Source organism: Pristiophorus japonicus, unplaced genomic scaffold (genome assembly GCF_044704955.1).
Source record: "Pristiophorus japonicus isolate sPriJap1 unplaced genomic scaffold, sPriJap1.hap1 HAP1_SCAFFOLD_42, whole genome shotgun sequence".
NCBI lineage: Eukaryota > Metazoa > Chordata > Chondrichthyes > Pristiophoridae > Pristiophorus > Pristiophorus japonicus.
Genome location: NW_027254090.1, coordinates 6944459 through 7016547, shown reverse-complemented (window position 1 = coordinate 7016547; position 72089 = coordinate 6944459). Strand labels below are relative to the sequence as shown.

The 72089-nt window shown below is 47.1% G+C and overlaps 1 non-coding gene across 1 annotated transcript; it reads right to left on the bottom strand.

Annotated features, from left to right (window-relative positions):
* Positions 1–47524: 47524 nt before the first annotated feature.
* Positions 47525–47596, bottom strand: trnaq-uug (transfer RNA glutamine (anticodon UUG)). Its single transcript has one exon. It is a non-coding gene; the product is annotated as a tRNA-Gln (tRNA).
* Positions 47597–72089: the final 24493 nt, after the last annotated feature.

Below are 72089 nucleotides of genomic sequence, written 5' to 3'. Positions count from 1 at the left end.
ACCGGTTGTGGGAAAGCTGGTTGGCGGTGACATGGAAGTGTCTGCAGTGTGCGGGACCAGACTGCTTCCACACATCCACAATGAATGTCCCTCCCTTTGTTCGAGAAAAGTACAACTGAGAGTGGACAAGTTCCATCCCGGTCGGAGCAATCTGTAGCTTTAACTGACTGACACCCTGGTTTGGGATGTCTTGCAGTGTCTGTCAGTGTAAGTCTCTGTGGCACAATGGGTTAATGCGTTGGTGGTTCGAGTCCACCCAGGGACGATGCCTTTAACTATTTTTTCCCGAGGATTCGGTGCCACACAGTTCCAGGTTGTCATTGTGCATTTTGGCTGCACGAATATATTCCGCAAACATTACCAGCTGTGCTGTTATCCATTGAGTTCCCACTCCAATACTTTTATGACCATTCAGTTCAAGTGTCGAGTTTGAGTGTATGGAGAACTGTACAGCGATATCAGAAAATTTAACAAGGCTGTGGGACATTGTGTTTTGTTAATATTGAACCACGAATGTGAATAAATCCATTTTTTCTAATATTCAATTGAACAAGTTTTCAAAATATTTCCACTCAGTTTCGAACTGTGGACTTTTTACGTGTGAGGTGAATGTGATAACAACGACATTACGGAAACACTACAGCAATGTTAGGAACAAAACCAGAGCTTTAACCTACACAGCTGACCGACACTTCAGGAGCTGGTTTTACGAGAATAGAATGACAGTGCTATATTTAGGAAGGCTGTGAGTGTGGCAGGAATTGATCTAGTGATTCCCAGACTTTACACATAGGAACAGGAGAGGGCCATTTAGCAGCGAGTGGTTAGGATCTGGAATGCACTGCTTGAAAGGATGGTGGAGGCAGACTCAATCTTATCTTTCAAACGGGAGCTGGATAACTGTCTGAAGGAAAAGCAATTGCAGGACTACGGGGAAAGGGCGGGGGAGTGGGACTCGCTGAGAGTCGGCACGGGCTCGACGGGCCGAATGGCCTTCCGTGCTGTAACCATTCCATGATTCTATAAGTTAGTGGCACATTTCATAGTGTGGGTGGAAGCAGAACATTGCAAAGGGACATGGATTGAGTCGGCAAAACTAGAGGCATCTGATTCAGGAGATTCGGGGACGCGGAAATTCGGGAATTTAATGACTTTGACAGGAACATTTTTGTTCAGTGCAGTTTCGGTCAGAGAAATGTTTGTGAAAGGAATTTTTTGCACAGAGGAATGCAGCATTTAATCTTCTGCCTTAACACTTCTTTCTGGGTGTCGGGGTCACATTTCTTTTCGATGTCATTCTTCGAGAATTTATATTTCCTTTGGTGTTTCACAATAACCAGACCCTTGCTCGAAAATCAGTCGCACTGTTTCCCCAGTCTCCTGTTGATGTTACCAGCAATGAACATTTTGAACCAGACCCTGAAAGCACAGTGTGTAAAATGGGACATTTTTTAACAGTTAACGTGGGGCTCGAACCCCAAATTAGAGATTAAGATTCTCATGCTCGACCGATTGATCTAGTGGGGCTTCAGTCAAATACACATTTCTGTCACCGATTGCAGCCAGGCGCCTGTTGGCTCCGCCCCAGATGTTTAAACTTGCTGTCGAGGAACTGCCAGGATCTTCTTGAATGGTGGACCAGCCTCGAGGGGCCGAATGGCCTACTCCGGCCCCTAATCCTTACATGTTTATGATCTTATGACCTTTCACAAGAGAACAAAGTCGCCTCTGAGCATGCATGAGGAGAAAGTTCCAGAAAATATTTCCGCCCGGTGAGCTTTCGCGTGTGAGGCGAACGTGTTAACCGCTACACTGCGGAAACATCTCCACTTTCAGCACCCGTTCGGACGGAAATGTTACGCAAACAGGTGTTGAATCCCAGTTTTTAGGAGCTCGTTGTGGTGCCAAATGATTAAAAATAATATGTGTCACAAGTGGGATGAGAAGCCAAGCTTTCAGAGCAGACTGGAACCTGAACACAGCACCTGAGACCGCTCGGCCATCCTGACGATTCAGTGCGGTGTTGATTTTGAACTTTTGTGTCCTGTCATATGAAATAAATGAGGACAGCAGGCGTATCTCTGCCTGACACCAAGGAAACAGTGAGACAAACCTTGGAGCAAGGGTCTGGTTGCTGCAACACAGCAAAGAATATATTAATTCTCAAAGAACAGTATCCAAGAATACAGTGACCCTGATGTGATTTGACCACACAACCTTCTGGTCTGGATTCAAACTCACTACCATTGCACCACGAGGCCTACACAACTAGTCTGAGATGTTCATCTATATGAAGGTTTCACAATACAAGTGGCTTTAAAATCCCCGCCCATTCCCACCGGGTGTCAGAAGCAACACTCACCTGCCAGTCACCGTGTGTTTTTTTCTTAAACTTTTGTGTTGCTTTCACGGGAAAGCATCATTAATTAACCCCTCACCATCTTTTGCACAATGAAAGAAATGCTAATTGAGGGACAGTTGCAGATACTTCAATCATTTGTCCTGTGCTTTGTGGAGCGGGCAGGGAAGTGGACCTGAGTCCATGATCAGATCGGCCATGATCGTATTAAATGGCGGAGCAGGCTCAAGGGGCCGTATGGCCTACTCCTGCTCCTATTTCTTATGCTCTTATATTCTTATGCATGTTAACCTATTTTACACACTGTATTTTAGGAGTCTGGTTCAAAATCTTCATTGCCGATAACACCAGGAATCTGGCGCAACTTTTGTCAAATTTAACTGCACTGGTTATTCCTACGTGCACAGAAAATAAAATCAGTAGTGAAGATAAAATCCCACGGTGCTCATTTTCAGATTCAATGCAGTAGGATTTCAAATAAAGTGAAATAATTCTATTGTGAAAAGATTTGGAAGTGTTACTTGTATTTGTGTCTTTAATTAAACTTTGTGGCGTCTGACTCCCGTTCATGCCTCTGCTGAATAAGAAAGGAGAGTTTGACGTTGACCAGAATGCACTGCCCCTGATATTTGTGAGCTCATCCTTTATATTCAGTGGTTTCTCGCCCTTTGATGGGCTGCAGTGTGGCGGATATCACGTTGGCCTCACACGCGAAATGTCCCCGGTGGATCCGTTTTCACTCACTGAAAGTTATCTATTTATTGAAGTGAAAAAGAGCAATGAAGGAATAAGGGAGCCCTTTTGCCAGGAGAATAAATAGCAAATAAAAACAGCAAATGCTGGAAATCTCAGCAGATCAGGCAGCATTTGCCAGGAGACGAAACTCGCTTTTGATTGTTCCTCCACAGCAAGTTTAAAGATAATGTTCCAACCTGGAATTGAACCGGGCACTTTTTGCATATAAAACACACATGAAAACCACTACACTACAGAAACTGCTGGTACAACTTGCAAATCAAAGGGGAGATGACCAGTGAGCTCCCTCTGTGCTATTTGGGAATGTGGAGACTCACCTAAAACAACTTCTGTCCTACACTGAAAGTTCTCAATCCTTCTACTCCGCTGCCATTTACAGAAATGTCACGGATCACCCAGCCACCGTGTTCACTTCCACATCCTCACAGTGGGGCCACAGAGGCTCCTACCGTCTCCCTGCGATCAGCGAACTCACCCAGTTTACAAAATTAAACCCGGAACATGTGCCTGACAAAGGGCAGGAGAAGCCAGATAGTCTGTAAGCTTGGTCTATCACAGAATGTATTGGTATTCATGGTGATTACAGCAATTATTAATCGTCTCACAGACCTCAATTATTTTTATGCGATGAACTGATCGAGAATTTAATCCAGGTTAGTGCCTGCATCTTAACCCCTCGACCATCAGGGAACAGTTATGATAGATTTGGATATATTTATATATATTTATATATGAACCTGAATATCAATGGCTAGCCCCCGAGACCTCATGGTGTTTCTAACTTTGAGCGAGTGAAATTGTTCCACAGTGACACCCATTTCATCTTTTGTTCCCTTTTAAATACTAGAAACTGAGACAGGTGGAATAAATAGAGAAATAAAAGCCCAGGGATATAGACAAGAGGAAGAGAGAAAGGGAAAGATACTGTCCCCACCCAGAACTAATGCAGAAACCCCTCTGCTGCACTCGGGGTGGCCACCCACAGCCTGGATACACTAACGGGAGAACACCAGCGGCAGGTCGGGGCCATAAAAGGAACAGCGAGCGGCCCTGGGAGCAGCTTGGAGGTCCCGGGAGACTACTCCAGGGAGCAGCGCGAGCTGGTGCAGGAGGGCGGCGGCAGCGAAGAGTGAAGTCATCAAGGTCCAGGTCGGTGATTGGAGCGTGGGCAGATACAGCAGGAGCGGCGAGATCGGGCCAAAGCAGCGGCGAGAGACTGCAGAGGGATGTGATCGGGGCCCAGGGGAGGCATGAGTTCAGGGCCAGGAGCCCAGGGGCAGCACGGGCCAGCCCACACTGCAATATGTGTGTGTGCACTGGGTCCGTGCAGCAGAGCTGGTCTCCAGTCGTCTTGGTTAACCCTTGCCACTGGACCAAGAGCTCGCTCTGTCAAGCCCGTGTGGTGGCTGGTGTGCAACAGTCACCACACGTTAAAAAAATCCACGCACAGGCATCTTCCACCCTTCGGGATGTAGTTCGGGTCCTTCATTGAAACACCTGTGAACTCATTCTTTTTCGGCGTGGAAGCAAGTCATCCTCGTTTCGAGGGACCGTCTATGTTGATGATGATGATGGATACATTAACGTCCCGACAGCTCATTGACTGCAGGAGTGGGACCGTGCGGCGCTTCAGAAGACATGTCGAAATGGCAAAGTCACTGATTCCGTCTCATGTGTTCCTCCTGTCAAGAATAGCAACACACACTAAAAATGCTTCAATAATGGTTAAATCTTATCTCCACATTTGCTAAGCTCGTTGGTCTCGGGTATGATTGTTGCTTTGGGGTTGTTGCTTGAAATTTGCGAGAGATCCTGGTTTCAAATCCCAGACGAGCCTTGAATTTGCATCGAACTTTTGCAAATAAGGACTTGAATTTCTGCAGTGTCTGTCAGGAACTCATGATGCCCCAAAGCGCTTTCCAGCCGTTGAGTTGCCTTTGAAATGTTGTCATGTGAGGAAAGATGTGCCCAAATTACCTCAACTCTTTGCAAACGAGTTCATAGAATCATAGAAGTTTACAGCACAGAAGGAGCCATTTCGGCCCATCGTGTCCGCGCCGGCTAACAAGAGGCTATCCAGCCTAATCTCACTTTCCAGCTCGTGGTCCATAACCCTGCAGGTTATGGCACTTCAGGTGCACATCCAAGCACTTTTTAAATGTGGTGAGTGTTTCTGCCTCTACCACCCTTTCAGGCAGTGAGTTCCAGACCACCACAACCCTCTGCGTGAAGAAATTTCCCCTCTAAACTTTCGACCAATTACTTTAACTTTATGCCTCCTTGTTGTTGACCCCTCTGCAAAGGGAAATAGGCCCTTTCTATCCACTATACCTCGGACCCTCATAATTATATACACCTCAATGAGATCACCCCTCAGGCTCTGTTCCATGGAAAACAAATCCAGCCTATCTAATCTGTCTCATGGCTAAGATTCTCCACTCCCGGCAACATCCTCATAAATCTCCTCTGTACCCTCTTCAGTGCAATCATGTCCTTCCTGTAATATGGCGACCAGAACTGCACGCAGTACTCCAGCTGTGACCTAACCTGCCCCACCGACCCCATCTCTTGTATTCTATACCTCCGCTAATAAAGGCAAGCATTCCATATTCCTTCTTAACCACCTTAGCTACCTGGCCTGCTACTTTCAGGGATCTGTGGACATGCACTCGCTGGATTCTGGGGAGGAGCCAGCAGATTGGAAAACTGCAAATGTAATGCCCCTATTTTAAAAAGGAGGCAACAAAAAGCAGGAAACTACTGACCAGTTAGCCTTACATCTGTGGCTGGGAAAATGTTGGAATCCATTATTAAAGAAGCAGTAGCAGGACACAGAAACATAGAAACATAGAAAATAGGTGCAGGAGTAGGCCATTCGGCCCTTCGAGCCACACCACCATTCAATAAGATCATGGCTGATCATTCAGCTCAGTATCCCTTTCCTGCTTTCTCTCCATACCCCTTGATCCCTTTAGCCATAAGGGCCATATCTAACTCCCTCTTGAATATATCTAACGAACTGGCATCAACAACTCTCTGCGGCAGAGAATTCCACAGTTTAACAACTTCTGAGTGAAGAAGTTTCTCCTCAACTCAGTCCTAAATGGCCTACCCCTTATCCCTTAGACTCTGACCCCTGGTTCTGGACTTCCCCAACATCGGGACCTGTCCAGTCCCGTCAGAATTTTATATGTTTCCATGAGATCCCCTCTCATTCTTCTAAACTCCAGTGATCTCTCGATCCCTTGATTCCCCGAGACTCCAAAAATCTATCGAACGCAGCCTTGAATATATTCAGAGACTCAGCATCCACAGGCCTGTGGGGCAGAAAATTCCACAGATTCATAACCCTCTGAGTGAAGAAATCCCTCCTCATCTCTGTCTTAAATGGCCGACCCCTTAACCTGAGATTGTGCCCCCTGGTTCTAGACACACCAGCCCAGGGGAAACAACCTCTCAGCATCGACCCCATCAAACCCCTTCAGAATATTGTGTGTTTCAATGAGATCACCTCTCATTCTTCTGAACTCCGGAGAGTATCGGCCCATTCTACACAATCTCTCAACTTAAGACAGTCCTCTCATCCCAGGAATCAATCTGGTGAACGTCTGTTGTACCACCTCCCAGGCAAGTGTATCCTTCCTCAGATAAGGAGACCAAAACTGTGCGCAGTACTCCAAGTATGGTCTCACCAGGGCCCTGTACAATTGTAGCAAGACTTCCTTACTCTTGTACTGTGGGCTATATATTAGGTACTGTGGGGCGAGAGCCCTGTTTTTTTGCTGATTCGATGGTTGTATAAAAAGTTATTAAAATTTGACAGTTGCTCGGCAAACATATTTGTATTTCCTTCAGTGTACTCCTTACTATTTAAGGGCTAGATTTTCCCCAAGCAGTTTTGTCGGCGCACTGACCTCAAGCGCACCGACATTGCGCGCTGGAAACGGCTCGGGGAAAAACTCGCCCCATCCTGGCCGCTGTGTACAGTCCCCGGAGTCCTGGCGTGGTGTCGATGGTGAAGTGGGGGGCGGAGCCAAATGCCTGCGCCGAAAACACTGCCGGCACCTTCGCGCATGGGCAGTAGGGAGAGAAAACTTGGCACTCTGCCATTTTTAAACAGTGTCAAACCCGATGAAAAGCACAGCAGCTTCTCAGCTTCTCCGGTCGCTCGGCGGGCTCTCCCCCCGTCTCTCCCCGATAAAACGCACAACTCCAGCAGCTGCAACTTCTCCGGTCCACAAGCTCACAATTCTCCGGTGTGTCTTCCCTCCCCTATCCCAGGGATATCGGGACCGAATGTAATGGAGCTAAGTTTGCTGATGATACAAAGATGGGTGGGAAAGCAAATTGTGAGACAGCAAAGAAAATCTCAATTCCGGAAGAACAATATGGAAAAGTACAGTGACCCCGACGTGATATAAACACGCAGCCTTCTGATCTGGAGTCAGACACACGACCGTTGTACCACGAGGTCTACAGTGCAGAGTGCCCATGTTTGTTTCCATGAAGGTTCCTGAAACACAATTTCATTTACCCTGCATTGGTGCAATGAAAGGGCTTTAAATTCCCCGGCCACTCCCACTGTGGGTCAGGCAGCATCAGAAGCAGTGCCCACCTGTCACTCACCCTCTCACGCCCGCTTTCATCACCTGCTGCCCGCGGACTGCAGCAAATCCAGTTCATCATCATCATAGGCAGTCCCTCGAAGCGAGGATAACTTGCTTTCACACCAAAAAAGGATGAGTTCACAGGTGTTTCAATGATGGACCTAATATTCCAGGTCCCGAACTGCATGTTGAAGGGTGGAAGATGTCTGTGCGTGGATTTTTTTAACGTGTGGTGGCCGTTGCACCCCAGCCATCACACGGGCTTGACAGAGCGAGGTCTTGGTCCAGTGGCAAGGGTTATCAAAGACGAGTGGAGACCAGCTCTGCTGCACTGACCCAGTGCCCACACATATCGCAGTGTGGGCTGGCCCGTGCTGCCCCTGGGCCCCTGGCCCTGAACTCACACCACCCCTGGGCCACGATCACATCCCTCCACAGCCTCTCGCTGCTCCTGCTGTACCTGCCCACGCTCCAATCACCGACCTGGACTTTGATGACATCACTCTTCGCTGCCGTCGCCCTCCTCCACCAGCTCGCGCTGTACCTTGCCGTGGTACACCACCACGCTGCTCCCAGGCCACCGCTCACCACTTCATTTATGGCCCCGACCTGCCGCTGGTGTTCTCACGCAGGTCGGGGCCTCCACGCTGCTCCCAGAAAATCCAGTTACACCCCGTGTCACCGCACAATTCTCAGCTGTGATTGTACGCTGACTATATTTAAAGCTATCGCAGAGGCTGCAAGCAATATTCCCTGGTAGTCTAGTGGTTTGCATTTGGTGCTCTCACTGCCGTGGTCTGGGTTTGATTCCTGGTCAGAGAAAGCATTTTTACAGAGCAAGTTGACAAAAATAATTAAAGTCTGTGAGATACTGAATAATTGTTTCAATCATCATTAATCCACCCACATGTGTTGCACACTGAAGGAAATACAAAAATGTTTGGTGAGCAACTATCGAATTTCAATAACTTTTTAGACAACCGGAGAATCAGAGGAAAAACAGGATATTCGGCCCATAGTACCTAATATATAGCCCATAGTACAAGAGTAAGGAAGTCTTGCTACAATTGTACAGGGCCCTGGTGAGACCGCACCTGGAGTACTGCACACAGTTTTGGTCTCCTTTTCTGAGAAAGGATACACTTGCCTTGGAGGTGGTACAACGGATGTTCACCAGATCGATTCCTGGGATGAGAGGACTGTCTTTTGGTTCGAGATTGTGTAGAATATGCCGATACTCTCTGGAGTTTAGAAGAATGAGAGGTGATCTCATTGAAACGGACAATATTCTGAAGGGGATTGACAGGGTAGATGTTGCGAAGCCAGGCTAGCCCAGTCGGTAGAGCATGAGACTGTTACTTGCAGGGTCGTGGGATAGAGCCCCAACGTTGGGCGATTACTTTTCCTTAAACTTTTATGTTGCTTTCAGAGGAAAACCTCATTAATGAACCCATGATCTTCTTTTGCACAATGAAAAAAATGCAAACTGAGGGACAGTTGATAATTTAATCAAATAATGAAAGCAGCGCCTGAGATCGCTTGGCCATCCTGACTGTTCGATGCTGAAGTTGCAAGTTATTACTCTGGAACGTTTCAGATCGGGCGCTTATTCACTGTTGCTGGAAGGCCCACTGACCGGGATACCCTCTCCCCCGGGGTTTTCCTGAGCCTGTGCTCGGTGCACGGGGAGCTTTGGCCCGGGTCTGAGGTAGCTTGTATCCCAGGGATGGACAATAACCCTCTGAGCTCTGGAACTGGAGAAGAGCGAATAATTAATGAGTTGTTTGCAGGTTTCAAATACAGCTTAGAGCTGCTGGTATAAACCGATCGTGTTGTTTCATAGAATGAAAGAAATGCGAATAGAGACAGTTGAAACATTAATAACTGAATTTCAATAATTCATGAAACTTTAATCCTTGAAGAAGTTTTATCCCTTTTCTGATTTTACACACTCTGTATTTGAGGAGACTGGTTTTAAATGTTCATTGCTCATGCAACAAGGTATTCAAAACAAGTTTTCTTCAATTTTATTGCACACAAGTTTTTGTTTGAGAAATAATGTTTCTGCCCAGGCTTGAACCAGGAACTTTTCACGTGTGAGGCAAATGTGATAACCACGACACGACAGAAACTGCTGCTGTGCTCAGTGCCCAGAGAGAAGTGTTCACCAAAAAGTTCCTTTCACAAACATTTCAAACCCACGTCTTTCAGAAGAGACAGCGATCTGAACACAGCATCTTAGACCGCTCGGCCATCCTGACTGTTGGCACGACAGTTACAAGTTGTTACTCTGGAAAGTTTCAGACTGGGCACTTGTTCATTGTTGCTGGAAGGCCCAGTGACCGGGATATCCTCTCCCCCGGGGTTTTCCTGAGCCTGTGCTCAGTGTACGGGGACTTTGGCCCGGGTCTGAGGTAGCTTCCATCCCAGGGATCGAAAATAACCCTCTGAGCTCTGGAACTGGGGAAGAAATAATAATTAATGAGTTGTTTGCGGGTTTCAAATGCAGCTTAGACCTGCTGGTATCAACCGAAAGCGTTGTTTAGCAGAATGAATGAAATGCGAACAGGCACAGTCGAAACTTCAACAACTGAACTTTTATAATTCGTGAAACTTTAATTATTGATGAAGTTTTATCCCCTATCTGATTGTACACACTGCATTTGTGGAGACTGGTTTTAAATGTTCATTGCTCAAGCAACAATGTACCCGGACTGCTTTTGTTCAGTCCTATGAAGAATTGTGTGTGCTGATCCGGGAGCATCGAAATCCTAAAGAAAGCGATCTGATGGCGAGGTATCGGTTCTACATGTGCCAACGGTCGGAGGGCCAGGAAGTGGCGAGCTATGTCGCCGAATTAAGGCGCCTCGCAGGACATTGCAAATTTGACAGATTCCAAAACGAATGCTGAGATACTTTTTGTGCTTGGCATTTGCCATGAGGTAATCCTTCGCAAACTTTTGACTGTTGAAACTCAGAATCTGAGCAAAGCCATAACGATAGGTCAGACAATTTCCACCAGTTTCTTAAACACAATAACGTAATTTATTTCTAGTGGACTGGATGGAGGAACATGATCCATGTAAAAAATTGTTATCATTTTACTTGAAACTGAATGTTCATAAAAGTATTAGAGTGGGAACTCACTGGATAACAGCACAGCTGGCAATGTTTGCGGAATATATTCGTGCAGCCAAAACGCACAATGACAACCTGGAACTGTGCGGCACCGAATCCTCGGCGAAAAACAGTTAAAGGCTTCGCCCCTGGTGGGCACAAACCACCAATGTTAAGGTTAAAAGCAGAACGCGCTAACCCATTATGCAACTAACTTAAATATACATTGCAAGACACCCCAAAACAGGGTGTCAGTCAGTTAAAGCTTCAGATTGCTCCGACCGGGATGGAACTTGTCCACTCTCAGTTGTACTTTTCCCAAATAAATGGAGGGACATTCATTGTGGATGTGTGGAAGCAGTCTGGTCCCGCACACTGCAGACACTTCCATGTCACCACCAACCAGCTCTCCCGCAACCGGTGTGATCTACCTTCCAGCCTTCCGGTGCCTTGTCTGTGACAAAGTATTCTGATTGTCCCGAAGTCGGTCGTAGGTTTTAATTCCTTTTCAGCTCCTGACTGCAGATATTCCTGTAATTAAACCGGAACAAAATGCTTACAGGGACAGTTGGACTCAACATATCTTCGCTTGGTGAAATTTCAAAGATTGAAAGCGACACACATCAACCCCAAAACTCGTCACCTACTCGCTAACCGCGACACGCTGCTCCCGTGAGATGGAAGCCCAGTTGCTGTTTCAAGCTTGAATGCAGGTACAAGCAGAACTCATTCAAACAAAGTCCAAGTCCCTGAGGCACCTGATTATTTGCACCGAAGTCCGTCGCAAAGAGTTGAGGTTCGTGTGGGGTGATTTGGGCACATCTTTCCCCACACTGCAACACTTCAAACATAACTCAACGGCTGTAAAGCGCTTTGGGGTGACATGAGTTCCTGAAAGGCACTGCGGAAATGCAAGTCCTTCTTTTAACTGTTTTTCCCCGAGTATTCAGTGCCGCACAGTCCCAGGTTGTCATTGTGCGTTTTGGCTGCACGAAACTATTCCGCAAATGTTGCCAGCTGTGCTATTATCCAGTTGGTTCCCACTCCAATAATTTGATGAGCATTCAGTTCAAGTAAAACGATAACAATTTTTTACATGGATCATGTTCCTCCATCCAGCCCACTGGAAATAAATGAAGTTATTGGGTTTAAAGAAACTGGTGCAAATTGATTCTATTGATACATATATAGAACTGGAACTCTGGTCTCAAGTACTCCTCCTATCAAGAATAGACACACACACAATCAATGGTTTTACAACTGAGTCATAAACACTTATAATTTTAAACCATTCTCATACAGCGTGTAAATGAGATAGGGATAAAACTTCATCACATGTGAAGAGAAAATGAATGATTGAGGATACCACTGTTCCTCAGTAATTATATTATTATTTATTTCATTCTGAAGAAGGTTATCGGCTAATTAACGGTGATTAAAAGAATTCTTACTTTTGCACGTTGGCTGCAAGTCGTCAATTTTATAAGGTTTTGAATTTAAAAATGGTGTTACAAAAGTTATCGCCGAGACCTGGAATCAAAGCTGTTTTTCGGTGGCATAAGGAGTGGTTTTACCCAATCATTTAAAGATGATTTCAAAGAATCACGTGGCTTTAAATTCACATCACGGTTACCATTTGTTTCGGTGTGAAACAAGTGAATTGAAAAGGACAATAATGTTAAATACAGAGTAAAGCGACCACGACACAGTCACATCAAAGCCTCCCAGGGCAGGTACAGTACGCGTTAGACACAGAGTAAAGCTTCCTCTACATTGTCCCATCAAACATCGGCGAGAGGTGCATGGAGAGGCGTCGGGAATTCGTTGGTGAGGCCTATAAATGGCACAGCAGGGAGTCCGGGGCCCAGCGTCGGCGGCAGTCGGGAGCAGCGTCGAGGAGGTCCGTTGGTGAGGCCTATAAAAGGCGTGACTTGTGAAGCTACAGTGAGAGGGCAAAAAAGAAGAAGAAAGAAACAGAAAGATGACGTCACAGCCAAGGGGGAAAGTGATTGGCTGGTGATTGGTGAGTCGTTTTTCTTTTTTCTCTTCCATAACATTGAGTAAACTTTAACATTGTTGTTGCCTATCTAAGGGTAACGTCATGGCAGGAGAGCTCGGTCACGTATTATGTTCCTCCTGTACCATGTGGGAACTCAGGGACGATTCCAGTGTCCCTGACGACTACGTGTGCGGGAAGTGCATCTGCCTCCAGCTCCTGACGGTCCGCGTTGCGGAGTTGGAGCTGAGGGTGGATTCACTCTGGAGCATCCACGATGCTGAGAATGACGTGAGTAGCACGTGTAGCGTGTTCGTCATACCGCAGGTGAAGGGTCCACAGCCAGATAGGGAATGGAAGACCAGCAGGAAGAGCAGTGCAAGCATGGTCATCCCCCTGCAAAACAGATACACTGCTTTGAGGACTGTTGAGGGGGATGACTCATCAGCGGAGGGTAGCAGCAGCCAAGTTCATGGCACCGTGGCTGGCACTGTTGCACAGGAGGGCAGGAAAAAGAGTGGGAGAGCGATAGTGATAGGGGATTTAATTTTAAGGGGAAGAGATAGGCGTTTCTGCGGCCGCAACCGAGACTCCAGGATGGTATGTTGCCTCCCTGGTGCAAGGGTCAAGGATGTCTCGGAGCGGGTGCAGGACATTCTAAAAAGGGAGGGAGAACAGCCAGTTGTCGTGGTGCACATTGGTACCAACGACATAGGTAAAAAAGGGATGAGGTCCTATGAAACGAATTTAAGGAGCTAGGAGCTAAATTAAAAAGTTGGACCTCAAAAGTAGTAATCTCGGGATTGCTACCAGTGCCACGTGCTACTCAGAGTAGGAATCGCAGGATAGCGCAGATAAATACGTGGCTTGAGCAGTGGTGCAGCAGTGAGGGATTCAAATTCCTGGGGCATTGGAACCGGTTCTGGGGGAGGTGGGACCACTACAAAGCGGACGGTCTGCATCTGGCAGGACAGGAATCAATGTCCTAAGTGGAGTGTTTGCTAGTGCTATTGGGGAGGAGTTAAACTAATATGGCAGGGGGATGGGAACCAATGCAGGAAGACAGAGGGAGACAAAAAGGAGACAAAAGCAAAAGACAGATAGGAGATGAGGAAAAGTGGAGGGCAGAGAAATCCAAGGCAAAGAACAAAAAGGGCCACTGTACAGCAAAATTCTAAAAGGACAAAGGGTTTTAAAAAAACAAGCCTGAAGGCTTTGTGTCTTAATGCAAGGAGTATCCCTAATAAGGTGGATGAATTGACTGTGCAAATAGATGTTAACAAATATGATTTGATTGGGATTACGGAGACGTGGCTCCAGGATGATCAGGGCTGGGAACTCAACATCCAGGGGTATTCAACATTCAGGAAGGATAGAATAAAAGGAAAAGGAGGGGTGGTAGCATTGCTGTTTAATGAGGAGATTAATGCAATAGTTAGGAAAGACATTAGCTTGGATGATGTGGAATCTATATGGGTAGAGCTGCAGAACACCAAAGGGCAAAAAACGTTCGTAGGAGTTGTGTACAGACATCCAAACAGTAGTAGTGATGTTGGGGAGGGCATCAAACAGGAAATTAGGGGTGCATGCAATAAGGGTGCAGCAGTTATAATGGGTGACTTTAATATGCACATAGATTGGGCTAACCAAACTGGAAGCAATACGGTGGAGGGGGATTTCCTGGAGTGCATAAGGGATGGTTTTCTCGACCAATATTTCGAGGAACCAATGACGGGGGAGGCCATCTTCGACTGGGTGTTGTGTAATGAGAGAGGATTAATTAGCAATCTCGTTGTGCGAGGCCCCTTGGGGAAGAGTGACCTTAATATGGTGGAATTCTGCATTAGGATGGAGAATGAAACAGTTAATTCAGAGACCATGGTCCAGAACTTAAAGAAGGGTAACTTTGAAGGTATGAGGCGTGAATTGCCTAGGATAGATTGGCGAATGATACTTAAGGGGTTGACTGTGGATGGGCAATGGCAGACATTTAGAGACCGCATGGATGAACTACAACAATTGTACATTCCTGTCTGGGGTAAAAATAAAAAAGGGAAGGTGGCTCAACCATGGCTATCAAGGGAAATCAGGGATAGTATTAAAGCCAAGGAAGTGGCATACAAATTGGCCAGAAATAGCAGCGAACCCGGGGACTGGGAGAAATTTAGAACTCAGCAGAGGAGGACAAAGGGTTTGATTAGGGCAGGGAAAATGGAGTACGAGAAGAAGCTTGCAGGGAACATTAAGGCGGATTGCAAAAGTTTCAATAGGTATGTAAAGACAAAAAGGTTAGTAAAGACAAACGTAGGTCCCCTGCAGTCAGAATCAGGGGAAGTCATAACGGGGAACAAAGAAATGGCAGACCAATTGAACAAGTACTTTGGTTCGGTATTCACGAAGGAGGACACAAACAACCTTCCGGATATAAAAGGGGTCAGAGGGTCTAGTAAGGAGGAGGAACTGAGGGAAATCTTTATTAGTCGGGAAATTGTGTTGGGGAAATTGATGGGATTGAAGGCCGATAAATCCCCAGGTCCTGATGGACTGCATCCCAGAGTACTTAAGGAGGTGGCCTTAGAAATAGCGGATGCATTGACAGTCATTTTCCCACATTCCATTGACTCTGGATCAGTTCCTATCGAGTGGAGGGTAGCCAATGCAACCCCACTTTTTACAAAAGGAGGGAGAGAGAAATCAGGGAATTATAGACCGGTCAGCCTGACCTCAGTAGTGGGTAAAATGATGGAATCAATTATTAAGGATGTCATAGCAGCGCATTTGGAAAATGGTGACATGATCGATCCAAGTCAGCATGGATTTGTGAAAGGGAAATCATGCTTGACAAATCTTCTGGAATTTTTTGAGGATGTTTCCAGTAAAGTGGACAAAGGAGAACCAGTTGATGTGGTATATTTGGACTTTCAGAAGGCATTCGACAAGGTCCCACACAACAGATTAATGTGCAAACTTAAAGCACATGGGATTGGGGTTAGTGTGCTGACGTGGATTGAGAACTGGTTGTCAGACAGGAAGCAAAGAGTAGGAGTAAATGGGGACTTTTCAGAAAGGCAGGCAGTGACTGGTGGGGTACCGCAAGGTTCTGTGCTGGGGCCCCAGCTGTTTACATTGTAATTAATGATTTAGACGATGGGATTAAATGTAGTATCTCCAAATTTGCGGATGACACTAAGTTGGGTGGCAGTGTGAGCTGCGAGGAGGATGCTATGAGACTGCAGAATGACTTGGATAGGTTAGGTGAGTGGGCAAATGCATGGCAGATGAAGTATAATGTGGATAAATGTGAGGTTACCCACTTTGGTGGTAAAAACAGAGAGACAGACTATTATCTGAATGGTGACAGATTAGGAAAAGGGGAGGTGCAACGAGACCTGGGTGTCATGGTACATCAGTCATTGAAGGTTGGCATGCAGGTACAGCAGGCAGTTAAGAAAGCAAATGGCATGCTGGCCTTCATAGCGAGGGGATTTGAGTACAGGGGCAGGGAGGTGTTGCTACAGTTGTACAGGATTTTGGTGAGGCCACACCTGGAGTATTGTGTACAGTTTTGGTCTCCTAACTTGAGGAAGGACATTCTTGCTATTGAGGGAGTGCAGCGAAGATTCACCAGACTGATTCCCGGGATGGTGACCTATCAAGAAAGACTGGATCAACTGAGCTTGTATTCACTGGAGTTCAGAAGAATGAGAGGGGACCTCATAGAAAGGTTTAAAATTCTGACGGGTTATACAGGTTAGATGCAGGAAGAATGTTCCCAATGTTGGGGAAGTCCAGAACCAGGGGTCACAGTCTAAGGATAAGGGGTAAGCCATTTAGCACCGAGATGAGGAGAAACTTCTTCACCCAGAGAGTGGTGAACCTGTGGAATTCTCTACAAAAGAAAGTAGTTGAGGCTAATTCACTAAATATATTCAAAAGGGAGTTAGATGAAGTCCTTACTACTCGGGGCATCAAGGGGTATGGCGAGAAAGCAGGAATGGGGTACTCAAGTTTCATGTTCAGCCATGAACTCATTGGATGGCGGTGCAGGCTAGAAGGGCTGAATGGCCTGCTCCTGCACCTATTTTCTATGTTTCTATGTTTCTATGAGTTCCTGAAAGGCGTTGCAGAAATGCAAGTTCTTCTTTGCAAAAGTTCGATGCAATTTCAAAATTCACGGCAGAAAATGGGCCCGGCTGGGATCTCTCGCAAATTTGAATTAACAACCCAGAAGCGAGAATCGTACCCCAAGACCAACGAGCTAACTTTTTGACAAACCTGGAGATAAGGTGTAACTTTTATAAAATCATTTTACTTGGCAGAAGGAGCACATGAGATCGAATCAGTGACTTTGCTTTTTCGACCTGTCTTCTGAAGCGCCGCACGGTCCCACTCCGACAGTCAATGAGCTGTTGGGACGTTAGTGTATCCAGGCTGCGGGTGACCACCCCGAGCGCAGCAGAGTGGTTTCTGTATTAGTTCTGGGTGGGGACAGTATTTCCCCTTTTCTGTTCCTCTTGTCTATATCCCTCTGCTTTGTTTTCTGCACTTATTCCCCCCGCCTTATTTTATGTGTTTAAAGGGAACAAAAGATGAAGTGGGCGACATTCTGGAACAATTTCTCTCACTCAAATGTATCTATTTAGTGAAGTGAAATAAAGAGCAATTAAAGAATAAGGGAGAAGCCACTGTCGCCCTTTTGACAGGAGAATAAACTCGCTCATGGCTGTTCATCCACAGCAAGTTTAAATATAATCTTCCTGCGTGGGATCCTTTCGCGTGGAAAGCAAACGTGATAACGGCTCCACTGCGGAAACCGCTCTGACCAGAAGTACAGCAGAGGGCAGCTGACCAGTGAATGCCTTTTGTGCTGATCGGAAATGTGTTGGCTCACCTTAAACAGCTTCTGTCCCTCACTGACAGCTGTCAATCCTTCTCCTCCGCTGCCTTTTACACAAACATGTCACTGATCCCCACCCACAACCCCACAGTCCCATCGTGTTATCTTCCATGTTAGCACAGTGGGGCCGCGGAGGCACCTACTCTCTCCCCACGGTTAGTGAACTTAGTCAGTCTGTAAAATTAAAGGGGAACAAGTGTCCCGCAAAGGGCAGTGGAAGGAAGAGAGTCTGTAACCTGTGTTTAATTGTTGGTCAAAGGCTACCCGTCCTGTTGTGTATTTCCAGCAGTTTCCTCTTTCACAGGTGGAGATACCGGGGCTGGAACATGTTCCTAAAATACAATGAGGTCGGGCTAAAAGTTCCTCACGTACTCAGGGCAAAATAAATGATTGAAGTTCTACAATGGATTAAATAATGATGTTTAAATCAATGAATCTTTTTTTTCCACATGAGATGCACGTAACATTTTCTGATCAGGTTTCAATTTTAATGGAAGTGCAATTTCCCTGGCCGGAAATCGACCCAGGGCCGCGGTGGTGAGAGCGCCGAATCCTAATCACTGGACCACCAGGGAACGCTGCATTGCTGCATCGCTGCATCGTAATGCTTGGTGTCATTATTGTCCTTTTCAATCCACTTGTTTCACACCGAAACACATCGTAACCTTGATCTGAATTTAACGCCACGTGATTCTTTGAAATCAACTTGAAATGATTGGGTAAAACCACTCCTTCTCCCACCGAAAAACAGCATCGATTCCAGGTCAGGGCAGTAACTTTTGTAACACCTTTTTTAAATTCAAACCTTATAAAATTGACGACATGCAGTAAATGTGACAAAATAAGAATTCATTTAATCACCATTAATTAACCGATAGCATTTTTCAGAATGAAAGAAATAATAATATAGTTACTGAGGGACAGTGGTATCTTCAATCATTCAATTTCTCTTGACATGTGGTGAACTTTTATCCCTATCTCATTTACACGCTGTATTTTATGAGAATATTTTAAAATTATAAGTGTTTATGACTCAGTTGTAAAACCATTAATTGTGTGTGTGCCGATTCTTGATAGGAGGAGCACTTGTGTCCGAAGTTCCAGTTCTATATATGTATCAACAGAATCAATTTCCACCAATTTCTTGAAACCCAAGAACTTCATTTATTTCGAGTGGACTGGATGGAGGAACATGATCCATGTAAAACTTTTTTTATCGTTTTACATGAACTTAAAGCTCAGAAATGTATTGGAGTGGGAACTCACTAGATAACAGCACAGCTGTCAATGTTTGCAAAATATATTCGTGCAGCCAAAACGCAGTCCAAAACCTGGAACCTTGGGGAAAAATAGTTAAACGAGTCCCTGGCTGCGCTTGAACCAGCAACTTTTCAGTTAATTGCCAAACGCACTAACCCATTGCGCCACAGAGACTGACGCACACGTTTCGTGCAAGACATCCAAAACCAGGGTGCCAGTCAGCTAACGCTTCAGATTGCTCCAACCGGGATGGAACTTGTCCACTCTCAGTTGTCCTTTTCCCAATTAAAGGGTGGGACATTCATTGTGGATGTGTGGAAGCAGTCTGGTCTCGCACACTGCAGACACTTCCATGTCACCGCCAACCAGCTCTCCCACAACCGGTGTGATCTACCTTCCAGCCTTCCGGTGCCTTGTCTGTGACGAAGTATTCTGATTGTCCTGAAGCCAGGATTAGGTTTTAAGTCCTTTTCAGCTCTTGACTGCGGATATTCCTGTGATTAAACGTGAACAAAATGCTTACAGGGACAGTTGGATTCAGTGATTCTTTGCTTGGTGAAATTTCAAAGATTGAAATTGATGCACATTAACCCCAAACCTCGTCACCGACTCGCGAACCCCTGCACGCTGCTTGCGTGAGATGGAAGCCCAGTTGTTGTTTCAAGCTTGAATGCAGGAACAAGCAGTATTCATTCAAAGAAAGTCCAAGTCCCTGAGGCACCTGATTATTTGCACCGAACTCCGTCGCAAAGAGTTGAGGTTTGTGTGGGGTGATTTGCGCACATTTTTCCCCACACGACAACACTTCAAACATAACTCAACGGCTGCAAAGTGCTTTGGGGCGACATGAGTTCCTGAAAGGCACTGCAGAAATGCAAGTCCTTCTTTTAACTGTTTATCCCCGAGTATTCAGTGCCGCACAGTCCCAGGTTGTCATTGTGCGTTTTGGCTGCATGAAACTATTCCGCAAATGTTGCCAGCTGTGCTATTATCCAGTTGGTTCCACTCCAATAATATTATGAGCATTCAGTTCAAGTAAAACGATAACAATTTTTTACATGGATCATGTTCCTCCATCCAGCCCACTGGAAATAAATGAAGTTATTGGGTTTGAAGAAACTGGTGGAAATTGATTCTATTGATACATATATAGAACTCGAACTCTGGTCTCAAGTACTCCTCCTATCAAGAATAGACACACACACAATCAATGGTTTTACAACTGAGTCATAAACACTTATAATTTTAAACCATTCTCATACAGCGTGTAAATGAGATAGGGATAAAACTTCATCACATGTGAAGAGAAAATGAATGATTGAGGATACCACTGTTCCTCAGTAATTATATTATTATTTATTTCATTCTGAAGAAGGTTATCGGCTAATTAACGGTGATTAAAAGAATTCTTACTTTTGCACGTTGGCTGCAAGTCGTCAATTTTATCAGGTTTTGAATTTAAAAATGGTGTTACAAAAGTTATCGCCGAGACCTGGAATCAAAGCTGTTTTTCGGTGGCATAAGAAGTGGTTTTACCCAATTATTAAAATTGATTTCAAAGAATCACGTGGCGTTAAATTCACATCACGGTTACCATTTGTTTCGGTGTGAAACAAGTGAATTGAAAAGGACAATAATGTTAAATACAGAGTAAAGCGACCACGACACAGTCACATCAAAGCCTCCCAGGGCAGGTACAGGACACGTTAGACACAGAGTAAAGCTTCCTCTACATTGTCCCATCAAACGTCAGCGAGAGGTGCGTGGAGAGGCGTCGGGAATTCGTTGGTGAGGCCTATAAAAGGCACAGCAGGGAGTCCGGGGCCCAGCATTGGCGGCAGTCGGGAGCAGCGTCGAGGAGGTGCGTGGTGAGGCCTATAAAAGGCACAGCAGGGAGTCCGGAGCCCAGCATCGGCGGCAGTCGGGAGCAGCGTCGAGGAGGTCCGTTGGTGAGGCCTATAAAAGGCACAGCAGGGAGTCCGGGGCCCAGCGTCGGCGGCAGTCGGAAGCAGCGTCGAGGAGGTCCATTGGTGAGGCCTATAAAAGGCACAGCAGGGACTCCGGGGCCCAGCATCGGCGGCAGTCGGGAGCAGCGTCGAGGAGGTCCGTTGGTGAGGCCTATAAAAGGCACAGCAGGGAGTCCGGGGCCCAGCATCGGCGGCAGTCGGGAGCAGCGTCGAGGAGGTCCGTTGGTGAGGCCTATAAAAGGCACAGCAGGGAGTCCGGGGCCCAGCGTCGGCGGCAGTCGGGAGCAGCGTCGAGGAGGTCCGTTGGTGAGGCCTATAAAAGGCGTGACTTGTGAAGCTACAGTGAGAGGGCAAAAAAGAAGAAGAAAGAAACAGAAAGATGACGTCAAAGCCAAGGGGAAAAGTGATTGGCTGGTGATTGGTGAGTCGTTTTTCTTTTTTCTCTTCCATAACATTGAGTAAACTTTAACATTGTTTTTGCCTATCTCAGGGTTAAGTCATGGCAGGAGAGCTCGGTCACGTGTTATGTTCCTCCTGTACCATGTGGGAACTCAGGGACGATTCCAGTGTCCCTGACGACTACGTGTGCGGGAAGTGCATCTGCCTCCAGCTCCTGACGGACCGCGTTGCGGAGTTGGAGCTGAGGGTGGATTCACTCTGGAGCATCCACGATGCTGAGAATGACGTGAGTAGCACGTGTAGCGAGTTCGTCATACCGCAGGTGAAGGGTCCACAGCCAGATACGGAATGGAAAACCAGCAGGAAGAGCAGTGCAAACATGGTCATCCCCCTGCAAAACAGATACACTGCCTTGAGGACTGTTGAGGGGGATGACTCATCAGGGGAGGGTAGCAGCAGCCAAGTTCATGGCACCGTGGCTGGCACTGTTGCACAGGAGGGCAGGAAAAAGAGTGGGAGAGCGATAGTGATAGGGGATTTAATTTTAAGGGGAAGAGATAGGCGTTTCTGCGGCCGCAACCGAGACTCCAGGATGGTCTGTTGCCTCCCTGGTGCAAGGGTCAAGGATGTCTTGGAGCGGGTGCAGGACATTCTAAAAAGGGAGGGAGAACAGCCAGTTGTCGTGGTGCACATTGGTACCAACGACATAGGTAAAAAAGGTATGAGGTCCTATGAAACGAATTTAAGGAGCTAGGAGCTAAATTAAAAAGTTGGACCTCAAAAGTAGTAATCTCGGGATTGCTACCAGTGCCACGTGCTACTCAGAGTAGGAATCGCAGGATAGCGCAGATAAATACGTGGCTTGAGCAGTGGTGCAGCAGTGAGGGATTCAAATTCCTGGGGCATTGGAACCGGTTCTGGGGGAAGTGGGACCAGTACAAAGCGGACGGTCTGCATCTGGCAGGACAGGAATCAATGTCCTAAGGGGAGTGTTTGCTAGTGCTGTTGGGGAGGAGTTAAACTAATATGGCAGGGGGATGGGAACCAATGCAGGAAGACAGAGGGAGACAAAAAGGAGACAAAAGCAAAAGACAGAAAGGAGATGAGGAAAAGTGGAGGGCAGAGAAATCCAAGGCAAAGAACAAAAAGGGCCACTGTACAGCAAAATTCTAAAAGGACAAAGGGTTTTAAAAAAACAAGCCTGAAGGCTTTGTGTCTTAATGCAAGGAGTATCCGTAATAAGGTGGATGAATTAACTGTGCAAATAGATGTTAACAAATATGATGTGATTGGGATGACGGAGACGTGGCTCCAGGATGATCAGGGCTGGGAACTCAACATCCAGGGGATTCAACATTCAGGAAGGATAGAATAAAAGGAAAAGGAGGGGTGGTAGCATTGCTGTTTAATGAGGAGATTAATGCAATAGTTAGGAAAGACATTAGCTTGGATGATGTGGAATCTGTATGGGTAGAGCTGCAGAACACCAAAGGGCAAAAAACGTTCGTAGGAGTTGTGTACAGACATCCAAACAGTAGTAGTGATGTTGGGGAGGGCATCAAACAGGAAATTAGGGGTGCATGCAATAAGGGTGCAGCAGTTATAATGGGTGACTTTAATATGCACATAGATTGGGCTAACCAAACTGGAAGCAATACGGTGGAGGGGGATTTCCTGGAGTGCATAAGGGATGGTTTTCTCGACCAATATTTCGAGGAACCAATGACGGGGGAGGCCATGTTCGACTGGGTGTTGTGTAATGAGAGAGGATTAATTAGCAATCTCGTTGTGCGAGGCCCCTTGGGGAAGAGTGACCATAATATGGTGGAATTCTGCATTAGGATGGAGAATGAAACAGTTAATTCAGAGACCATGGTCAAGAACTTAAAGAAGGGTAACTTTGAAGGTATGAGGCGTGAATTGCCTAGGATAGATTGGCGAATGATACTTAAGGGGATGACTGTGGATGGGCAATGGCAGACATTTAGAGACCGCATGGATGAACTACAACAATTGTACATTCCTGTCTGGGGTAAAAATAAAAAAGGGAAGGTGGCTCAACCATGGCTATCAAGGGAAATCAGGGATTGTATTAAAGCCAAGGAAGTGGCATACAAATTGGCCAGAAATAGCAGCGAACCCGGAGACTGGGAGAAATTTAGAACTCAGCAGAGGAGGATAAAAGGTTTGATTAGGGCAGGGACAATGGAGTACGAGAAGAAGCTTGCAGGGAACATTAAGACGGATTGCAAAAGTTTCTATAGATATGTAAATAGAAATAGGTTAGTAAAGACAAACGTAGGTCCCCTGCAGTCAGAATCAGGGGAAGTCATGACGGGGAACAAAGAAATGGTGCATCAATTAAACAAGTACTTTGGTTCGGTATTCACGAAGGAGGACACTAACAACCTTCCGGATATAAAAGGGGTCAGAGGGTCTAGTAAGGAGGAGGAACTGAGGGAAATCCTTATTAGTCAGGAAATTGTATTGGGGAAAGTGATGGGATTGAAGGCCGATAAATCCCCAGGGCCTGATGGATTGCATCCCAGAGTACTGAAGGAGGTGGCCTTGGAAATAGCGGATGCATTGACAGTCATTTTCCAACATTCCATTGACTCTGGATCAGTTCCGATCGAGTGGAGGGTAGCCATTGTAACCCCACTTTTTAAAAAAGGAGGGAGAGAGAAAACAGAGAATTATAGACCAGTCAGCCTGACATCGGTAGTGGGTAAGATGACGGAATCAATTATTAAGGATGTCATAGCAGCCCACTTGGAAAGAGGTGACATGATAGGTCCAAGTCAGCATGGATTTGTGAAAGGGAAATCATGCTTGACAAATCTTCTGGAATTTTTTAAGGATGTTTCCAGCAGAGTGGACAAGGGAGAACCAGTTGATGTGGTATATTTGGACTTTCAGAAGGCTTTCGACAAGGTCCCACACAACAGATTAATGTGCAAAGTTAAAGCACATGGGATTGGGGGTAGTGTGCTGAAATGGATTGAGAACTGGTTGTCAGACAGGAAGCAAAGAGTATGAGTAAATGGGTACTTTTCAAAATGGCAGGCGGTGACTAGTGGGGTACCGCAAGGTTCTGTGCTGGGGCCCCAGCTGTTTACACTGTACATTAATGATTTAGACGAGGGGATTAAATGTAGTATCTCCAAATTTGCAGATGACACTAAGTTGTGTGGCAGTGTGAGCTGCAAGGAGGATGCTATGAGGCTGCAGAGCGACTTGGATAGGTTAGGTGAGTGGGCAAATGCATGGCAGATGTATTATAATGTGGATAAATGCGAGGTTAGCCACTTTGGTGGAAAACAAAGAGAGACAGAATATTATCTGAATGGTGACAGATTAGGAAAAGGGGAGGTGCAACGAGATTGAGTGTCATGGTACATCAGTCATTGAAGGTTGGCATGCAGTTACAGCAGGCCTTCATAGCGAGGGGATTTGAGTACAGGGGCAGGGAGGTGTTGCTACAGTTGTACAGGGTCTTGGTGAGGCCACACCTGGAGTATTGTGTACAGTTTTGGTCTCCTAACGTGAGGAAGGACATTCTTGCTATTGAGGGAGTGCAGCGAAGGTTCACCAGACTGATTCCCGGAATGGCGGAACTGACCTATCAAGAAAGACTGGATCAACTGGGCTTGTATTCACTGGAGTTCAGAAGAATGAAACGGGACCTCATAGAAACGTTTAAAATTCTGACGGGTTTAGACAGGTTAGATGCAGGAAGAATGTTCCCAATGTTGGGAAAGTCCAGAACCAGGGGTCACAGTCTAAGGATAAGGGATAAGCCATTTAGGACTGAGATGAGGAGAAACTTCTTCACCCAGAGAGTGGTGAACCTGTGGAATTCTCTACCACAGAAAGTAGTTGAGGCCAATTCACTAAATATATTCAAAAAGGAGTTAGATGAAATCCTTACTACGAAGGGGATCAAGGGGTATGGCGAGAAAGCAGGAATGAGGTACTGAAGTTGCATGTTCAGCCATGAACTCATTGAATGGCGGTGCAGGCTAGAAAGGCCGTATGGCCTACTCCTGCACCTATTTGCTATGTTTCTTGGTTTCTAAAATCTCCTAGGACAGGTACAGCATGTGTTAGATACAGAGTAATGCTCCCTCTGCACTGACCCATCAACACTTCCAGGGCTTGTACAGAACGAGTTAGATACTTAGTAAAGCTTCCTCAACACTGTCCCATGAAACTCTCCAAGGTCAGGTACAGTCCGCGTTAGATACAGAGTAATGCTCCCTCTGTACTGACCCATCAACACTTCCAGGGCTGGTACAGAACGAGTTAGATACAGAGTAAAGCTCCCTCAACACTGTCCCATGAAACTCTCCAAGGTCAGGTACAGTCCGCGTTAGATACAGAGTAATGCTCCCTCTGTACTGACCCATCAACACTTCCAGGGCTGGTACAGAACGAGTTAGATACAGAGTAAAGCTCCCTCAACACTGTCCCATGAAACTCTCCAAGAGCAGGTACAGCATGCATTAAATACAGAGTAAAGATTCTTCTAAACTGTCCCATCAAACGCTCCTAGGGCAGATGCACCACGGGGTTAGATCCAGAGGAAAGCTCCCTCTACATTGTCCCATCAAACTCTCAGGGCATGTCCAGCACAAATTAGTTACAACATAAACCTCCTGCTACACAGTCCCATCAAACTCTTCCAGTTTGCAATAAATCAGTAGGCTTACTGCCGTGAACTCAATCAGGTGCATCCTGACCGTACTTTTCTAGCTCTCGAACAAAGGATTAAACATGGAGGCTTCCTTTATATACAAGAGTTGCATGTGTGTGCCTGTGGCCCAATGACCTTCGACGGTCGGTCCCCCTGGTGGCAGGTAAACCCGGGCATAAATACATTACAGTGCAGCACGTGTTTAAATCTCCCTCTACACTGTCCCATCAAACCCTCCCAGGGCAGGCACAGCACAGGATAGATACAGAGCAAAGCTCCCACTATACTGTCCCATCAAACCCGTCAGGGCAGGTACAGTACGGATTAGATACAGATTAAAGCCCCCTCTACATTGTCTCATCAAAGACTCAGAGGGCAGGTACAGACTAAAGCTTCCTCGACACTGTCACATCAAACCCTCCCAGGGCAGGTACAGTATGTGTTATATACAGATTAAAGCTCCCCCTATATTGTCCCATCAAAGACTCACAGAGCAGGTACAGCCCATCGAAGATATACAGTAAAGCTTCCTCTCACCTGTCCCATCAATCTCTCCCAGGGCAAGTACAGCATGGGTTAGATATAGAATAAATCTCCCTCTACACTGTACCATCAAATCCTCCCAAGACAGATCCAGCACGGGGTAAGATACAGAGTAAAGCTCCCTCTACACTGTCCCATCAATCTCTCCCATGGCAGATCCAGCACGGGGTTAGATACAGAGTATAGCTCCCTCTACACTGTCTCATCAATCTCTCCCAGGGCAGATCCAGCACGGGGTTAGATACAGAGTAAAGCTCCCTCTACACTGTCCCATCAATCTCTCCCAGGGCTGGTACAGCACGGGGTTAGATACAGAGTAAAGCTCCCTCTACACTGTCCCATCAATCTCTCCCAGTGCTGGTCCAGCACGCGTTATGTTAGCACAAATGTTTTCCTGGAAGAATCACTCGACACTCAGGGTCGGTTCCAACGCCAAAATGCCTTTATTGCACCGGCGTGGAGAGAGCATCTGGTCCAACTCCAGGCATTCCACTCCACCGAACAAAGAAATTCATCGATATTTACATGTAACAGTTCATTACAATTACTTAGCCCATGTCGGCTGGACTCAATCCAATCATAACGACTATAAATTACAAATCGATTCCACTGGGCCAATGGAATTGGCCCCCAGGCACCAGGGGACTGTGTGATCACCTCATGTTTTAGCTGGGGCTTATTCATGGCCTCGTGATATTCTCCAGATCCCCTAATCTCTACTGTCCTTGGGTTCTGTCTGCACCTAACCACCTTATCCTTACACAGTCACAGGAATTTCTTTGTTCAGTATTCTGCTAGGACATCTTTCTGTGGTTTGTTGATTAAGGACGTTCTGCTGAGCTCGCTCTTTCCAGTATTCCTGTACATGGAACTGCAGTGTCATCAGCTACCGAAAAATGTAGTCAAGCTAACTGTTAGCTGAATTCCCCTAGTGCTTTGCAGAATCCCTGGCAGCCATTTTATATCTGGTTACCATTTTACACATACATATATGCAGACATATATTCAGCAGGTGCCTTTGCCTTTGCCCGACAACAATCCCCCCTTTCGGTAATGGACTAATCCTAGTTTCCTTTAACCGACCAAATAATTTGTTACTCGACTTATATTTTTATGTACCACCCGGTACTTCCTGTCACAACGTGCTGGCCAGTCACGTGGTGTCAGCAGTCCCAGTTGCTTAGATCAAATTGATATAGTTCAGATTCCCCTGTCCCTCTGCTGAACAAGTCACTTTATTTACTTGAGCCCTTGTTCTGATACTCCTTTGTCGTGCATAATTCCTGCAGGATCGACAGGCCATGACTCTCCATGTTAGTGCTAAGACTAGCCGTATCTCTACCAGTATGTGTGATATTATTCCAATCCAGAGGTGGATGTTTACGTTCATGCCCCAGTCCCAGACCCTCCTCCACCAACTCTGGTTTTGTAACTCTTGGTCAGTATCCTTCTCCAGTATTTCAATCTTTGTCTGTAGTTGGTGGTAGAGTCTGACACACTGGCCTACTCTGAGTCTTATTCCCCTTAATGCTGCAACTAAATGTGGGATAGGGGCCTGCTCTGGCTCGTCATAATCCTGCAGGTGATCGTGGAGCTGATCGATGGCGTTAATGATTTTGGGCCTCGGCGTCTAACCTGGATAATGTGGGCTTGTCCTATTGTGAGGTTGTCGGACTGTGAAGCAAAAGTTTGGGTTGCGAGATCTGGCATTGTAAGCCATTGTACCGATATGAATGTGCCGTGGTAGAGACACAGTATTTCACTTTGCCCCCGTAGCCTGTTCTGGCAAAATGTGTGGGGGCAGGTGCTCTTTCCAATACACATCCATCAGTTGGATTAAATCCACATTCGACTAGTTCTCCCTGTCCCACCGAGTGAGGGCACACCGTAATGTCACCAGTCTGCTTGCATCCCGTCAGGGAGATCCCATAGAGTGTGTTGTCTCTGCGGACAGCAGGGGCTGCGGTCAGATAGTAATGGAGGGAGGTGTTTTCCCGTAAGATCCCGATATTCTACAGTTGATAAAGAGGAAACGGTCCTGAGTCTTGTGTGACGAAAGGTATCATCAGGGCTATTCCCAGACGGCAGCTTTGCCCATTCGGCAGTTTGGGATCACTGGGCATACTCTGGTTAGTCCCTTCAGAGTGCAATTATCCAGTGTCCCCTTCAGTTTGGCCAACTGAGCCAGATGTGGGCTGTCTATCCAGTCTGGCAACTCACCCCTTTGGATATGATCGAGGTTGTGCCGTATCTGTCCCACCATCCGTAGGCCATAAGCGTGACAGAGTTGTCCCTGTCTAAGTTTTGCGGTATCTTCTCTCTCTCTGTCGATAAGGTGATTGATTGTTTTTGCCTGAGCTTCCAGGACCGAGAGGCCATCCAATTGGATTTCGGCACCCTCTCTTCCGAGTTCGGCTTGATCTTCCTGGTTCCGCTCTGCCCGTTCTAATAATCCCACATCACCCCTTTAAGCTGCTCCACCCTTTCATTTAGCCTTTGTATGTCCAGTGAGTTTACTATGGAGGTTCCAGCATTAAAACCGGTCGCAACATCATTAACTATTTCCCTCTTAGTCCTATGAACTGGCTCCTGTCCTCGGAATCTACTGGCACCCATGGTATCGGCAGCCTGCTGCATTCCAACTTTACTTAATACATTATACATATTTCTTGCCTGCTCTGTACAATATTCCGGCACCTGTATACCTGAGATATTGATCAGGACAGGCACAATTTCATGCTTGACATTATCATACAATAGTTCACCCTCGTTGGACAGCACGATCCCATTTTCCGGTCCCCTTGTAATTGTTGGACATGACAATTCCATGGGCAGTGTGGTGGTTCTTATGGGGCGCGGTGTCGGAGGGGGTGAGAAGCATACATACAATGATATTGCGGCAGCCTCTACCTCCTCATAGTATCCCCACAGCCCCACCCGCTTTTTGTGGGTGACTAACGGTTGTGGCTGGGCAGGAGGCGCGCAAATTATTCCAAAGGTACATTCATCGGGCCCCCCCGGCCTCACTTCGTCTAATGCAACTGCTTCTTGTACCCGTGGAGCATCGCACACATACTCTATTCTTATCCGGATTCATTTGCAGCCACGCGTTAAAATAAGTTCTGTCCTTGCTCCAGTCCTTGGCTGCTGGAATGCATATTCCGTCAGTCAAAGCAAACAAAACCCCATAGTTGATACAGTTGTGTCTTTCTTGCGTGTGCTGTATCTCTCGTAGTCGGTCTGTATTATCCAGTGCTTGTGTGGGCCTCAAGGTTCCCAGTATCATGAGTCCCCAGAGTCGAAGTCACCACTGCAGTCCCATCTCGGTGATGGTTTTATCTGCAAATTTTAAACAGATAGCCTGGTCGTCACCAGGTGTTAGGTTCTGGTCTACTTGTGTCGCGGTCACTCTGTGGAATCGGAGGTAAGGGTTAGGTTATCCATATTCTTTATAGTCGTACCACCTCGATCACTTCATGTCCCTGTCTGGGCTGCAGTCGGTTTTGTATTTGGGCCTGCACGATGATCCATCTAAATATTATCCAAACTCTAATCAACACCAATGCCACCACTATTCCTCTAAACATCGCAGTGTGCTTTACTGTTCGGTTGGGTTTGTGGACTACACCTACCCACCGTGGGATACATTGGCTCGATTGCCATAGGTGATGGTGCTTTGGCTGCACACTGCACTATCCGTCTGGTCCTGTTTTTTAAAATCTCTTCCAGCTTATTTATCTTAGCTTTTAACTCTTGACCAGCTAGTTCTGTTTTATTTTTATTCTGACTATCCCACCATTTCCACAGTCTGCCAGGTGAGGCTTCTTTATTTTAGTAAGAAATTCAAATTAGTAAGGTCCAGTGTAAAACAGCTGTCAATGGAAAGGGTTAACTCCTTTACAGGTTTGTAAGAATGCCTGATGTCATTACGTAACTTCGTGTAATCATCCAAATCGTTGTGCCTTCAAAACCTTGCTTAAAAATTAGGAATCCGTTAAAACAGCAGAAATCATTAGTAAAGTGGTCATAATAAAAATCTTCTCGTCGGGAAAGACAGCATTTTGGATTAAACTCAAATTTTTTCCTTAACACCGGCTTGTACAGGTCCCACCTCCCCCAGAAGTGGTCCCGATGCCTCAGGAAACTAAAGCCCTCCCGCCTGCACCATATCTCCAGCCACGTATTCATCTCTCTATCCTCCTATTTCTGTACTTACTAGCTCGTGGCACCGGGAGTAATCCGTCGATTACTACCTTTGAGGTCCTGCTTTTTAATCTCTCCCCTCGCATCCTAACCTCTGCCTGCAGGACCTCATCTCTCTTGCTACCCATGTCATTGGTCCTGATATGGACCACGACCTCTGGCTGTTCACCCTCTCCCCCGAGAATGGAGGTGATGGTGTTCCCATGCGCCTGCTGCCCTTGTCCTTCTAGGCGGTAGAGGTCGCGGATTTGGGAGTAGCTGCCGAAGAAGCCTTGGTGAGTTGCTGCAGTGCATCTTGTAGATGGTACACACTGCAGCCACGGTGCGCCGCTGGTGGAGGGAGTGAATGTTGAAGGTGGTGGATGGGGTGCCCATTAAGCGGGCTGCTTTGTCCTGGATGGTGTCGAGCTTCTCGAGTGTTGGAACCGCACTCATCCAGGCAAGTGGAGAGTATTCCATCAAACTCCTGACTTGTGCCTTGTAGATGGTGGAAAGGCTTTGGAGAGTCAGGTGATGAGACACTCAACGCAGAATACCCAGCCTCTGACCTACTCTTGTTGCCACAGTATTTATGTGGCTGGTCCAGTTAAGTTTCTGGTCAATGGTGACCCCCAGGATGTTGATGGTGGGGGATTCGGCGATGGGAATGCCGTTGATAGCCGAGCCTGCTTAAGTTGCATGTTCCTGTCGCTGATTGCTGATAGGCGACTGTTGGCTCCGCCCCGTGGGTTTCCCTCGAACTTCAAACCACGAAATCGGTTCTCCTGAATTCCAAGGTGTGTACGGAAATCAACCATCAAATGCCCTGTCATTAACCACAGGGGTTCCGGCAATTTTCTGATCACAAAGCGCTTTCAGTTCTTGTCCTTGTCCAGAAAATTGCAGACGTGGAAATTCGGGAGTTTAATGACTTTGAAAGGAGTCAGAGAAATGTTTGTGAAAGAAACTTTTTCAGAGAGAGGGATTGAGCATTTCAGCTTGTTGCTGAACACTTCTCTCTGGGCACTGAGCTCAGCAGCAGCTTGCGAAGTGCAGTGGTGATCACGTTCGCCTCACATGCGAAAAGTCTGCAGTTCGATCACGGACAGAAACATTGTTGTTGAAACAAAAACATGTCTGCAATAAAATTGAACAAAAGCATTCCAGCGTACATTGACGCATGATGCAAACTACCTCAGGCCTGGGCCAAAGCTCCCTGTACACCGAGCACAGGCTGAGGAAAACCCCAGGGAAGAGGATATCCCGGTCACTGGACCTTCCAGCAACACTGAACAATTGCCCAGTCTGAAACTATCCAGAGTAATAACTTGTAACAAAAACATTCAATAATCAGGATGGCCGAATGGCGCTGTGTTCAGGTTGCAGTCTTCTCTACAGGCATGGGGTTCAATCTCACTCCTAACATTCATTGTGTTTAATTACAAAATCATTTGTTTTGACACCACTCTGACGTGCTTTGGGACATCCATCTAACTTAATAAAATTACTCCACTTCAATTACAAACGGTGATATCAAATTTACTTCCCAAACCAGGAATCGATCCCAGGTGGCTGTAGCGAAAGGAATAGTTTTGTGAATCATTGATAGGTGCCCTCTAAATATCTCGCACTGCTAATTTAAAAACATAGTTAGAATTTGTTTCGGTGCAAAAGAAGGCAGGCTCGAAGGGCCAAATGGCAGACTCCTGCTCCTGGTTCTTGTGTTCTTATGCAGATCACAGAACAAATGATAAATTATCAACTCTCCCTCAGTTCGCATTCCTTTTATTGTGCAAAGAAGATCATGGGTTCATTAAAGAGGTTTTCCCGTGAAAGCAACATAAAGTTTAAGGAAAATAATTCGCCCAACTTGAATCCACGACCCTGAGATTATGAATCTCATGCTCTACCGACTGAGCTAGCCGGGCTTCTCAACATCTACTCTTTCAATCCCCGTCAGAATATTGTCCGTTTCAATGAGATCACCTCTCATTCTTCTAAACTCCAGAGAGTATCGGCATATTCTGCACAATTTCTCACCATAGGACAGTCCTCTCATCCCAGGAATCAATCTGGTGAACCTCTGTTCTACCACCTCCAAGGCAAGTGTATCCTTCCTCAGATAAGGAGACCAAAACTGTGCGCAGTACTCCAGGTGTGGTCTCACCAGGGCCCTGTACAATTGTAGCAAGACTTCCTTACTCTTGTACTATGGGCTATATATTAGGTACTATGGGCCGAATAACCTGTTTTTCTGCTGATTCTCCCGTTGTATAAAAAGTTATTAAAATTCGGCCGGCGTTCAGCAAACATATTTGTTATTCCTTCAGTGTGCAACACATGTGGGTGGATTATTGATGATTGAAACAATTATTCAGTATTTCACAGACTTGAATTATTTTTGTCAACTTGCTCTGTAAAAATGCTTTCCCTGACGAGGAATCAAACCCAGACCACGGCAGTGAGAACACCGAATCCTAACCACTAGACTACCAGGGAACACTGCGTGCAGCCTCTGCGATAGCTTTAAATATAGTCAGCTTACAATCACAGCTGAGAATTGTGCGGTGACACGGGGTGTAACTGGATTTGCTGGGAGCAGCGTGGAGGCCCCGACCTGCGTGAGAACACCAGCGGCAGGTCGGGGCCATAAAAGGAGCGGAGAGCGGCGGCGTGGGAGCAGTGTGGTGGTGTACCACGGCAAGGTACAGCGCGAGCTGGTGCAGGAGGGCGACGGCAGCGAAGAGTGATGTCATCAAAGTCCAGGTCGGTGATTGGAGCGTGGGCAGGTACAGCAGGAGCAGCGAGAGACTGTGGAGGGATGTGATCGGGGCCCAGGGGCGGCGTGAGTTCAGGGCCAGGGGCCCAGGGACAGCACGGGCCAGCCCACACTGCGATATGTGTGGGCATTGGGTCCGTGCAGCAGAGCTGGTCTCCAGTCGTCTTGGATAACCCTTGCCACTGGACCAAGACCTCACTCTGTCAAGCCCGTGTGATGGCTGGGGTGCAACGGCCACCACACGTTAAAAAAATCCACGTACAGGCATCTTCCACCCTTCAACATGCAGCTCGGGACCTGGAATATTAGGTCCATCATTGAAACACCTGTGAACTCATTGTTTTTTGGCGAGGAAGCAAGTCATCCTCGCTTCGAGGGACTGCCTATGATGATGATGAACTGGATTTTCTGCAGTCCGCGGGCAGCAGGTGATGAAAGCGGGCGTGAGAGTGTGAGTGACAGGTGGGCACTGCTTCTGATGCTCTCTGACCCACGGTGGGAGTGGCCGGGGATTTTAAAGCCCTTTCATTGCACCAATGCAGCGTAAATGAAACTGTGTTTCAGGAACCTTCATGTATACAAACATGGGCACTCTGCACTGTAGACCTTGTGGTGCAACGGTAGTGTGTCTGACTCCAGATCAAAAGGCTGCGTGTTTATATCACGTCGGGGTCACTGTACTTTTCCATATTGTTCTTCCGGAATTCAGATTTACTTTGCTGTTTCACAATTTGCTTTCCCACCCATCTTTGTATCATCAGCAAACTTGGCTCCATTACACTCGGTTCCTATATCCCTGGGATAGGGGAGGGAAGACACACCGGAGAAGTGTGAGCTTGTGGACTGGAGAAGTTGCAGCTGCTGGAGCTGTGCGTTTTATCGGGGAGGGACGGGGAGCGAGCCCCCCGAGCGACCGGAGAAGCTGAGAAGCTGCTGTGCTTTTCATCGGGTTTGACACTGTTTAAAAATGGCAGAGTGTCAAGTTTTCTCTCCCTACTGCCCATTCGCGAAGGTGCCGGAAGTATTTTCGGCGCAGGCATTTGGCTCCGCCCCCCACTTCACCATCGACACCACGCCAGGACTCCGGGGACTGCACACAGCCGCCAGGATGGGGCGAGTTTTTCCCCGCGCCGTTTCCAGCGCACAAAGTCGGTGTGTTTGAGGTCAGTTCGCCGACAAAACTGCTTGGGGAAAATCTAGCACTTGAAGAGCAAGGAGTACACTGAAGGAAATACAAATATGTTTCCCGAGCAACTGTCAAATTTTAATAACTTTTTATTCAACCGTCGAATCAGCAAAAAAACAGGGCACTCGCCCCATAGTACCGAATATATAGCCCATTGTACAAGAGTAAGGAAGTCTAGCTACAATTGTATAGGGCCCTGGTGAGACCACACCTGGAGTACTGCACACAGTTTTGGTCTCTTTATCTGAGGAAGGATACACTTGCCTGGGAGGCTGTACAACAGAGGTTCACCAGATTGATTCCTGGGATGAGAGGACTGTCTTACGTTGAGAGATTGTGTAGAATGGGCCGATACTCTCCGGAGTTTAGAAGAATGAGAGGTGATCTCATTGAAACACACAATATTCTGAAGGGGATTGACAGGGTAGATGCTGAGAAGTTGTTTTCCCCGGGCTGGAGTGTCTAGAACCAGGGGGCACAGTCTCAGGTTCAGGGGTCGGCCATTTAAAACAGAGATGAGGAGGAATTTCTTCACTCAGAGGGTTATGAATCTGTGGAATTCTCTGCCCCACAGGCCTGTGGATGCTGAGTCTCTGAATATATTCAAGGCTGCGATAGATAGATTTTTGGAGTCTCGGGGAATCAAGGGATCGAGAGATCACTGGAGTTGAGAAGAATGAGAGGGGATCTGATGGAAACAAATAAAATTCTGACGGGACTGGACAGGTCCTGATGTTGGGGAATCCAGAACCAGGGGTCAGAGTCGAAGGGATAAGGGGTAAGCCATTTTGGATAAAGATGAAGAGAAAATTCTTCACTCAGAGAGTTGTTAACCTATGGGAATTCTCTGCCGCAGAGAGTTGTTGATGCCAGTTCGTTCGATATATTCAAGAGGGAGTTAGATGTGGCCCTTATGGCTAAAGGGATCAAGGGGTATGGAGAGAAAGCAGGAAAGGGATACTGAGCTAAATGATCAGCCATGATCTTATTGAATGGTGGTGCGGCTCGAAGGGCCGAATGGCCTTCTCCTGCACCTATTTTCTATGTTTCTATTTTTCTGTGTCTTTAATAATGGATTCCAACATTTTCCCAACCACAGATGTAAGGCTAACTTGTCAGTAGTTTCCTGCTTTTTGTTGCCTCCTTTTTAAAATAGGGGCATTACATTTGCAGTTTTCCAATCTGCTGGGTCCTCCCCAGAATCCAGCGAGTGCTGGTCCACAGATCCCTGAAAGTTGCAGGCCAGGTAGCTAAGGTGGTTAAGAAGGAATATGGAATGGTTGCCTTTATTAGCCGAGGCATAGAATACAAGAGATGGGGTCGGTGGGGCACTTTAGGCCACAGCTGGAGTACTGCATGCAGTTCTGGTCGCCATATTACAGGAAGGACATGATTGCACTGAAGATGGTACAGAGGAGATTTACGAGTCTGTTGCCGGGCGTGGAGAATCTTAGCCATGAGGACAGATTAGATAGCCTGGATTTGGTTTCCATGGAACAGAGCCTGAGGGGAGACCTCATTGAGGTGTATAAAATTATGAGGGGCCCAGATATAGTGGATAGAAAGGACCTATTTCCCTTAGCAGAGGAGTCAACAATAAGGAGGCATAAATTTAAAGTAATTGGTGAAAGTTTAAAGGGAAAATTTCTTCACGCAGAGGGTTGTGGGGGTCTGGAACTCACTGCCTGAAAGGGTGGTAGAGGCAGAAAGCCTCACCACATTTAAAAAGTGCTTGGATGTGCACCTGAAGTGTCGTAACCTGCAGGGATATGACCTCGAGCTGGAAAGTGGGATTCGGCTGGATAGCCTCTTGTTGGCAGAAGCGGACACGATGGGCCGAAAGGGCCTCCTTCCGTGCTGTAAATTTCTATGATTCTATGAACTTCTTTGCAAAGAGTTGAGGTGCGTGTGGGGTGATTTGGGCACATCTTTCCTCACATGACAACACTCCAAAGGTAACTCAACGGCTGTAAAGCACTTTGGGGCATCAGGAGTTCCTGACAGACGCTGCAGAAATGCAAGTCCTTCTTTGCAAAAGTCCGATGCAAATTCAAGGATCGTCTGGGATTTGAGCCCAGAATCTCTCACAATTTTCAAGCAGCAAACCCAAAGAAAGAATCAGACCACTGGACCAACAAGCCAACTGCTTAACACAGGTGGAGATAAGATGTAACCATTATTGAAGCATTTTTTAGTGTTTGTTGCAATTCTTGATCGGAGGAGCACATGAGACGGAATCAGTGACTTTGCCTTTTCGACATTTCTTCTGAAGTGACGCACGGTCCCACTCCTGCAGTCAATGAGCTGTTGGGATGTTAATGTATCCATCATCATCATCATCATAGGCGGTCCCTCGAAACGAGGATGACTTGCTTCCACGCTGAAAAAGGATGAGTTCACAGTGTTTCAATGAAGGACCCGATCTACATCCCAAAGGGTGGAAGATGCCTGTGCGTGGATTTTTTTAACATGTGGTGGCCGTTGCAACCGAGCTATCACACGGGCTTGACAGAGCGAGGTCTTGGTCCAGTGGCAAGGGTTATCCAAGACGACTGGAGACCAGCTCTGCTGCACGGACCTAGTACACACACATATCTCAGTGTGGGCTGGCCCTGAACTCATGCCTCCCCTGGGCCCTGATCACGTCGCTCTACAGTCTCTCGCCGCTCCTTCACCCCTATCTCGCCGCTCCTGCTGTATCTGCCCACGCTCCAATCACCGACCTGGACCTTGATGACGTCACTCTTCGCTGCCGCCGCCCTCTTGCACCAGCTCGCACTGCTCCCTGGAGTAGTATCCCGGGACCTCCAAGCTGCTCCCAGGGCCGCTCGCCGTTCCTTTTATGGCCACGACCTGACGCTGGTGTTCTCCCGTTAGTGTATCCAGGCTGCGGGTGGCCACCCCGATCGCAGCAGAGGGGTTTCTGCATTAGTTCTGGGTGGGGACAGTATCTTTCCCCTTCTCTCTTCCTCTTGTCTATATCCCTGTGCTTTTATTTCTCTATTTATTCCCCCTGTCTCAGTTTCTAGTGTTTAAAAGGGAACAAAAGATGAAATTGGTGTCTCTGTGGAACAACTTCTCTCACTCAAAGTAAGATGCACTACTGTTGCACCATGAGATCTAGGTAGCTAGCCGTTGATATTCAGGTTCATATATAAATATATATAAATATATCTACATGTATCATAACTGTTCCCTGGTGGTCGAAGGGTTAAGATCCGGTGCACTAACCTGGTTTCAATTGTCGATCAATTCGTCGCATAAAAATAATTGAGGACTGTGAGACGATTAATAATTGCTGCATTCACCATGAATACCAATACTTTCTGTGATAGACCGAGCTTACAGACTATCTGGCTTCTCCTGCCCTTTGCCGGGCACGTGTTCCGGGTTTAATTTTGTAAACAGGGCGAGTTCACTGATCGCGGGGAGACGGTAGGAGCCTCTGTGGCCCCACTGTTAGGATGTGGAAGTGAACACGGTGGCTGGGTGATCCGTGACATTTCTGTAAAGGGCAGCGGAGGAAAAGGATTGAGAACATTCAGTGTGGGACAGAAGTTGTTTAAGGTGAGCCAACACATTGCCGATCAGCACAGAGGGAGCTCATTGGTCAGCTCCCCTCTGTTGGGGCTGTTGTGCCAGAGGTTTCTGTCGTGTCGTTGTTATCACGTTTGCTTTATATTCAAAAGGTCTTTGCTTCAATCCCGGGCAGAAACATTGTATTTAAACTTGCCATAAGGAAACAATCGGAGCTGAGTTTAGTCCCCTGGCAAATCCTGCCTGACCAGCTGAGATTTCCAGCATTAGCTGTTTTTATTTGCTATTTACTCTCATGGCAAAAGGGCTCCCTTATTCCTGAAGTGCTCTTTATTTCACTTCAATAAATAGATAACTTTCAGTGAGAGAAAACGGATCCACCGGGGACCTTTCGCGTGTGAGGCCAACGTGATATCCGCCACACTGCAGCCGATCAAAGGGCGAGAAACCACTGAATATAAAGGATGAGCTCACAAATATCAGGGGCAGTGCAGTCTGTTCAACGTCAAACCCTCCTTTCTTATTCAGCAGAGGCATGAACGGGAGTCAGACGCCACAAATTTTAATTAAAGTCAGAAATACAAGTAACACTTCCAAATCTTTTCACTGTACAATTATTTCACTTTATTTGAAATCCTACTGCGTTGAATCTGAAAATGAGCACCATGGGATTTTATCTTCACTACTGATTCTATTTTCTGTGCACGGTAGGAATAACTGGTGCTGTTAAAGTTGACAAAAGTTGCCCCAGATTCCTGATGTCATCAGCAATGAAGATTTTAAACCAGACTCCTAAAATACAGTGTGTAAAATTGGTTAACATGCACAAGAACATAGGAAATAGGAGCAGGAGTCGACCATACGCCCCTCGAGCCTGCTCCGACATTTAATACGATCATGGTCGATGCGATCATGGACTCAGGTCCACTTCCCTGCCCGCTCCCCAAAGCACACGACAAATGATTGAAGTATCGACTGTCCCTCAGTTAGCATTTTTTTCACTGTGCAAAAGAAGGTGAGGGGTTAATTAATGATGCTTTCCCGTGAAAGCAGCACAAAGGTCTTCGGAAAAAACACACGGTGACTGGCAGCTGAGCGTTGCTTCTGATTCCTGGTGGGAATGTGCAGGGATTTTAAAGCCCCTTGTATTGTGAAACCTTCATATTGACGGACATCTGAGGCTCCCTGCGCAGGCCTCGTGGTGCAACGGTAGTGTGTCTGACTCCAGATCAGAAGGTTGCGTGTTAATTCACATCTGGGTCACTGTAATTTTTGATATTGTTCTTCGAGAAGCACCACATTCTTTGCTGTTTGGCAATAACCAGACCCTTGCTCCAAGATTTGTCTCACTGTTTCCCCGGTGTCAGGCAGAGATACGCCTGCTGCCCTCATTTTTTCATGTGACAGGACACAAAAGTTCAAAATCAACCTGCAGGTGGCCAGATGCAGTTTTAAGACTCAGGATGGCCGAGCGGTCTAAGGTGTTGTGTTGAAATTGCAATTTGCTTTGTAAAGTTTGGCTTCTCATCCCACTTCTGACATATTTTATTTTTAATCATTAAGCAAAACTCATTTGACACCACAACGAGCTCCTAAAAACTGGGATTCAGCAGTTCACCTGCTCGCTTTACATTTCTGTCTGACCGGGTGCTGAAAGTGGAGATGTTTCCGCAGTGTAGTGGTTAACACGTTCGCCTCACACGCGAAAACTCACCGGGTGGGAATATTTTCTGGAGCTTTCTCCTCATGCATGCTTCGGGGCGAGTTTGTTCTCCTGTGAAACGTCATAAGGTCATAAACATGTCAGGATTTGGAGCTGGAGTAGGCCATTCGGCCCCTCGAGCCTGGTCCACCATTCAAGAAGATCCTGGCAGTTCCTCGACAGCAAGTTTCAACATCTCGGGCGGAGCCAACAGGTGCCTGGCTGCAATCAGTGACAAAAACGAGTATTTGGGCAGAAGCCCCGTGAGATCAATCGGTAGATCATGAAACTCTTAATCTCGAAATTGTGGGTTCGAGCCCCACGTGAACTGTTAAAACATGTCCCATTTTGCACAGTGTGTTTCCGGGATCTGGTTCAAAATGTTCATTTTTGGTAACATCAACAGGAGACTGGGGAAACACTGCGACTGACTTTAGAGCAAGAATCTGGTTATTGTGAAACACCAAAGGAAATATAAATTCTCGAAGAATGACGTCGAAAAGAAATGTGACCCCGACACCCAGAAAGAAGTGTCAAGGCAGAAGATTTAATGCTGCATTCCTCTGTGCAAAAAATTCCTTTCACAACATTTCTTTGACAGAAACTGCACAAAACAAAAATGTTCCTTTCAAAGTCATTAAACTTCCGAATTTCTGCGCCCCCCGAATCTCCTGAATCAGATGCCTCTAGTTTTGCTGACTCAATCCATGTCCGTTTGCAATGTTCTGCTTCCACCCACACTCTGAAATGTGCCGCTAACTTATAGAATCATGGAACGGTTACAGCAAGGAAGGCCATTCGGCCCGTCGAGCCAGTGCCGACTCTCAGCATGTCCCACTCTCCCGCACTTTCCCCGTAGCCCTGCAATTGTTTTTCCTTCAGACACTGATCCAGCTCCCGTTTGAAAGATAAGATTGAGTCTGCCTCCACCACCCTGTCAAGCAGTGCATTCCAGATCCTAACCACTCGCTGCTCAATGGTCACCTCCTGTTCCTATGTGTAAAGTCTGGGAAACACCAGATCAATTCCTGCCACACTCACAGCCTTCCTAAATATAGCACCGTCATTCTATTCTTGTAAAACCAGCTCCTGAAGTAGAGGCCAGCAGTGCAGGTTAAAGCTCTGGTGATGTTCCTGACATTGCTGTCGTGTTTCCGAAATGTAGTGGTTATCAGCTCACACGTGAAATGTCCCTGGTTCGAAACTGGGCAGAAGCATTTTGAAAACTTGTTGAATTAATTTTTATAAAAAATGGATTTATTCATATTAGTGGTTCAATATTAACAAAACACAATGTCCCACAGCCTTGTTAAATTTTCTGATATCTATGTACAGTTCTGTATACACTCAAACTCTACACTTGAACTGAATGCTCATAAAAGTATTGGAGTGGGAACTCACTGGATAACAGCACAGCTGGCAATGTTTGCGGAATATATTTGTGCAACCAAAAGGCACAATGACAACCTGGAACTGTGCGGCACCGAATCCTCGGGGAAAAACAGTTAAAGGCATCGTCCCTGGGTGGGCTCAAACCACCAACCTTTCTGTCAACAGTTGAACGTGGTTACCCATTGCACCACAGAAACTTATGCAAATGAACATCGCAAGACATCCCAAACCAGTGTGTCAGTCAGTTAAAGCTTCAGATTGCTCCGACCGGGATGGAACTTGTCCACTCTCAGTTGTACTTTTCTCCCAAAAAGCGTGGGACATTCATTGTGGATGCGTGGAAGCAGTCTGGTCCCGCACACTGCAGACACTTCCATGTCACCGCCAACTAGCTCTCCCGCAACCGGAGTGATCTACCTTCCAGCCTTCCGGTGCCTAGTCTGTGACCAAGTATTCTGATTGTCCCGAAGCTGGTATTAGGTTGTAATTCCTTTTCGGCTCCTGACTGCAGATATTCCTGTGATTAAATGTGAACACAATGCTTACCGTGACAGTTCAATTCACCGTTTCTTTGCTTGGTGAAATTTCAAAGATTGAAAGCGAGACACATCAACCCCAAACCTCGTCACCTACTCGCGAACTCGACAAAACGTTGCATTTTCTTTTCATGCCAAGCATTTTGCATTAATGCATTGCAATGCCAACGCACTTTTTACCTGGCAAGACTGAAGTACAAGCTGTGATGAACAGTGTGGAACAGAAACAGCTACTTGAGAACCCATAGCCTCGACGGTATCTGTGTGAATTGTTCTGCATCGATAATTAGCAGAGAGCAAAGAGAGGAAACTGATGGTCTGGATGAGGAAAGGCCGAGCCAAAGTGTAATGTTGGAGATGACCTTGTTGTTTTTGAGAAATGTTTCAAAGATTTTACATTATCTGTTCAATGGTGTAATGGTGAGCACTCCAGACTCTGAATCCAGTGATCTGAGTTTAAATCTTTGTGGGACCTGAATGCTTGTTGTCCCAGCTGCTGAAAATTTGGGACAAACAAGTGACAGACACCTGGTGCTGGTGGGAAGTTTTGTTGCCTTTGTCATTGATGCTTGATCTACAAGTCTAGTTGTTAAATCGTGTGCTCAACCATCAGTTACCTGTTACAAAATGTTGTAAACGGATGTCTTGCTCTTTTCACTTCGTTGCTTTTAATGTCGAATTACCCGCACACACTCCATTTTAGTAAAGGCAGGATCGGGTCTTTTATTTAAACATTCATACCAATCAAACCAAGTATGAAAGTTACTGAGAACACTTCACAAAGGCAGCTTGCTTCGATTTCCGTGGCTGCTTGAGACACAGACCTTCCGAATGTCCAGTGTCTCTGGTGTCTGCGTGTGTGAGTCTCATCTTTATACTCTTATTTCTTTGCATTTAGATAATCACAGCTAACTGTTTTGTGAATTGTTTAACATACAGACTTAATATTGCTTGTTTAACCTACAGATGGCATTAAATAGTAACAAAGGTACAATCAAATATTTAACATACAGACAATGACCAGTTACTCATTTCAATGGCTGAAGGCACCACTTTGTCTAACAGTCTCTTTCGATCCAAACTTCAATCTTCCTGTTTTTTAATCCAAACTTCAGACCACGTGCTGAAGCAAAGAGTTCAGCAATGCGGGACTGTGCTCACACATTTCTCCACTTCTCCTCCTCGTCTCTCTGCAGGTCTTATCTGGGTAACATACATTTGCATGGTGGCTCGAGCTCGTTCAACAGCATTGTCCAGTTGTTGTCCTTGTTTTCCAACACAACATCGACAGTAAATCAAAATGACCAGCACGACCAGCTGAACCAGCACCAGCATAAGGACAGGGTGTATCATTGTGTTCATCACACCTGTTGTCGTCGGGCTCCATCCCAACAATAACTGCCACCAACTCACATATTCAATCTGCTCCAAAGTTATGTGAACCTTCTTGATTTCTGCAGTGTGATGGTCAATGTCCACAACGATTGCTTGATTCAAACTCTGCAGCTGTTGAAATTTTGTATTCCATTCCCGTATTTCCTTCTTCCAAATAGCAGCGCGCTTCGGGTCGAAGTAGGGTTGTTGTAGATTCAGATTCTCAGGATGCCATTTTAAAGTCCGTTGGTCTGTGATCACCATATCCATTTTTACTTAAAAGTCAATTTTCAATTTTTGATGTTTCCGACTGAATTCCATGCTGTTTACATTCAGAAATATAAACTTGCAATCGGTGTCTTCGACCAAGTCTGTTACCCTCTGCACAGGTTTTAACAATTTCCTCTGCTTTGTGGGGGAAGTGTAACAACATAGAGTGAAGGATGACGGAAATGCTGAATAGTCAGTCGAGAGACCCAGTCCTTCCCTCAGTTCACCCTTCGGAACTGCTGTCATTTACTCTCTCGACATTTGCAACAATCCAACTTCTATTTCGCATCCTTAAAGATCATGTTTTTAACTTCCACATTTGAGCTTTTCACTGAACATCTCATCAATTCTGAGACAGCCCATTCCTGTAGAAACTTTAAATGTTTCTGAACAAGCTTCTCCCACTGCTTTCATCTCTGCCTGTTTCCTCTGCAATTTCCTCTGCTTTGTGGGGGAAGTGTAACAACATAGAGTGAAGGATGACGGAAATGCTGAATAGTCAGTCGAGAGACCCAGTCCTTCTATAGAGGGAGTGCAGCGAAGATTCACCAGACTGATTCCCGGGATGGTGGGACTGACCTATCAAGAAAGACTGGATCAACTGGGCTTGTATTCACTGGAGTTCAGAAGAGTGTGAGGGGACCTCATAGAAATGTTTAAAATTCTGACGGGTTTGGACAGGTTGGATGCAGGAAGAATGTTCCCAATGTTGGGGAAGTCCAGAACCAGGGGTCACAGTCTAAGGATAAGGGGTAAGCCATTTAGGACCGAGATAAGGAGAAACTTCTTCACCCAGAGAGTGGTGAACCTGTGGAATTCTCTACCACAGAAAGTAGTTGAGGCCAATTCACTAAATATATTCAAAAGGGAGAAGATGAAGTCCTTACTACTCGGGGGATCAAGGGGTATGGCGAAAAAGCAGGAAGGGGGTACTGAATTTGCATGTTCAGCCATGAATTCATTGAATGGTGGTGCAGGCTAGAAGGGCTGAATGGCCTACTCCTGCACCTATTTTCTATGTTTCTATGTTTCTCTCAGTTCACCCTTCGGAACTGCTGTAATTCACTCTCTCGACATTTGCAACGATCCAACTTCTATTTCACAACCTTTAAGATCATGTTTGTAACTCCCACATTTGAGCTTTTCACTGAACATCTCATCAATTCTGAGACAGCCCATTCCTGTAGAAACTTTAAATGTTTCTGAACAAGCTTCTCCCACTGCTTTCATCTCTGCCTGTTCAGTAACTGCTCCTCGTGTATCTGGGGTGTTGGGGAACTGTCTCTGAAGAGGGGAATCCCCTTCCTCCAGGAGCACCTTCATTTGTCCGGCTGACCCGGTGTCCATTTCCGCTGCCCTTCCACACAAGCCTCGATAAGGGTATGGCCACCCCTATCCTGAAGTAAGGGTCCTAAAGGAACGACATGTGTGGTTGAGGCGCGGCATCCCTATCGGGATCCTCCCTCACCTGCGGAATCTACCCCCAACCTCAGCAACTGAACCGAGGTATCATTCCTGTCTGTGACTCTAGCTTCTCTTTCCTGATTCTTCAACTTTTCTTTTAACTTTTCTAATTCTTTAGCCAGTCTATCCCTGTCCTCTATCAACTGACGGCCACCACCTGGTGCTGCTCCTTTTATGTGACTCCTCGCGGGATTCATCCACTCAGGCCCTTCTGTCTTCCATCGCTGTAACCCCTGTCTCACTTCCATGACTGAAATTCCTGCAGCTCCCTGATACAAGCTTTCTACCCTTGCCAACCATTTATCAAAATGATCGTCCCCACCCCAGGCATCTACTTCCAGAATTACTGACGGGGGTCAAAATGATCTCTCTATGTGTACCATCCCCGTAATGACTGATATCAATCCAATTACTTCCCAAACTTTTACACAACTGGAATATACGTTCCCCAGCTTCCCTGGGTCCTTCCCCTGGTAATAATGCAAGCCGCTTTATTAACTGTGGCCCTGAGTGAGTAACAAAGATTGCAGCTATTATTCTACCAAGCATGAGACCTGGAAGTTGTTTCAAAACCTACTACCTTTCCCCGGTGATTCCCTAAAGTTCGCAGAACTATGTGAACCCTCGGTTTCTCTGATATGTTCCCTGAGTGCCACCATCCCAGAATATTGGGCAAACTTGTTAAGATCCTGAAGAGGTGCAGGTCCCAATTCACTAAGGATAGCTCTCATGTCCTGTAACTGTACCCCTCCTCGCTCATACCAGGTATCCCCAAAACCACTTAAGGTCGTGTTCCCTTCACGAGCTCCATAGGGAGCAGAGGAATCATGATCCTGCTCTCGTCTTGTCCGCTCGAGCGTGCTTCCCCCACTCTCCACATTACCGGAAGGTCGTGTGTAATGTTGTGGGGTGTTAAGCGTCTGAGTAACCGAAAAGGCATCAAACTGCTCCGCCTCCGATCCTAACGTTGCCACGCGAACCACACGGGTTCGAGGCTCCGAAGTCAGAGAAGACAACGGAGCTGTGGATGGGAACGGTGGGCATTCTCCCTGTATCTTAATCCCCTTTTCAGCTGACAGACCCGGGGAATCCTCCGAATACCACCCAGCTTTATCAATTGCTGTCTCCGTGGGCAACCTAATACCACCATCTGCTGCAGCTTAGATATTCCTTTCTCTAGATCTTGTTTACACTTCTGTTCATCAGCAAGATGCTGATCCAGTGTCAGAACAGTCCTGGCTGCCCCGAGTGCCTGAAATCACCAATTCTCTACTTCTTTACACACTGCTGTTAGCTGCTCTCTGAGTTCTGAGACTTCCCTATCTCGAGCCTCAGCCTCTTCTCCTAACGTTTGAATCCCCAGCATGAGACACTGCAACACGAACGCTTTTCTCTTTTTATCACTTTTTAACCCAAACACTTTAATCTTTTTTAACTGGACACTCTCCACTGAGGACTGCCGTGTCTCTCTCCATCCTCCTGTCATTGTTTCCTGTCTTATCCCATAAGGTCTCCCTTTCGACTCAATCCACTCATTAAGAAATGACCGGACTTCAACTGGAATATCCCCTGAGCCTCCCATTACTAACTGAAGATCCCTTTAATCACGACAACTAAGAGAATGCTCACCCCTCGAACTGATGTGTGGGAAACACTTCTTCCAACAACTCAGCCAACTTTCTGCTTCACGTCGGGGTCTTCGAATAAGCTAACGAACTTTTGAAAATCACGTCGGGGTCACCAAAATGTTGTAAACAGCTGTCTTGCTCTTTTCGCTTCGTTGCTTTTAATATCGAATTACCCGCACACACTCAGTTGTAGTTAAGGCAGGATCGGGTCTTTTATTTAAACATTCATACGAAACAAACCAAGTATGAAAGTTACTGAGAACACTTCACAAAGGCAGCTTGCTTCGATTTCCGTGGCTGCTTGAGACACACACCTTCCAAATGTTCAGTGTCTCTGGTGTCTGTGTCTCTGCAGTCCATAAAAGTCTCATCTTTATACGGAAAAAGCCTTTGAACTCTTATTCTTTGCATTCAGACAATCCTGACGAACTGCTTTCTGAATCGTTTAACAGACAGACTTAATGTTGCTTGTTTAACCTACAGATCTCATTTAATAGTAACAAGGGAACACATAAATACTGAATATAGTCAAATCGTTTAGTCCTGAATTTCCATTATTCCCACCGTAACAAGGTACTCAAATATTTAACATCCAGACAATGACCAGTTACTCATCTCACTGGCTGAAGGCACCACATTGTCTAACAGTATCTTTTCCATCCAAACGTCAATCTTCCTGTTTTTTAATCCAAACTTCAGACTGCATGCTGAAGCAAAGAGTTCAGCAATGCAGGACTGTGCTCACACAGAGCACACGATTTGACAACGAGACTTGCAGATCAAGAAGCAATGACAAAGGCAACAAAATTGTCCAACAGCACCAGGTGTCTTTCACTTGTTTGTCCCAAATTTTCAGCCACTGGGACAACAAGAATTGAGGTTCCACTGAGATTTGAACTCAGATTGCTGGATTCAAAGTCCAGAATGCTCACCATTACACCATGGAACCAACCACACAAAAATGTTTGAAACAGTTCTCAAAAACAAAAAAAATCATCTCCAACATTACACTTTGGCTCGGCCTTTTCTCATGTTTCGCGTCAATTCCCAATATTGGGGATGTCCAGAACCATGGAACACAGTCTAGGAATAATGGGTAAGCCATTTAGGACCGAGATGAGGAGTACCTTCTTCACTCAGAGAATTGTTAACCTGTGCAATTCACTACTGCACAGAGAGTTTTTGATGACAGTTCATTGGATATATTCAAGAGGGAGCTAGATGTTGCCCTGACGGCTAAAGGGATCAAGAGGTATAGAGACAAAGCAGGAATTGGGTACTGAGGTGAATGATCAGCCATGATCTTATTGAGTGATGGTGCAGGCTTGAAGGGCTGAATGGCCTACTCCTGCAAGTATTTTCTATGTTTCTATGAAGTGCATGCATTTCAAAAAGCGTTGCTTTTATTCATCCTGTGGAATGCATATTGCACAGATAATCTCAGCACACATTGTGCAGGCAAAGGCAGCATTCGACAACAAACTGATTTCTCCTCCGCTGATTTGTAAAAGGTAACTGATTGTTGAGCAGACGATTTGACAACGAGACTTGTGTATCAAGCATCAATGACAAAGGCGACAAAACTGCCCTCGAACACCAGGTATCTTTCACTTGTTTGTCCCTAAATTTCAGCAGTTGGGACAACAAGCATTCAGGTTCTACTGAGATTTGAACTCCGATAATTGGATTTAAAGTCCAGAGTGCTCGCCATTACACCATGGAACCAACTACACCAAAATCTTTGAAATATTTCTCAAAAACAGCAAAATCATCTCCAACATTACACTTTGGCTCGGCCTTTTTTTATCTCTCGTGGCAGTGCCTGCATTTCAAAAAGCGTTATTTTTGTTCATTTTGCTGAATGCATATTGCACAGATAATCTCAGCACACATTGTGCAGGTAAAGGCAGCATTTTAGACAATAAACTGATTTCTCCTCCGCTGATTTGTAACAGGTAACTGATGGTTAGCAACATAGAAACATAGAAAAAAACAGGTGCAGGATTAGGCCATTCGGCCCTTCGAGCCTTCCCCGCCATTCTATAAGATCATGTCTGACCATTCCTTCAGTACCCCTATCCTGCTTTCTCTCCATACCCCTTGATCCCCTTAACCGTAAGAGCCATATCTAACTCCCTCTTGAATATATCCAATGAACTGGCATCAACAACTCTCTGCGGCAGGAAATTCCACAGGTTAAGAACTCTCTGAGTGAAGAAGTTTCTCCTCATCTTGGTCCTAAATGGCCTAACCCTTATCCTAAGACTATAACCCCTGGTTCTGGACTTCCCAAACATCGGGAACATTCTTCCTGTATCTAACCTGTCCAGTCCCGTCAGAATCTTATACGTTTCTATGAGATCCCCTCTCATCCTTCTAAACTCCAGTGAATGAACACACGATTTGCCAACGAGACTTGTCAATCCAGCATCAATGACAAAGGCAACAAAACTGCCCACCAGGTGTCTTTCATCTGTTTGTCCCAAATTTCCAGCAGCTGGGACAACAAGCATTCAGGTTCCACCAAGATTTGAACTCAGATCGCTGAATTCAGAGTCCTTACCATTACACCATGGAACCAACAATGCAAAAATTATTTGAAACATTTCTTTAAAACAATAAAATCATTTCCAACATTACACTTTGGCTCAGCCTTTTCTCTTCCATCGTGTTCCCCTCTTTACGTTCTGCTAATTATCGATGCAGACCAATTCACACAGATGCTGTCGAGGCTATGGGTTCTCAAGAGCCTGTTTTTGTTTCACACTGTTCATCACAGCTTGTACTTCAGTCTTGCCAGGTAAAAAGTGCATTGGCATTGTAATGCATCAATGTAAATGCTTGGCATGAAAAGAAAATGCACATTTTTTCGAGTACAAAACATGCAGTGCCTGCATTTCAAAAAGCGTTGCTTTTATTTTTCCAGCTGAAAGCATATTGCACAGATAATCTCAGCACACATTGTGCAGGTAAAGGCAGCATTAGATAAAAAACTGGTTTCTCCTCCGTTGATTGGTAACAGGTAACTGATGGTTGAACACACGATTTGACAACTTGACTTGCAGATCAAGCATCACTGACAAAGGCAACAAAACTGCCCACCAACACCAGGTGTCTTTCACTTGTTTGTCCCAAATTTTCTCAGCTGGGACAGCAAGAATTGAGGTTCCACTACAATGTAAACTCAGATCACTGGTTTACTGAGTACAGAATGCTCACCATTACAACATGGAACCAATCATGCCAAAGTTTTTGAAACATAGAAACATAGAAAATAGGTGCAGGAGTAGGATTGCAAAAATTAATTGGACAACCCCCCAGTGAGTGGACTCATTGGAAAGGAAATTTAATTTGGAACTATCAACCAGAAAGTTTGGGATCCTAAAGTGCACATGGAAGAAACTACAAGTTTTAATCGAATTTGGAATTTTACAAGGCAGATTGGGTCCGTGTGGAAAGGGCTGAGAACTAAAGGATCGTTCAAAGAAAGCAGTTTGGGTATTGAAGCTGTCTGGGATATTGAAGCTGAACAAATTGTCTGGGGAATTGTGTTAACTCGAAATCCCATCTCCCCGGGAGACATTAACATAGCAACAATCAACCCAGAGATAGCCAGCCATCACTCTGAGCAGGAAACCCATCCAGCGTATACATAATGACAATGGCCCATCCAGCCCGTATGGAAAACCCAGGCCTCGGCTGACTTTGCAAATACCAAAAATCTAATTTTCTCGATCAAGAAACAAATTCAAAAGATCAACACATCTGAGACAGGTTACCATTAATGGGCCCGCCAAAATATAACAAAGAGATATCAAGCCCGACAAAATTAAAACAAAGAATCGGGGCTCATTTGGCACGCAGATTAGAACGGCTCCCAAAGTATAACTGGGGCCTTGTTTTTTAACGAAAGAAGGAGAAGGGGAAGGAGGGAAAAAGGAGAGAGATCGCCGCAGCAGTTTGTAACAAGCCTTCCAGAGAGCTTGCTACACAGCCTCCTATGCAGCTCTTCTGAGCTCCGACATCTTCAGCCTCGACGACACTTCTGGACCACACTGCCCTGCTACCGAAGGAGAAGGAAGAACATCATCACAGCAGAGAAAGCAGTTCCCAGTAACTTCGGACATCATCATCGCGGCAGCAACTGACCACAGCCAACGTGGTAACATCGAAAACACCGCGATCGGCAAATTCTAAGAACAAAAGTCCTCAAGAAGAAACCGAAGCTTCGAAAGTTTCCCCTCTTCAATCTGTTCCTCGATACCAACAGGTGAAACATTACCCAAAAGAACTTTAAAACCTACTGCTGACGGAAGAAAGTGGCTGCTCACCCCATAAATCCAATACGCACCCTACCGCATCAGCGGACACCACCCAACTGAAGACTATGCAGTAAGAAGTCTTCCACGATGTTCGGGGTACGGCAAGCAGAACTTACAGAGTCCAGCGAACCTCGAAACTGCAAACCACCGCCAACTGACAATAAGAGGATTGGTGAGCATAATCCCTGTTTGCCCTCGAGTTTCACCGAATCAGAGTTAGGCATTGGGAGGTGGGAGGTGTATTATTTTTCTGTAACCCCTTTAAAGTGTGACAAGTGTTTTTTTATTCGAGTAATTACAAGATCGACATTTTACGTTCTTGCACTTAATAAAATTGAGGTTCTTTGCACCAAAACCAATTGGCTCTTGCACTTTGTCACATCCCCAAATAAATCCAAAGTCTAGAACCCAGATAGTGCGAGCGATTCAAACCGCTCAGAAGGTCAGAGGTGAACCTCACCCCACACACCACGCCCGACAGAATGGCGACCACGGCAGGACTTTGGTGTAAAGGATGTGATGCAGAGATTGCTGTTTTGGAGAAAAGAACAAAGGTGGAAGAGAGGGTTTCCTCCTATGTGTATAAGAAAGTGAATGTCACTAAGGAATGGGTGCTTGGTCTGTTGCGCGCTGAGCGTTCAGGAGACGCTGCGTCCCAGTGGACAGCCAGCAATTACCAGAAGGAATCAGTAGAAAAGGCAATTTGGTTTTCCTGACGATAGCAACAGGTCCAACCCCTAGATAAGAACATTGAGTCACTGCAGGCAGAACAATGTGAATGTGCAGAAACATCACATGACAGGGCTATGGCAGAAGAAAGGTGTGGGGGGATCTCCGTAAACTAAAACATGGAAAGACACAGCGAATGGAAAGGTTCAAAAACAGCCAGGACTATTTTCAATTACCGTGGCTAAGAATAATGAAAAGTACTGTGGGAGGAAAACAGTCGCCTCACCCTTCAAGTAAAAGAGCTGGAGGATAAGTTAAGAGACGTACAGCAGCTTATAAAGTAGCCAGCACGAATGGGTTTGAGTCAGGAGACCACGGTCCCTGCCAGCAACAAACAAAAGTTTAACCCTTGCTCTGTGCAAGGCAAAAGGCAAGGTATTCCTAATAAACCCGGGTATGGCCCGGGTAAACCTGGAAGAGAAGGAGGAAACTGTTCAACTACCACCTGTGGTGCCGGTGACTATACCGGTTCGGCAGCAGGAGGGTGAACGAGTTGTGTGGCGGACAGGGACAGCGGACCACCACCACCTGTGGCACCGAGTTTCAGCTTGGCTTGGCAGCAGGGAGGAGGGGTAGGCGAGCCAGAACAGGAAGGGCCAGAACCAGGGCCAATGTGCCCGGTCCGGCAACAAACGTTTGGCCCGCCCACCGGTGCTGGGGGTCTGGGGCCCCTGGAAAGTCCGTTTGTGGTTCCCCACACGACCCAACAACTCAGGGCTATGAAAAGTCACCTGGGAAAGCTCACCCCAAAGGGGGACACCTCGGTCCACTTTATGGAAGTGGAACAGGCAAGGGATATTAACGGGTGTGATGATGCTGAGATAGCAAATATGCACCTCCTCTCACTGGACGGCAAGCTGTACCAGTCCCTCTCTGCCGAGAGCAAAAGGGGGCAAAGGACATGTGCCGCTGTCCAGGAAGATATTCTAGAAGCCATGGACTGTAATGATGGGAGTCCCAACAGTGCAGCTCACAGGGAAAACCCGACAGGTTTTCGCAGACACGCTGTGGCCTGTGTACCAGAGCGTCTGTGGAGGGGACCTCGACCGGAATCACTTAAGCCGGGATGAGAGAGCCCACTGGCTCCGAAGCCTGATGGCAAACAATTTACCACGTATAAGGACAAAGGCTGAGGCCTGGTTTGACCCGAGAGATCCCCAGGCCACCGAACAGGGAGTGGTCATGGAACTGACCCGAGCCTACTGGAACGGCAGGGGGATGGAAGAGCACCCACCCAAGGGAAGGGTCCTCGAAATCAGACCTAGTCAGGACAAGAGGGAATGGTGCCACGAGGGGGGCAAACCCTCCGGTACAAAACTTACCTGTTTTGGGTGCGGAAAGAGTGGGCACTGGAGAAAGGATTGTAGAAACCCATGGAAGAGTAGCACAGGGAAGAGTTCTCCTGCCCCTGCCCAAAAGACCGAGACCGAGAAGCCAGCCCCTCCCCACACGTTTGATACCTTTCTGACTGTGCTGCGAACAATGCTGGATGGCTCTGGGAGGGTAGCCACCGCCACCGCTACCGAAATCCCATCTGCCCCATCCCAGCCAAAACAGTGACTAGAACAGACACAGCCTGTTCCCCTGTATTCCCTCGAGTGCGATGCGTGGGGGATACCGACCGTTCAGATGGAAGTGGAGAAGATGAAAGGGACTGACCTGCTGGATACCGGTGCATCAAGCACCCTTGTCTATGTAAATAACCCCGCCGCCTCACCTCTGTCTAACGGGGTCCCCTAGAGCTTGGTGGGTTTCACAGGCACCGAGCAGGTTGGCTCATTCTCCGTTCCGCTCTCTGTTCATTTCGGAACACTCCACACCAAGTGGACTTGTGTCCTGATGAAGTGGGAACAGGAAGGGAGAGGGATCCTGGGGGCTGACTTTATTCTAGGCCACGGGGTCCTAGTGGATTTAAGAAACGACTGTCTTTGGGGGTCAGTCTGTACGGGACAGGAGAGTGAGGTAATGGTTATCTCAGAAAAACGGGGAAAGGGGACAGTGTGCACCATGAAGCTAAAGGAGTGTTACGACCATGAATCACTGGTCAGTAACACTCCGATGGAGTACCAAGAGTATGTTAGGGCAAACCATGCAGCTTTTGCCACTCACAAACACGACTGTGGGAGGATAAACGTGGTCGAGGTTAGCATAGAGGGTGACCCTATGACCCGAACGTAGAAACAGTATAACTTCCCCAGGGAGGCGGAGGCAAACATGGAAACAGCCTTGGGTTCTTTAGTGAACCAGGGGTATTGAGACCAATAGCTACCCATGTGAACTCTCCATTGTGGCCGGTTAAGAAACAGGACAACTCCTGGAGAGCCACGGTGGACTATCGAGTACTCAACCGTAACATCCCCGCCTGTGCACCCACTGTTGCTGCTGTCGCCGACCTCATTGGACGTATCCCAGCCTCCGCGACCACCTTCACAGAGCTGGACATTTCCAACGGGTTTGGTCCATACCTTTATGAAGAGAAGATCAGTACAAGTTTGCTTTTACCTTTAAAGGACAGCAATACACTTGGAACTGTCTCCCTCAGGGCTTCCACAACAGCCCCAGTATTTTCCATCAATGTATGGCCAACTGTATAAAGAGCTTCAGCAGACCCCAGCAGCTGGTACAGTATGTGTACGACCTGCTGCTGTTCACCGATGAGGGGGAGGAGCATGGTCCACTGCTGGCTGAACTGCTGGAGCTGCTGAAAGAAGAAGGGTTTAAAGTGAATCCCACAAAGGCACAGATCGGTCTGAAGGAAGTAAAATTCCTGGGACTGGCTGTGCGCGCTGGGGAAAGGGCCATTGACAAAGCTAGAAGGGAAGCAGTGCAGAAGTTACCAGCTCCCGACACAGTAACAGAAGCAAGATCTTTTCTCGGGCTAACCGGGTACAGCAGAGATCTCATTGAGGATTATGCAGCCACAGCAGCCCCTCTGCTCCGACTCCGACACAAGGGAGTGGAGTGGGAATGGGACGAAGGCTGAGAGGCAGCATTTATCCAACTCAAGAAAGACCTGCAGATCGCACCAGCTCTAGGGGCTATTGATGGGCGTAAAGAGTTTTTCCTGGAGTTAGTAGCCAGTGAAGGGACAGCCTGAGTGCAGTACTGCTCCAAGAGTGGCATGGCCGGCTGAGACCAGTGGTCTACTCCTCCAGGATACTCACGGATGTGGAGAAGGGACACTCCAACTGTGAGCGGCATCTCCTAGCCACTCACTGGGCTGTGAAAAGTTCACTGATCTTCACAGGGGGGTCCCCTATCACACTCCTTCCCCACCATACGCCCACCCAAATGCTCCTGGATGGTCGGATCAAGGACGGGACAGAGAGCAGTGCCTGCATTGCTCGCTGGACCCTACTCCTCTCCCAGATGGACCTGAGGGTAAAGGGTCTCTGCGAGCCAAGACTTGCAGCCAACATGATCTATCCAGGGAACGCCCACCGGTGTACGGTGGGAACTTAACATAGGTTTTCGGGCTGGGTTACACCGCAGAGGCCGAGAGATCCTTGTGGACGGTTCAAGCACGGATCTGCGGGTGAACGATTCACAGGCTGCGGAGTTTATGACCCAGAGGCAGGCACTGCCCTGGTGATTAAACTCCCCAGTACGATGAGTGCCCAGCACGCTGAACTGTCTGCGGTGGTATATGTAGTCAAACAACCCGAAGAACTCCCCAGCCCATACACGATTTTCTCGGACAGAATGTTCACATGCAATTCGTGTCTGGAGTACTTGGCTATCTGGTTCCGTCGCGGATACACATCTGCAGACGGGAGACCCCTGGCAATTAAGCCCCGACTGGAAAAGATCATGACAGCTGTGGGGGAGGAAGGGAAGATCTATATACATAAAGTGAAGGCACATTCCACCACTGAACCCCGTAGCGAGGGAAAACAGCAGGCTGACATGTTGGCCAAGCAAGGTGCGCGCACGGGCAAGCTCTGGGATCCGTACAACTCAGGCCCCATCGCAGCAGTCAGGGGCAGGATTGGGATGACAGGGAGGGCAGGGGTAGCATTGTCCCTGGACCTAAAAACGGTTCAGATCCAAGACCCCGTCCCCAAAACTGTCCTGAACACGCTGGAAAAAGGAGATAGGGTAGACGGCCCGTACAGAAGGAATGCTGTTCAGGGGGGAGCAATGGGTAGTACCCCAACAACAGCGGAGAGAATTCCTCCAGCTGGCCCACGAGGGTCCAGGAGCAGGATACCCTGGACCTGAGACCACTTGGCAACGGGTGGAACAGGCAGAGTGGTGGCCAGGACTCAGGGAAGACGTCCGCGAGTTTTGTGCCAGCTGTCTGATGTGCGCTGCCAACAACCCCGACTCACAGAAAAGGAAGGTGTCTATGGGACATATCAGGAGGGTAGAGGGATCCTGGCAGTCGATCCAGGTCGATTACATTGGGCCCCTACTCACTGCCCAGGGAGGTTACAAGTACTGTCTCGTGTTGGTGGATGTATTCACCAAATGGGTGGAAGCCTTCCCATGCCGAACAGCCACTGCCCTGGGAACAGCCAGGATCCTGGTCAGGGAGGTGTTCTCCCGATGGGGACTACCCCAGTACGTGAAGTCCGACTAGTGGAGCCACTTCACCAGGCAGGTGATGCAGGAGACCATTAAGGTGCTCAGCATTAAAGGTAAATGGCATGTCGCCCACAACCCGCAGTCATCCGGGCCTGTGGAGCGTTTAAACCGCAACATCAGAGAAAGGCTGCGCAAAGAGACAGGGGACTCACCCAAGAGGTCGGTACAGGTCTGACCACTGGTCTTCATAGGGATCCGGGCCAGCCAGTCAATGATCACCGGGTACTCCCTGTATGAGCTCATGACCGGCAGAGCCAGGCGAACCCCCACCCATGTATTAGCCCCGGTACTTACGGATGGTCAGCTTCGGGAAGCGAGCTGGGACAGCTTTGTCAGGAACCTGTTTGAACACATTAAACAGATTCACTGGCAGGCTGCTGACAATATGGGAAAACAGCATCGGAGCAACTGACTGCTGTTAGATCCCCGCGAACACCACGAATGGAAGGTAGGGGACCAGGTTATGGTATGGAACTATGCTCGAGTAGGGGTTTATGAGGCACTGTACATGGGGCCGTACCACATTGTCGACACGGCAAGCCCCATGGTCTGTGCCGTGAAAATGCCTCTCCGTACAAAGTGGTTCCACATAAACCAGTGCAAACTTTTCAACCCCGGGACAGCAGCAAAACGTAAGGGACAGCCAGGAACAGGGAACCGTGTTAAAGGCAGGGACCCTCAGCCAGCAGCCTCCGTCTGGAAATCCCACAGGGGACGTGGCAGACCCACAGACTGTACACAGAGGGGCGATGGACTGAGTTACTGGAGGAGCTATCCCCCAATCATTTGGGACTTGGACGCACCCCCAGGGGTCAAAACTCTGAGAAGGACTCTCCGCACACCACGGCCTAAGGCACCGTGGTGACCAGCGCCCCAATTTAAGTGGTTCAGCCCCGGGAGAGGGACCTGCCGTGAAAGGGTACCTAAGATCAGGGACCAGCCTGTGAGCAGGGACACCCAGCCGGTAGCCTCGGGCGACGAGGGACCCCCAGAAGAGATAGTGGTGGACCAGCCACTAATTGGGGGTCCCCAGCCCACGGCCCTCAACCAGGCAGAACCCCCAGGGGACAAAATGAACCAGGCAGCCACCCCCAAAGGAGCGGTGTGCTGTATCACCGGAGGGGACATTCCCCCAATAGTGTGGGACTCAGACCTACCTCCGGTCAGGACACTCCAGGTCCTGCGGTACAGTCCGACCTACTACCGGCCCCGCTGCAAACTCAGAGGCCAGGGAAGAAAAGAGAAGGACAGGAATTAACCTGGCCACCCGGAGATGGGTGGCAGATGTACATAAATAATACAATATGTGTTAAGGTATGTTTAGTAAGGATCTAGCGCAGTTTAGATTATGCGTGTAATGTTTTCAGGGCACCACAACCGAAAAGAAACCACACGTATGGAAGGTGTGAAACGAGTAGAATAGGATCAGGATGTTTATATGAATATAGAAGTTAAGAGTTTCAGCCGACAGCCGGTGACTAAATAGTGACATATGTATTGGGGAAAGGAAAAGACCCCACCTTGTCGGCAGTAAAAGAGGCACTACAAGATCGATAACAACATGAACAGGGTCTTGTTCCTGCTCACCCTGATAAGGATGAGCAGTGACAGCTGAGGAGACGTGGAAGAATCCCCCATTTATGGTCTCAGGAGAGAGAGCACCGATCGTGACTGCAGGGGGTGGCACCCCGGGTGTGGAAGAGCTCGCCGTGTACGCCCACGAGGGAAGGTCGCCAGGGTGGATGGGGTCTCATTCCACCCACTACTCCAGCCAGGAAGGGTTTACCTCTGGGGAGGCCTCCGTTCCATGCCCCAGGATACGGGTCGTTGCTGCGTGGGTCAGTGTCACGGAGGGAAAACGTGTATGTTTGACTTGTAAAGGAAAGATTCCCCTAGGTAGATGGGGGTGGCTCAGGAAGCTGAGCAAGGGTGTGGGGGATCAGCACTCTGACTGGGAAAGACTCGGGAATGACACGTACCGTACCATCACGGGGACAGGGGGAGGAGTGTAGGTGTGTTAGAACAAGTGGTGGGAGTCTGAACAGGGAATTTACGTCTGCATGTGGTGGTCAGAGGAGATCTGTCCTGCAGACATATCAATCGCCTTTGCCAGGCAATGGCAAGATGAGGGGGAAGGGATGGGGTGGGATTCCAGCCTACACGGGTGTGTGGTCCCACACTCCCCACTCCCAATTCACAACACCAAACTTATAGCACGCATTAAGAAAAACCTGCCCACGACCCCGCCAGTGAGAACAATAATAGAAAGGTGTCCGACCACCACCAAGTGACTCAGGAACAGATTAGTATTGTTGCAAACCGAAAAGGTGTTATACCAGGGGCTACATTATGCAGTAGCTTCAGTGATTTTAAACTTTACCGAGGTGCAAATACCTGACTGGTGCCCGAAGGAAACAGAGCAGCTATACCAGGCCCTACTCAGAGAAATGTTCAAGAAATTTTATGAGTTAGAATTTGAGAATGTAGACAAAACAGATATATACATCCTATACGCGAGGGACACCATGGGCACGGGAAGACCTAGATGGGGCACCTTGAACGACATTTTAACTGCATATCATGCAGGATCCTCTGTGATAAATAGCCTGGACGATATAGAACTACACATGCAGATAAATGGTCGAAAGAACCAACTGAGAAACATCATGAAAGAAGAAAACACAGGAGAAGGCTCAGAGCTACACGAGGACTAGGCTATGATGATCCATTGAAAGGAAATCGTGGCTGAGCTGGAAAAACATGCACAGACAGGGAATGCACTCATACGGGAGGATAGGAATGCTTCTGACCAGGTTGCACAGAACGAGGTGTGTGTGCTGTACGGGGCATGGTATTTGGGCGAGGGCCGCAACAACCTGGATGATTTAAAGCAAGGTTTAGTCCCCTCCTGGATCAGTAACAAGCACCTCGCAGCCCTCCACCCGTACAGTAACTCACTAAGCCCGTGCCAACTCGGCCTCGCTTCTGAAACTTACCCTGTCCCAGTCGATCGCGATGTTCTAATCACACCATCATGGGGATAGTACTAAGGATGTCGGTCATGGGTGGGACAGCCCTTCCCACACGGTATACAGGGTGGAGAACATTGGAGTCATTCAAGGAGGTGCACATGTTCATTTCATAGTGGTCCCACCCTATGTCATAAAGTAGGAACACGCTGTGACGGGTACTGACCTCTCCGGGTGCTGGAGCCGGGGTGCACACATAATACTCTGTCCCCAGCACTTGAACACCTATTCTAAACCACAGTGTGGGCTTAAAGCTGCTGGTGCACAGTCTATCAACTGTACCATGGAGGTAATGGCACAAAACCATGTCCCTCCACAGGGAGCATACATCGGGGGTGAGACATATTGTGTCACCACCAGTGCGCCCTACTACCAACATGGACACTTCTGGTGTCCGGTCAGTGACAGCAGTTTTTGCTTTAAACCCGAGGCAGAAGTTCAACTGACCCAGGAACGGATTGTCCCCATTCCTGAACCCTCCACTGTTCACTTCACTGTGAGAGAAAACATCACAAACCTGCAGGATTATGTTGTACATTTTGGCGATGAAATTCCCCCACTATCCGAACAACTTACCGCTCTGCTAGCATCTGTAGTAATCTCACAAAAACATTTCGATTCTCTGGAACAGAAAACAATTGAGATAGGGAGAAAGATTCTAGAGATCCCAATTCCACCTTGGTGGGACATTTTCAGGAATATGGAAGTTCCTGCCGGGATCAGAATAGCTTCCCACTTTTTGGTTCTCTGTCAACTCGCGATTATTCTTTACTTGTGGTGTCTCACTTGTTGAGTGAAATGCAGAGGCCGTCAGGTCAGGCACCAAAGGTGCTGTACGCTCCCTGGCAAAACTTGGGGATCGCACAGGGAGGGGTAACACCATATTACCATGTTTAATTTGTTTTACTTTTACCAGCTGTAAAAACGCAGAAATCGAGTGTTGTAAGAATGTTACTTAAAAATGTTGTTTCACTATGTACCTTTATTTTCATTAAAACAGATTAACGGAGGGGTGTTGGACCCCCTCTATGCTGTAACAGAATTTAAATGTAACTGTATTTGCCTGTAAACTACATTGCATTTCAAAGGTGGATGCATGTTAAAGTTTTAGTTCGGTCAATGCATGGAAGGTTGACTCTCGGGAGATGAGGAATTTTGTTCACCTAGCATGACACTCGAGCATGTAGAGTATCACAGGGGGACTGTAGGATTGCAAAATTCATGGGAACACACACCCCCCTCCACTCCTCCCCTCCCGCCCCCCACAGTATTTGGACTCATTGGAAAGGAAATTTAATTTGTAACTAAGCACCAGAAAGTTTGAAATCCTAAAGTGCACATGGAAGAAACTACGAACTTTAATCGAATTTGGGATTTTACAAAGCAGGTTGAATCTGTGTGGGCAGAGCTCAGGACTAAAGGAACTACTCTTCAAATAAAACAGTTTGAGTTTTGAAGCTGTCTGGGGTATTGAAACTAAAGCAAATTGTCTGGAGAATTGTGTAAACTCGAAAACCCTTCTCCCCAGGAGACATTAACACAGCAACAATTAACCCAGAGATAGCTAACTATCATCCTGATCTGGAAGACCATTCCAGCACATACATAATAACAATGGCCCATCCAGCCTGCATTTAACCCCAAGCACAGACAAACACTGCAAATATCAAAGCTAATATTTCCATCAAGAAACAGATTTAGATGATCGACACATCTGAAACAGGTTAACATTTAATGAGCCCGCCAAAATATGACAATGAAATTTCAAACCTGCCAAAATTAAACAAAGAATCTCGGCTGATTTGGTGCGAAGATTAGAACAGCTCCAAAGGTATAACTGGGCTTTAACAACGCGTATGCTACTGCATCAGAAGATACTGCGAGGGACGCTTAGCAGAAGGTATGTACACAGCAGCAGAGCATCATAGAGCATCAAGAAGAGAGAGAGACCACCGTAGCAGTTTTAACTAGCTTCTCCAACCTTGACGTCCTGCAATCGGAAAAGAGAGGAAGAACATCACCATTGCGGCAGCAACCGACCACAGCCAACGTGGTACAACCAAAAGCACCGCGATCGACCAACTTCGAAACAAAACCCCACAAGGAAGAAACCGAAGAATCGAAAGTTTCCGCTCGACAACCGAGGCCTGACGACCAACAGGTGAAAACATCACCTAAAGAGCCATGGAACCTATTTCTAATGAAAGAAAATGGGTACGGATACTTACCCCATAAGACCAAAACGTGCCCGACCGCATCAGCGGACACCATCCAACTGAAGACTATGCAGTAAGAGGTTTTCTCCGACGTTCAGGCTATGGCAAGCAGAACCTGCAGAATCCAGCGAACCCTGAATTGTGAACCACCACCAACTACCAGTAAAGGATCGGTGAGCAGAGTACATTTGCCCTGGAGTTTAACTTAGTCAGTGTTAGGTATTGGGAGGTGGGAGGTGTATTATTCATTGTAACCCCTTTGAATGTGTTTGTCCTGTTCATTAATTAAGTGATTACAAGTTGGACATTGTATTTTCTTGCCTTTAATAAAATCGAGGTTCTTTTGCACCAAACCAGTTGTCCCTTGCACTTTATCACATCCCCCAAATAAATCCAGAGTCTGGAACCCAGGGAGTGGGAGCGATTCGAACTGCTCAGAAGGTCAGAGGTGAACACCACCCCCGACACTATGCAGTGCTGTTTCTGACCACCTGCAGGTTGATTTTGAACTTTTATGTCCTGTCACCTGAAATAAATGAGGGCAGCAGGCTTCTCTCTGCTGACACCGGGGAAACAGTGAGACAGACATTCCCGATCAGCACAGAGGGAGTTCACTGATAATCTCCCCTCTGTTGAGGCTGTTGTGACTGAGGTTTCTGTACTGTTGTGGTTGTCACATTTGCTTTACATGTGAAAGGTCGCTGGTTTGGTACCAGACAGAATCATTATGTTTAAACTTGCTATAGAAGAACAATCAGAGGCGAGTTTAGTCTCCTGCCAAATGCTGCCTGACCTGCTGAAATTTCCAGCATTTTCTGTTTTTATTTGCGATGTATTCTCCTGGCAAAAGAGCTCTCTTATTCCTGAATTGCTCTCGATTTCACTTCAATAAATAGATAACTATCAGTGAGAGAAAATGGATCCACCGGGGACCTTTCGCGTGTGAGGCCAACGTGATATCCGCTACACTGCAGCCCACTAAATATAAAGGATGAGCTCACAAATATCAGGGGCAGTGCAGTCTGGTCAACGTCAAACCCTCCTTTCTTATTCAGCAGAGGCATGAACGGGAGTCAGACTCCACAAAGTTTAAAGAAAGACACAAATACAAGTAACTCTTCCAAATCTTTTCACTGTAAAATTCTTTCACTTTATTTGAAATCCGAGCACGGTCCAGCCCACACTGCGATATGTGTGCGCACTCGGTCCATGCAGCAGAGCTGGTCTCCAGTCGTCTTGGCCACTGGACCAAGACCTCGCTCTGTCAAGCCCGTGTGATGGCTGGGGTGCAACGGCCACCACACGTTAAAAAAATCCGCACACAGGCATCTTCCACCCTTCGGGATGGAAGTTCGGGTCCTTCATTGAAACACCTGTGAACTCATCCTTTTTCGGCGTGGAAGCAAGTCATCCTCATTTCGAGGGACCGCCTATGATGATGTTGATGATGGATACATGAACGTCCCAACAGCTCATTGACTGCAGGAGTGGGACCGTGCGGCGCTTCAGAAAACATGTCGAAAAGGCAAAGTCACTGATTCCGTCTCATGTGCTCCGCCGATCAAGAATAGCAACACAAACTAAAAATGCTTAATAATGGTTACACTTTATCTCCATATACAATAAGCAGTTGGCTTGTTGTTCTCGAGGTATGATTCTCGCTTCGGGGTTGTTATTTGAAATTTCTGAGAGGTCCCGGGTTTAAATCCCTGTCAAACGTGAATTTTGAATTTGCATCGAACATTTGCAAAGAAGGACTTGCATTTCTGCAGCGTCTGTCAGGAACTCCTGATGCCCCAAAGCGCTTTACAGCTGTTGAGTTGCTTTTGAAATGTTGTCACGTGAGGAAAGATGTGCCCAAATCACCCGACACGCACCTCAACTCTTTGTGAAGGAGATCATAGAATCATAGAAGTTTACAGCACGGAAGGAGGCCATTTCGGCCCATGGTGTCCGCGCTGGCCAACAAGAGGCTATCCAGCCTAATCCCACTTTCCAGCTCGAGATCCATAACCCTGCAGGTTACGGCACTTCAGGTACACATCCAAGCACTTTTTAAATGTGGTGAGCGTTTCTGCCTCAACCACCCTTTCAGGCAGTGAGTTCCAGACCCCCACAACCCTCTGCGTGAAGAAATTTTCCCTCTAAACTTTCTCCCAATTACTGTAAATTTATGCCTCCTTGTTGTGGACCCAACTGCTAAGGGAAATAGGCCCTTTCTATCCACTATATCTCGGCCCCTCATAATTTTATACACCTCAATGAAGTCTCCCCTCAGGCTCTGTTCCATGGAAAATAAATCCAGCCTATCTGATCTGTCTCCATGGCTAAGATTCTCCACTACCGGCAACATCCTCGTAAATCTCCTCTGGACCATCTTCAGTGCAATCACGTCCTTCCTGTAATATGGTGACCAGAACTGCATGCAGTACTCCAGCTGTGACCTAACCTGCCCCATCGACCCCATCTCTTGTATTCTATGCCTCGGCTAATAAAGGCAAGCATTCCATATTCCTTCTCAACCACCTTATCTACCTGACATGCTACTTTCAGGGATCTGTGGACATGCACTCGCTGGATTCTGGGGAGGACCCAGCAGATTGGAAAATTGCAAATGTAATGCCCCTATTTAAAAAAGGAGTAAGACAAAAAGCAGGAAACAATAGACCAGTTAGCCTAACGTCTGTGGTTGGGAAAATGTTGGCGTCCATTATTAAAAAAGCAGTAGCAGGACATAGAAATATCAAAACATAGAAAATAGGTGCAGGAGAAGGCCATTCGGCCCTTCGAGCCGCACCACCATTCAATAAGATCATGGCTGATCATTCCCCTCAGTACCACTTTCCTGCTTTCTATCCATACCTCTTGATCCCTTTAGCCATAAGGGCCACATCGAACTCCCTCTTGAATATAACTAACGAACTGGCATCAACAACTCTCTGTGGCAGAGAATTCCACAGGTTAACAACTCTCTGAGTGAAGAAGTTTCTCCACAAATCATACTAAATGGCTTCCTCCTTATCCCTTAGACTCTGACCCCTGGTTCTGGACTTCTCCAACATCGGGAACATTCTTCCTGCCTCTAACCTGTCCAGTCCCGTCAGAATTTTATATGTTTCTATGAGATCCCCTCTCATTCTTCTAAACTCCAGTGAATGCAGGCCCAGTCGATCCAGTTTCTCCTCATATGTCAGTCCTGCCATCCCGTGAATAAGTCTGGTGAACCTTCGCCGCACTCCCTCAATAGCAAGAACATCCTTCCTCAGATTAGGAGACCAAAACTGATACACAATATTCCAGGTGATGCCTCACCAAGGCCCTGTAAATCTGCAGTAAGACCTCCCTGCTCCAATACTCAAATTCCCCAGCTATGAAGGCCAACATGCCATGTGTCTTCTTCACCGCCTACTGTACCTGCATGCCAACTTTCAATGATTGATGTCCCATGACACCCAGGTCACGTTGCACCTCCCCTTTTCCTAATCTGTCACCATTCAGATAATATTCTGCTTTCACGTTTTTGCCACCAAAGTGGATAACCTTACATTTATCTACACTTTGCTGCATCTGCCATGTATTTGCCCACTCACATAACCTGTACAAGTCACCCTACAGCCTATTAGCATCCTCCTCACAGCTCACACCACCACCCAGCTTAGAGTCACCTGCAAACTTGGAGATATTACAATCAACTCCGTTGATTCCATCTAAATCGTTGATGTATATTGTAAGTAGCTGGGGTGCCAACACTGAGTCCAGTGGCATCCCACTCGTCACTGCCTGCCATACTGATAAGGACCCATTTATCCCTGCTCCCTGCTACCTGTCTGCCAACCAGTTCTCTAACCACGTCAATACATTACCCCCAATACCATATGCTTTAATTTTGCAATCTAATCTCTTGTGTGGGACCTTGTCAAAAGCCTCTTGAATGTTCAAACACATTACATCCACTGGTTTTTCCTTGTCCACTCTACTAGTTGCATCCTAAAAAAATTCTCGAAGATTTGTCAAGCATGATTTCCCTTTCATAAATCCATGCTGACTTGGACCGATCTTATCACTGCTTTCCAAATGCGCTGCTATTTCATCTTTAATAATTGATTCCAGCAGTTTTCCCACGACTGATGTCAGGCTAACCAGTCTATAATTATACATTTTCTCTCTCCCTCCTTTTTTAAAAAGTGTTGTTACATTAGTTCCCCTCCAGTCCATAGGAACTGATCCAGAGTCGATAGACTGTTGGAAAATGATCACCAATGCATCCACTATTTCTAGGGCTACTTCCTTAAATACTCTAGGATGCAGACTATCAGGCCCTGTGGATTTATTGGCCTTCAATCCCATCAAGTTGCCTAATACAATTTCCTGACTAATAAAGATTACCTTCAGTTCCTACTTCTCGCTAGACCCTCGGTTTCCTGGTATTTCCGGAAGGTTATATGTATCTTCCTTCGTGAAAACAGAACCAAAGTATTTGTTCAATTGGTCTGCCATTTCTTTGTTCCCCATTATAAATTCACCTGATTCTGACTGCAAGTGACCGACATTTGTCTTCACTAATCTTTTTCTCTTCACATATCTACAGAAGCTTTTGCAGTCAGTTTTTATGTTTCCTGCAAGCTTCCTCTTATACTCTATTTTTCCGCTCCTAATTAGACCCTTTGTCCTCCTCGATTGAATTCTAAATTTCTCCCAGTCCTCAGGTTTACTGCTTTTTCTGGCCAATTTATATGCCTCTCCTTGGAATTAACACTATCCCTAATTTCCCTTCTTAGCCACGGTTGAGCCACATTCCCCGTTTCATTTTTTCTCCAGACAGGGATGTACAATTGTTGAAGTTCATCCATATGATCTTTAAATGTTTGCCATTGCCTATCCACCGTCAACCCTTTAAGTCTCATTTGCCAGTCTATTCTAGCCAATTCACATCTCATACCATTGAAGTTACCTTTCCTCAAGTTCAGGATTCTCGTCTCTGAATTAACTGTGCCACTCTCCAACTTAATAAAGAATTGTACCATATTTTGGTCACTCTTCCCCAAGGGGCCTTGCACAACAAGATTACTAATTAGTCCTTTCTCATTCTACATCACCGAGTCTAGGATAGCCAGCCCTCTAGTTGGTTCCTCGACATATTGGTCAAGAAAACTATCCCTAATCCACTCCAGAAAATCCTCCTCCACTGTATTTCTACCAGTTTGGTTAGCCCAATCTCTATGTAGATTAAAGTTGCCCATGATAAATGCTGTACCTTTACACATCCGTAATTTCTTGTTTGATGCTGTCCCCAAACTCACTTCTACTGTTTGGTTGTCTGTGCACAACTCCCACGAGCGTTTGCTGCCCTTTGGTATTCCGCAGCTCTATCCATACAGATTCCACACCATCCAAGCTAATGCCCTTCCTAACTATTGCGATAATTTCCTTTTTAACCAGCAATGTTACCCGACCTCCTTTTCCTTTCTGTCTATCCTTCTTGAATGTTGAATACCTCTGGGTGTTGAGTTCCCAGCCTTGGTCGCCCTGGACCCATGTCTCTGTAATCCCAATTATATCATATTTGTTAATTGCTGTTGATGCAGTTAATTCGTCCACCTTATTACGAATACTCCTCGCATTGAGGCACAGAGCCTTCAGGCTTGTCTTTTTAATACACTTTCTCCCTTTAGAATTTTGCTGTAATGTGGCCCTTTTTGTTTTTTAACTTGTGCTTCTCTGCCCTCCACTTTTATTTTTCTTCTTTCTATCTTTTGCTTCTGCACCCATTTTACTTCCTTCTATCTCCCTGCAGAGGTTCCCATCTCTCTGCCATATTAGTTTAAACCCTCCTTAAATGCACGAGCAAACACTCCCCTAGACATTGTTGCTGGTTCTGTCCATGTGCAGACCGTCCTGTTTGTACTGGTCCCACCTCCCCCAGAACCGGTTCCCATCTCCCAGGAATTTGAATCCCTCCCCCCTGCACTACTCATGAAGCCACATAGTTATCTCAGCTATCCTGCAATTCCTACTCCGACTAGCACGTGGCACTGGTAGCAAACCTGAGATTACTACCTTTGAGATCCTACTATTTAATTTAACTCCTAATCCCTAAACTCAGCTTGTAGGACCTCATCCCGTTTTTTTCCTATATCGTTGGTACCTATATGTACCACGACAGCTGGCTATTCACCCTCCCCCTCCAGAATGCGCTGCAGCCACACCGAGACATCCTTGACTTTTGCACCAGGATGGCAACATACCATTCTGTCGTCTCGATTGCAGCTGCAGATTCATCTGTCTTTTCCCCTTACAATAGAATCCCCTATCACTATAGTTCTCCCACTCTTTTTACTGCCCTCCTGTGCAGCAGAGTCACCCCTGGTGCCATGGATTTGGCTGCTGCTGCCTTCCCCTGATGAGTCATCTCCCCCAACAGTACCCAAGGTGGTGTATCTGTTTTACAGGGGGATGACACCAGGGTACTCCTGCACTACCTTCCATCCACTGCTCTTCCTGATGGTCACCCATTCTCTATCTGCCTGAGTAATCTTTACCCGCGGAGTGACCAACTCACTAAACGTGCTCTTCACGACATCCACAGCATCGCGGATGCTCCAGAGTGACTCCATGCGCAGCTCCAGTGCCGCAATGTGGCCTGTCAGGAGCTGCAGCTGGATACACTTCCTGCACATGTAGTCATCAGGGACACTGGAAGAGCCCCTGACTTCCCACATAGCACAGGAGGAGCATGACATGTGCCCGAGCTCTCCTGCTATGACTTAACCATTAGATTACTTAATTTGGCAACATGCCAAAGGTTTCTTGCTGCTAAGAACAAGAAGAAAGACAAAGAAACAGAAAACTACTCACCACTCAACCAGCCAATCACTTACCCTCTTGGCTGTGACGTCACCCTTTGATGACTTTTGACTTCTTTCTTACTTTTGACCCTGCACCAGCTGTAGCTCGCTGCTCGTTGCTCCTCCAGCCGCTGCTCCTCCGACTGCCGCCGATCCCCGGACTCCCGCTGGGCCTTTATAGGCCGCTGCTCACACCTCCTCCGGTCACTGCTCCTCCGACTTTTGGAAACAAATAATTCAGTCAGGCAGAGTCTGCATGGATTTATGAAAGGGAAGTCATGTTTGACAAATTTGCTGGAATTCTTTGAGGATGTAATGAACAGGATGGATAAAGGGGAACCAGTGGATGTGGTGTATTTGGACTTCCAGAAGGCATTATGACAAGGTGCCACATAAAAGATTACTGCACAAGATAAAAGTTCACGGGGTTGGGGGTAATATATTAGCATGGATAGAGGATTGGCTAACTAACAGAAAACAGAAAGTCGGGATAAATGGTTCATTCTCTGGTTGGTAAACAGTAACTAGTGGGGTGCTGCAGGGATCAGTGCTGGACCCCAACTATTTATAATCTATATTAACGACTTGGAAGAAGGGACCGAGTGTAACATAACCAAAGATTGGAGGAAAAGCAATGTGTGAGGATGACACAACAAATCTGCAAAACAACATAGCCAGGCTAAGTGAGTCGGCAAACATTTGGCAGATGGAGTATAATGTTGGAAAGTGCAAGGTTATGCACTTTGGCAGAAAAAATCAAAGACAAGTTATTATTTAAATGGAGAAAAATTGCACAGTGCTGCAGTAACAGCGGGACCTGCGGGTACTTGTGCATGAAACACAAAAGGTTAGTATGCAGGTACAGCAATTGATCAGAAGGCTAATGGAATCTTGACATTTATTGCAAAGGTGATGGAGTATAAAAGCAGAGAAGTCTTGTTGCAGTTATAAAGGAGATTGGTGAGGCAAGACCTGGAAAGAATTCCTGCCTCGCCAAGCAAGATAATGAGTACGGGGAGAGGGTGAGAGACATTCAGGAAGCCAATAAGGTAGCCAGTGCCAGGGAATTTGAGGCTGGTGACCATGTCCCCTGCCAGCAGCTGATCCAAGGCTTGAACCTTGTTCTATCCCGGGCTAAAGGCATGGTGTGCCTGATAAACCCGGGTTTAGCCCAGGAACACCTGGTAGAGCAAGGAGAAACCCCGCAGTCACCGCCTGCAGCTCCAGGGAACAGCACAGAGCAGCGGGGGTGTCAACCAGAGTGCGGGGCCGGCAAGGATTGCGAACTACCAACACCGGCGGCCCCGAGTTTTAAATCGGTTTGGCAGCAGGGGAAAGCAGGCAAGCCAATACAAGGAGGGCTGGAACCAGGGCCAATGCACTCGGTCCGGCAGCAGACGTTTGACCCACCTGGGCAAATGGGGCAGCAGGACCCCTAGAATGCAATTTCATAGCCCCCATGACACCCAAAAACTGAGGGCTATGATAGGCCACGGAAGTAAGCTCACCCAACAGGGAGATCCCTCGGTACACTTCCTGGAAGTGGAACACACAGGGGATATTAGCGGGTGCGATAATTCGGAGCAGGCTAAGCTGTTGGTCTTCTCGCTAGACACCAAGCAGTGCCATTCCCTCTCTGCAGACAGCAGAAAGGGGCGAAACACGTACGATACGGTTAAGGAGGAGGTTCTAGAAGCCATGAGTATGAACGACGGGAGTCCTTTCTCCCGAGTGGAGAAGACAGTACAGCTCTATGGGGAGACTCCACAGGCTTTCGCTGACAAGCTGTGGCCGGTCTACGAAAGGGCCTGGAGTGGGGTTCTTGACCGGGCCCACCTGGCCCCTAACGAGCTGGCTCATTGGCTCCGCAGCCTGGTGGCAAACAGCTTACCTGGAGTAAAGGCAATAGCCCAGGTCTGGTTCGAAACAAAAAGAGCCAGAACCAGCGAGGAGACAGTGGTCAGACAGTTGACCCTGGCTTACCGGAACGGGAAGGTCCATGAGATTAAACCCAGTCAAGGCAAGAGAGAGTGGCATCAGGAAGGTGGGAACCCTCCCCACAAAGGGGGTGAATGTTTTGGTTGTGGGAAAAGTGGGCACTGGAGGAAGGACTATAGGAATCCTTGGAAAGAGACTCAGGGAAAGGCCGCTCCAACCCCAGCCCGACTCATATGATACACTCGTAGCCATCCTACGGACACTTATAAACGGACTGGGAGCAGTAGCTCCCGCAACCGGTACAGTAGCCGGTACGGTAAAACCCTCTGCTCCAACCCACCCATGTGTATGACTAGAGCCAGCGCAGCCTGTGTACCTGTGTTCCCTAGAGCACGATGCCTGGAAGAGACCGTGCGTTACAATGGAGGTGGAGAAAGTGAACGGGACCTACCTGCTAGATACTGGTGCTTCCTGCACGCTTGTATATGCATATAACCCGGCTACCTCACCTCTATCGAACGGGGTCCCGTACAGTCTAGTGGGGTTCACAGGCAATGAGCAAACTGGTTCGTTTCCCATCCCGCTCACCATTCAGTTAGGGACACTTGAAACCAAATGGAAGTGTGTCCTGATGAAATGGGAGCAGGAGGGAAAAGGTATCCTGGGGGCTGATTTTATCATTAGCGACTAGATCCTAGTGGATCTGAGGAACCACTGCGTATGGGGAGCCATAGGGACAGACAGGGAAGGTGAGGTGGCGGTGATCCCAGAAAAAGGGGCCAAGGGAACGTTGTGTACCGTGAAGCCAAAGGAGGGTTATGACTTGGAATCACTGGTCAGTAACACGCCAGTGGAGTACCAGGCATATGTACGGGCACATCTTGCAGCATTTGCCACCCACAAACATGACTGTGGCAGGGTAACGGGGGTGGAAGTTAGTATAGTAGGGGACCCCATGACCAGACCACAAAAGCAATATAACTTCCCCAGGGAGGCAGAGGCAGACCTGACAACGGCGCTGGGATCACTGGTAGAGCAAGGGGTGTTAAGACCGATAGCTACCCATGTGAACTCTCCACTGTGGCCGGTTCAGAAACCGGAATACTCATGGAGGGCCACCGTGGACTATCGAGTACTAAATAAGAATATCCCTGCCTGTGCTCCCACTGTAGCAGCCGTAGCGGATCTCATTGGGAGTATTCCAGCATCCGCCGCCACTTTCACAGTGCTGGATATTTCAAATGGGTTCTGGTCCATTCCTTTAGGATCCTCACAGATGTAGAGAAAGTGTACTCCAACTGTGAGAGACACCTCCAAGCCACACATTGGGCAGTGAAAAGATCCTTGATCTTCACGGGAGGGTCTCCTCTAACACTCCTAACTCACCACACACCGACTCAGATGCTCCTTGATGGGAGGATTAAGGACGGGACGGTGAGCAGTGCCCGCATTGCTCGTTGGACCCTGCTCCTCTCCCAGATGGACCTCAGAGTAGAAGGCCCCCATGAGCCAAGGCTCGCAGCCAACCTAATCTACCCAGGGAAAGCCCACAGGTGCTCCATAGAAGGGGTATGGGAGGTGAACATTGGCCTTCGGGCTGGGTTACACCCGACAGGCCGGGACATCTACATGGACGGGTCCAGCACGGTATCTGCTGGCGAACGAGTCATGGGTGCGGAGTCTATGATCCAAGGGCAGGTATTGCCCTGGCAATCAATCTCCCCAGCACCATGAGCACCCAGCATGCTGAACTATCCGCCGTAAGGTACGTGGTGA